Genomic DNA, 72,089 nt, shown 5'->3' on the forward strand with positions numbered 1-72,089 from the left:
ATCTCCTTTCCCTTCCATTATCCTTGGAGATGGATCATCTATTCCTATATATTGTGTTGGTCAGACTCAACTTTCCTCTTCCACCAAACCTCTTTTACTTCGCGATGTTCTAGTTGCACCCGCCCTCATTAAAAATCTTATCTCTGTTCGCCAATTTACTTGCGACAATCTAGTTTCGGCTGAATTTGACACTTTTGGTCTATCTGTGAAGGATTACCTGACCAAGGCCGAGATCGCTCGCTTCAATAGCTCCGGTGATCTTTATTCTCTTAATGGAGTTCCTATCGCCACCCCTCCAACATCCATGCTGGCCTCCGTCGATCTTTGGCATCGTCGCTTGGGCCATCCCAACCCCGCCGTCTTAGCTTCTATGCTTAGTGAATTTACCATACCATGTAATAGGGACTCTCATAATTCTGTGTTTTGCGAGTCTTGTCAATTAGGCAAACATGTGCGTCTTCCCTTTAGTTCCTCTAGTTCTTGTAGCACTTATCCCTTTGAATTAATACATTGTGATTTATGGACCTCTCCCATTGCAAGTGTTTCGGGTTTTAAATACTACCTTGTTATCCTAGATGATTTCACCCACTTTGTCTGGACTTTTCCTGTACGCAACAAATCCGAGGTCCATTCTCTTTTCCTTAATTTTCAACGCTATGTGTCTGTTCACTTCTTCCTCCCAATTCGCTTTATCCAATGTGACAATGGTCGCAAGTTTGATAACATTAAAAATCGTACTTTCTTCTTACAACATGGCATCCTGCTTAGGTTCTCATGTCCCTACACCTCCCCTCAAAATGGTAAAGCAGAACGCTCTCTTCGCACCCTCAATGATATAGTTCGCACTCTCCTCATTCAATCATCTATGCCTCCCAAGTTTAGGGCTGAAGCCCTACACATGGCCACCTTCCTTCTAAATATCCGACCTTCTAAAACTAAACCCAACACTACTCCCTATTATTCCCTCTTTCTTTCCCACTCCGACTACTCCGCGGTTCGTGTTTTCGGCTGTCTCTGTTTTCCCAATGCCTACGCCACTTCTGCAAATAAATTGTCACCACGCTCTATCCCATGTGCTTTTCTCGGCTTCTCTGACGAGCACAAAGGCTATCGCTGTCTCGACCTTCACACCGGACACGTTCATGTCTCTCGTCATGTCACGTTTGCTGAGCACATTTTTCCTTTCTCACAACGCACTACTACACCATCCAACACCCCTAGCTCCGCAAACACCCCCTCTCCCCGTCCTTTCCAACTATATACTCCCCTACCTGCCGAACACAACTTATCACCACCACCATTAACACCCACCATAGCCAATCCCAACCATACACTCACCCCACCCGAGACGTCCCCAACACCCCCGACCCCTGCTCCCTCCCCAACACCCCCGGCCCCTCCTCCCACTCCACCACCCAGCCCTGCTCCCACTCCACCACCCAGCCCTACTCCTTCGTCCGACTCTTCCGCTGCGCCGGACTCACCAGTACCCACCTTACCCCCTCGTGCTATTCCTACAGCAGCCCCGATTAATGATCATCGCATGCGTACTAGGGCCAAATCAGGATTTCATCAACCCCAAGACCGCCTAAACCTTCATACCTCCGTATCTCTCACTTCTCTTCCAAAGAATTACAAAACTGCTCTACTTGATCCCAATTGGGCCGCTGCCATGCAAGAAGAATATAATGCTTTACTTCAAAACAACACCTGGCAACTTGTTCCTCGCCCTCCCAATACAAATATTGTTTCTGGCAAATGGATTTTTCGCCAAAAGTTCCACTCCGATGGGAGCCTCTCACGATATAAAGCCAGGTGGGTTTGTCGTGGCTTTTCTCAGCAACAAGGAATTGATTACGAAGAAACCTTCTCTCCTGTTGTTAAACCTAGCACCATTCGCACCGTTCTTAGTGTTGCTGTCTCCTCTTCATGGCCCATTCACCAACTTGATGTGAAAAATGCTTTCCTCCATGGTTCCCTTCAAGAAACTGTCTACTGCCAGCAACCTCTGGGTTTTGAAACCATCCTTTCCAACTCATGTATGTCTTCTTCAGAAATCTCTCTACGGTCTTAAACAGGCCCCACGGGCTTGGTTTCAACGCTTCTCCTCCTTCATTCAAACAATAGGCTTCACTCCATCTCTCTCCGACACCTCTCTTTTTGTGTATCATCAAACTTATGACACTGCCTATTTACTTCTCTATGTAGATGATATCATTCTTACCGCCTCCTCTCAAAAGTTCTTAGATCATATTGTCTCTCTTCTTAGATCTGAATTTTCTATGACTGACCTAGGACTCCTTCATCATTTCTTAGGCATTGCTGTTGTTTGAGATTCCTCCAGCCTTTTTCTTTCCCAACGCCAGTATATTCTTGATCTTCTTAATCGTGCTAGTATGCTTGACTGTCAATCATCTCGCACTCCTGTCGATACTAGTTTTAAACTTTCGGCTACCGGTGAACCCTTTTCCGATCCTACTCTCTATCGTAGCCTAACAGGTGCTCTCCAATATCTCACCATTACTCGTCCTGAAATCTCTTTTGCTGTTCAACAAGCATGTCTCTATATGCATGATCCCCGGGTTCATCACTATAATCATGTTAAACGCATTCTTCGGTATTTAAAAGGAACTCTCAATCATGGTCTCCACCTCAATAATTCTTCTCCAAACTCGCTTACCGCATACTCTGATGCAGACTGGGCTGGTTGTCCTGACACTCGAAGGTCCACTTCCGGTTTTTGTGTTTTTCTTGGTAACAATTTGATTTCTTGGTCTTCGAAAAGACAGGTTACAGTCTCACGTTCGTCGGCCGAGGCTGAGTATCGCGCTGTGGCACATGCCGTTGCAGATACAATCTGGATTCGGCAGTTACTCTCCGAGCTACATAGGCCTATTGAGCAGGCCACTATTGTCTACTGTGACAACATATCAGCAGTCTACATGACCAGCAATCCAGTTCAACACCGACGCACAAAGCATATTGAGATTGATATTCATTTTGCCCGTGAAAAGGTTGCTCTTGGTCAGGTTCGGGTGCTTCATGTTCCCTCTACGGCTCAGTTTGCTGACATTTTCACCAAGGCACTGCCTACTAAGCCGTTTCAAGATATCTGTTTCAGTCTCAACGTCGTCGAGCCTGCCGTTGATACTGCAGGGGGATGTTAGAGTAGTCATTATGGTATACGACTTCTAGTCCAAGTCAGTTTTGTACGCCTACCCCAAGTCGGTTTGTACCCTCTTATATACTCTTGTATGCCGCACCAAATCATCAATAAGCAACGGTTTTATTCAGCTTTCAACGTGGTGCCACCTTGCTCGGCTTCACTACCTCCACCTTGCTCGGCTTCCTCGCCTGAGACGTGGTACCACAGACCAAGCTGGATTCCGCTTGGACAAATCAATTGTAACGCCCGGATAATTAAGCTACAGTAATCCCACGCTAATGATGCCACATCACCACGATTACTGTTGTTAACCTCGCGATGATTCGAAACCGTTTCAAAATTTAAATTCAAATTAATGTCAATAATAAAAGTTTTCAAAAATTTAAACAAAAATGTTCGGTGGGTGCCAGATATTGCACTGATAATTATTGTGAAGAAAACATATTTTTAGAAAATGCCAAACTATTTTAAAAATGATGTAAAATAGAAAAGAAAATAAATAAAAAGAAAAGAAAATGCAACAAAGGAAACAAAAAAAAGAGAACAAAAAAGAGAAATAAAACAACCCCCCCCAAGCTGGACCGAACGGCCCAGCTAGCCGCCGCACCGGCCGGCCCACCAGGCCCAGTCGGGCCTCCCTATCCCTCCCACTCCCGAAACCCTAACCCTATCCACCCCGTCGCCCCCCCACTACCCCCACTCCTCTCTGGATCCCCTCTCTCTCGCACGTCCCCCTCCTCCCCCCGCTCGATCTGGGCGCCCCCGCGCCCGTCCCCGCCCGGAACGCCACCGCCACGGCCACCTCGCCGGAGCCACCGCGCCGCCTCCTCCCTGGAGTCCCCCGCTCGCCCGACGACCCCGCCGCCTGGATCGACGCCGCCTCGACCTCGTCTCGTCCCCGACGGACTGCTTCCCCTCCGGCGCCGTCGTCCCCGACCCCCCTCCACGAGCCCCGCTACCTAGACCTCACCGCCCCGTGGTGAGGCCCCGGCATCCCCTCCTCCTCCCTTGCTTCGGCCACTTCGGCCAGGGCCTCGCTCACCGGCGCCCGCACGCGCGCGCATGTCCCTGACCGCGCTCGCCCGCTACCCCTCGCGCGCGCTCACCGCGGTCAGGCCGCGCCCTGGCCGCACGCTGTTCCGTCTGGCCGCGCCCGTCGCCCCGCGCCAACGCGCCTCGCCGGCGCCGTGCCGTTGGCCGCGCCTGGGCTCGTCCCTGGCCTCGCCCGCACGCCCGCCGCTCGGCTCCGCCCCTACCTCTCACTGCCCTGCCTCGCCGGGCCTCTTCCCCCTCGCCCAGGCTCGCCGTCGCCCGCACCAAGTGCCTCCGTCGAGCTCCCCGAACGCGCCCGCTCCTTGCACCGGTCGCGCCCCGCACCGGGCTCGCCCCGCTCCGGCCATGGCCGGCGCCGTGCCCCGCCGTGGCCGCCAGCGCCCACGCCCGCGTGCCCCTAGGCGTGCGCCCGAACGGGGCGCGCCCGTAACCCGTCGCCCACACCCCTGTATGGCCTCTGTGCCACTGAACAGAGGGGCCCAGCCCACAGAATGAAAAAAATGATTAAAATAATAATAATAATAAAAATAATAAATTAATTAATAAATATATAAATAAAACAAATAATAAAAATAAATTTAATAAATTAACTAAATTAATCAAGTTAATTAATCCTGTTTAAATTAATCTAATTAGATAATTAATTTAACTAAACAGTAGTTAATTAGGTAACAGCCCCTGACAGGTGGGACCCACCTGTCAGGTTGACCAGGTCAACGGTCAACGTTGACTGCTGACGTCAGCATGACATCATGCTGATGTCATAAATCCATTTTCGAATTAATTTAAATAATTAGTTAAATTCCAGAAATTAATAAAATCTTTAGAAAATCATATCTTTTAATCCGTAACTCGGATTAAAATATTTTCAACATGAAAGTTTCTCAGAACGACGAGACGAATCCGGATACGCAGTCCGTTCGTCCACCACACCTCCCTAACCTATCGAACTCGCAACTTTCCCCCTCCGGTCCGTCTGTCCAAAAACGCAAAACATCGGGAATACTTTCCCGGATGTTCCCCCCCTTCGCCGGTACCACCTACTGTCGCGTTAGGACACACCTCGCACTACTCATTGTCATGTCACGCATCGTCATGTTTATGTTTGCATTGTATTTACTGTTTCTTCCCCCTCTTCTCTCCGGTAGACTACGAGACCGACACTGCTGCTGCCCAGTTCGACTACGGAGTTGACGACCCCTCCTACTTGCCAGAGCAACCAGGCAAGCCCCCCCCTTGATCACCAGATATCACCTATTCTCCTCTATACTGCTTGCATTAGAGTAGTGTAGCATGTTACTGCTTTCCGATATCCTATCCTGATGCATAGCCTATCCTTGCTACTACTGTTGTTACCTTTACCTGCAATCCTACATGCTTAGTATAGGATGCTAGTTTTCCATCAGTGGCCCTACATTCTTGTCCGTCTGCTGTGCTATACTATCGGGCCGTGATCACCTAGGCGGTGATCACGGGTATATACTTATATACTATATACATGACACATGTGATGACTAAAGTCGGGTCGGCTCGTAGGAGTACCCGCAAGTGGATCTTTGTGGCGGAGCGACATGGCAGGTTGAGACCGCCTAGGTGAGAGGTGGGCCTGGCCCTGGTCGACGTTCGCGGATACTTAACACGCTTAACGAGATCTGGGTATTTGATCTGAGTCTGGCCATGTGGTCTATACGCACTAACCATCTACGCGGGAGTAGTTATGGGTATCCCGGCGTCGTGGTATCAGCCGAAGCCTTCGTGACGTCAGCGACTGAGTGGCGCGCGCCGTGTTGGACCGCTTTGACGTAACCGCCGTGATCGTGTGGGTTGCTAGGTCTGCTCGCGGCCGCGTTCGCAACGTGCAGGTGTGCATAGGGCGATGGGCCCAGACCCTTGCGCGCTTAGGATTAGACCGGCGTGGTGACCTCTCTGTTGTGCTTAGGTGGGGCTGCGACGTGTTGATCTTACGAGGCCGGGCATGACCCAAAAAAGTGTGTCCGGCCAAATGGGATCGAGCGTGTTGGGTTATGTGGTGCACCCCTGCAGGGAAGTTTATCTATTCGAATAGCCGCGTCCCTCGGTAAAAGGACGACCCGGAGTTGTACCTTGACCTTATGACAACTAGAACTGGATACTTAATAAAACACACCCTTCCAAGTGCCAGATATTACCCGGTGATCGCTCTCTAACAGGGCGACGAGGAGGGGATCGCCGGGTAGGATTATGCTATGCGATGCTACTTGGAGGACTTCAATCTACTCTCTTCTACATGCTGCAAGATGGAGATGACCAGAAGCGTAGTCTTCGACAGGACTAGCTATCCCCCTTTTATTCTGGCATTCTGCAGTTCAGTCCACTGATATGCCCTTTACACATATACCCATGCATATGTAGTGTAGCTCCTTGCTTGCGAGTACTTTGGATGAGTACTCACGGTTGCTTCTCTCCCTCTTTTCCCCCTTTCCTTTCTATCTGGTTGTCGCAACCAGATGTTGGAGTCCTGGAGCCAGACGCCACCGTCGATGATGACACCTACGACACTGGAGGTGCCTACTACTACGTGCAGCCCGCTGACAACAACCAGGAGTAGTTAGGAGGATCCCAGGCAGGAGGCCTGCGCCTCGTTCGATCTGTATCCCAGTTTGTGCTAGCCTTCTTAAGGCAAACTTGTTTAACTTATGTCTGTACTCAAATATTGTTGCTTCCGCTGACTCGTCTGTGATCGAGCACTTGTATTCGAGCCCTCGAGGCCCCTGGCTTGTATTATGATGCTTGTATGACTTATTTATGTTTTAGAGTTGTGTTGTGATATCTTCCCGTGAGTCCTTGATCTTGATCGTACACATTTGCGTGCATGATTAGTGTACGGTCAAATCGGGAGCGTCACAAGTTGCAATCCCCTATGTCCCTTCACTTCCTCCGTCACGCAAGAGTCAAGACCATGGCGGCCCTGAGCTCCATGGCGTTCTTCTCCGTCCATCCCCCTGCCCACCACGACCATAGCCTCTGGATGCACTAGCAGCCGCCACAGACCCACCAGCTCCTCCGCGGTCGTATCCTTCATCAGATGCTCCAGTGTGTCATCCCACGCCCCGACGCATATGCAGCTCGAGTTCGTCCTGGGGTCTCCGCTGGCTCCGATCTCCAGGTGCGACATGTGTAATCTATTTCCTATGCTTTAATACCTTTGGGGCAAGTAATTGACAAAAAACTATCACATTTCACGTAACCGTCCTACAGAACTATCACATTTTGAAAACTGACCAAAAACTCCAGTTTAGTGCTGATTCCGTGACAAAAAACTACCAGATCGAGTTGATAACTGATTGAAGCGTTTTAAATTTCTTTCTGACAGATCTGGCCCACCGGTCAGGACGGCGACCGCGCTAACGGCTAACGGCGCTCGCCTGCCGCCCGTTAGGCGCGCGCGTCGGTCTGGCCCGGTCGGACCAGGACTAACCTGGCCGACCGGCTCGCTCGTCGTCCTCCCCACCTCACTCTCCCCCGAGCTCACTCATTCACTCACTCTGCTCCTCTGCTCTCCACTGCTTCTCTTCTTCTTCCCGCACTCCGGCGACGCCGCGACCATGCCGTCGTGGCCCAACAGCAACGAGACCTCTGACGATGACGAGTACATGAGCGAGTTCAGTAGCATGCAGATGGAGTATTTTGTAAGTCAGCTCAATCTCTCCTCTCCTCTGCTAGGGTTAGGGTTTGAAGAAGGACATGGATTTCTCCATTTAAGTTCATATATGTGAGCTGTAGTTGATATATATGTATTTCCTGCTGCAGCAAACTCCAGATACTGTGATAGATCCAAGATTTTTTGGGCTTGTGACTGAATCTGATCTTAGGTGCATCCTGCACGGGCAGAGGGCAGGCAAATTTGTGGCATTTGAAGGCACTGACAGTGGCAGGAGATTCATAGGATGTGCAACTGAGGTAATGAACCAAGTTGTCATGGCTGTGATTGATTCATTTTGTGCTTTTCTGAATAATGTTGCTGCTTTTCTCATTTTTGCTTAATTATAAGAACATTGCTATGTCTAAATTATGTACTTGTAGCAAAGAGCAGCAAAGAGCAATGAAAACATAGCACTAATTTATAATTTGTAGTATAGAGTTAGCTAGTGTAGTGTAGCTACATATATGACTACTGTTTATGATTTGTTATTGTGAATATTTTGTTAATGAAGAATAAAGCTCACTGTAAATTTAACTGAATTTTCAGGATGGTGTGAATTGTGGTGTTTTAGAGTGGGTAGATGCCCCTTGGCCTGTAATTTTGCAAAGGTGCTTAACCAAGCTCTGGGATATGTATCATGAGGAGAACCTTTGTAGAGTCCAAGACAAAGAGGCTCATGAGATAAAGGTTGAGAAACTGAAGAAGGAGCTGGATTCTCTTGGCAATCAGTACAGTCAGCTTGTGGATGATGTATCCAAGCTGTTTGATTACCAGGATGGGCAGAAATTCCATGACATGGATTACACAAGCCAGTCAATCAATGAACTTAAGGAGAAGAAGCATCAGCTTGAGGAGCAGGCAAAGATTGAGGTTCAAATGGAGAAGCTTAAGCTCAAGAAAGAACAGAGGTGCATTCTGCAGAGTCAAGCTGATATCATTCAAAACACCAGGAAAGCCATGAAGGAGATACAAGTGGAGAGAGACATCCTTAAAGAAGAGAAGAAGAAGCTGGAGCATATCATTGCTGAGCTCTTCAAGGCTGGTCATGGGTGCAAAGAAAAGCTAGACAAGATCAAAGAAGTTGTCATGGAGGAGTGAAGTGGTACCTAGGGTTGGTAAGTGAATATGAGGCCTATATATATAACTGGCCTAGTACTAGAATCTGATGCAGATATGCATCTTAGTATTAATATGAACTCCCTATTAACTACCTATGGTTTCAGATCATTTTGGTTGTGTTGTTGGGTGTTGTAATGCCCCTGATCTGTAATGCTCTAAGATAATCCTATTTGTAATGCCCCCAGAACCATATTATCCAGATGTTGTTATATCTCCATCTGCAATTTGTTGCTGCTAGCTAGTTGTTGCTAATACTTACACTTGAATCTGGTAACAACAAACAACACTGAAACTGAAAATGAAAATGAAACTGAAACTTGCATTACATAGGAGGTAGCATAGATAACACAAATTGTCTGAGGATGCAACATACATAGCATTACATAGATAGATAGCACCAAATAGTTTGAGGATAACTGAAACTAGCCAACACTGAATAAGACTGACGAAACTGAATGTGAAACTGAATAGTTTCACATTTAGTTTCAGTTAGGCGCCTGCCCTGCTAAGCGGCCTGAGCGTCGTACCTCCTGCTTCACTTCGGTAGGATGATTTGGCAGCATCTGCACCTCCTATTCTTCTTCATCTTTGTCTTCATCGATGATGATGGGAGGAGGGCGGCGGCGAGCCTGCAATGCTTGTGGTGCGATGATCTGGAGGTCGTCGTCCTTGTCTTGGTGCCTGTTTGCGTTTGCTTCAGCCGTAGATTGTGCTGGAGCACCGTAGTGGTGGTCTGCCCACCGCTGCCTCTGCCCAGCATCGGCGGAGCCCGCCTCTTTCATTGCCCATAGTAGTATATCTATGGGCAGGATCCCCTTACCTCGGTTTCCATACTGCTGGTCCATGTGTTGCTTCTCCTCACTTGTCGCCTTCTTCCTCACTTCGTCTGCTCCATCCACCAGCCCTTGAACGCTGGTGTACCTTGTGGCGATCTTCATGTAGTCCACGAAGAGGTCTTCGTCGCCGCACCCTGAACCATAAAGCATGGCAACCCATCCCTTGCCAGTTGGGAACGGGTTGAGCCATGGGTCCGAAGAAGAGGAAGAAGCAGCCATGGTTGGAGCAGGAAGTGGTGAGTGCAGTGGTGTTGAGCGAGGTGAAGTTGTGGTGAGGTAGAGTGATGTGAGTAGAGTAGCTGAAGAAAGAGGGGGAGTTAAAGAGAGGTGGAGTGAGGCAGTGGAGAAGTAAAACTTGTGCAGCAGTAGTTGACAGGGTGGTAGTTGTGCAGTAGTTATTGTGTGGTGGAACTTGTGCTGGTTAAGTGATGTTAGTTGACAGTTGTGCAATAGTTATTTCGTGGTGAAAACATATTTTGTTGACTGAGGTATTGTTAAAAATCATACTGTTCTATAGAAAATCAGAGAAATTCACATACATTCAGAGCACAAATTCAGAAAATTCAGAAAATTCAGAAAATCCACACATACAAGTGCGCATACATTCAGAGCACAATTTCAGAAAATTCAGCAAATCCACGCATACAAGTGCGCATACATTCAGAGAAATTTCAGACACATCATCACATACATAGAACCGGAGACTTGGAGATTCAGATAACATTGAAGAACTGAACCTTGAACTGTTTCAAGACGCAGAATCAAGGATTCTGCTCCACCTAGCCCTTGTGACTTGGTAGCGATGGAAGGTTGCCCTATCTCTAGCCCACCAAATGATCAAATCATCGATGATGATTGTTCCATCTGGGAACACCTCCTTGAACTGCATCACGTCGAGGGAGTTGCGGGCTGCCATAATCGTGGCAGCCAGCCTCTGGCGTTGCTCACGTGCCTGAGCCCTATGACCCCTCCTTTCTGCTCTTGCGTCCCTTCTTGCTGCTCTAGAACTCTCTTCCTGGGCGTCGACAACCTCTCTTAAGCTTGGATCCATCTTTGTGGCTAGGCAAGGGTTGTAGTGATGCTGGCGGCTAGGGTTATAGTGGTACGGGAAAGGGCAGGTTAGGGTCTTTTTATAGACACCTACGCAGGCTTGTGGACTGTGGTCCAATATGAGAGTCCAGTCTGAGGCCCATTTCCACAGTTATGTGAACAAAACGCTTTCAAACAAATGCACAAAGTGCACAACAGTATCAGAAAGTGCACGACAGGTTCAAAAAAGTGCACGACAGGTTCAGAAAAGTGCACAACAAATTCAGAAAGTGCACAACAAATTTAGAAAGTGCACATAAAACCAACCACAGTGTTGACAGGATTCAGTAGTTACCACTGCAGTAGAAGTAGCCTGCCAATTTTGAGCTTGGGGTCCTCTTCCGCTTGGTCCCATCTTGAATATCTGAAGTGGTTGCAGCTCTTGGTGTAGTGAATCCATGAGTCCTCCCTCCACCCGCAGTCCTACCTCTTTTAGCTCTTGGTGTAGGGCCTGGTGCAGAAGTAGAAGGACCTGGTTGAGATGTAGCAGGCCTACATGAAGTGTTGGGAATCGTAGCATAATTTAAAATTTTCCTACACTCACCAAGATGCATCTATGGAGTCTACTAGCAACGAGGGGAAAGGAGTGCATCTACATACCCTTGTAGATCGCGAGCGGAAGCGTTCCAATGAACGTGGATGACGGAGTCGTACTCGCCGTGATCCAAATCACCGATGACCGAGTGCCGAATGGACGGCACCTCCGCGTTCAACACACGTACGGTGCAGCGACGTCTCCTCCTTCTTGATCCAGCAAGGGGGAAGGAGAGGTTGATGGAGATCCAGCAGCACGACAGCGTGGTGGTGGATGTAGCGGTTCTCCGGCAGGGCTTCACCGAGCTTCTGCGAGAGAGAGAGAGAGAGAGAGAGAGGTGTTTCAGGGGAGGAGGGAGGCGCCCAAGGCTGTGTGTTGCTGCCCTCCCTCCCCCCCTTTATATAGGCCCCCTTGGGAGGGGGGGCCGGCCAAAACCCATCTAGGGTTGGGGGGCGGCGGCCAAGGGGTGGAAAAGGGTGCCTTGCCCCCCAAGGCAAGGGGGAAGCTCCCCCCTAGGGTTCCCAACCCTAGGCGCATGGGGGGAGGCCCAAGGGGGGCGCCCCAGCCCACTAAGGGCTGTTTCCCTTCCACTTTCAGCCCACTGGGCCCTCCGGGATAGGTGGCCCCACCCGGTGGCCGGGACCCTTCCGGTGGTCCCGGTACAATACCGGTAACCCCCGAAACTTTCCCGGTGGCCGAAACTTGACTTCCTATATATAATTCTTCACCTCCGGACCATTCCGGAACCTCTCGTGACGTCCGGGATCTCATCCGAGACTCTGAACAACTTCTGGGTTTCCGCATACATATATCTCTACAACCCTAGCGTCACCGAACCTTAAGTGTGTAGACCCTACGGGTTCGGGAGGCATGCATACATGACCGAGACGCCTCTCCGGTCAATAACCAACAGCGGGATCTGGATACCCATGTTGGCTCCCACATGTTCCACGATGATCTCATCGGATGAACCACGGTGTCGAGGATTCAATCAATCCCGTATACAATTCCCTTTGTCAATCGGTATGTTACTTGCCCGAGATTCGATCGTCGGTATCCCAATACCTTGTTCAATCTCGTTACCGGCAAGTCTCTTTACTCGTACCGCAATGCATGATCCCGTGACTAACGCCTTAGTCACATTGAGCTCATTATGATGATGCATTACCGAGTGAGCCCAGAGATACCTCTCCGTCACACGGAGTGACAAATCCCAGTCTCGATCCGTGCCAACCCAACAGACACTTTCGGAGATACCCGTAGTGCACCTTTATAGTCACCCAGTTACGTTGTGACGTTTGGCACACCCAAAGCACTCCTACGGTATCCGGGAGTTGCACGATCTCATGGTCTAAGGAAAAGATACTTGACATTGGAAAAGCTCTAGCAAACGAAACTACACGATCTTTTATGCTATGCTTAGGATTGGGTCTTGTCCATCACATCATTCTCCCAATGATGTGATCCCGTTATCAATGACATCCAATGTCCATAGTCAGGAAACCATGACTATCTGTTGATCAACGAGCTAGTCAACTAGAGGCTTACTAGGGACACGTTGTAGTCTATGTATTCACACATGTATTACGATTTCCGGACAATACAATTATAGCATGAACAATAGACAATTACCCTGAACAAAGAAATATAATAATAACCATTTATTATTGCCTCTAGGGCATATTTCCAACAGTCTCCCACTTGCACTAGAGTCAATAATCTAGTTACATTGTGATGAATCGAACACCCATTGCGTCCTGGTGTTGATCATGTTTTGCCCTAGGGAGAGGTTTAGTCAACGGATCTGCTACATTCAGGTCCGTATGTACTTTACAAATATCTATGTCTCCATTTTGAACACTTTCACGAATGGAGTTGAAGCGACGCTTGATATGCCTGGTCTTCCTGTGAAACCTGGGCTCCTTCGCAAGGGCAATAGCTCCAGTGTTGTCACAGAAGAGAGTCATCGGACCCGACGCATTGGGAATCACCCCTAGGTCGGTAATGAACTCCTTCATCCAGACTGCTTCCTGTGCTGCCTCCGAGGCTGCCATGTACTCCGCTTCACATGTAGATCCCGCCATGACGCTTTGCTTGCAACTGCACCAGCTTACTGCTCCTCCATTCAATATATACACGTATCCGGTCTGTGACTTCGAGTCATCCAGATCTGTGTCGAAGCTAGCGTCGACGTAACCCTTTACGACGAGCTCTTCGTCACCTCCATAAACGAGAAACATATCCTTAGTCCTCTTTAGGTACTTCAGGATATTCTTGACCGCTGTCTAGTGTTCCATGCCGGGATTACTTTGGTACCTTCCTACCAAACTTACGGCAAGGTTTACATCAGGTCCGGTACACAGCATGGCATACATAATAGACCCTATGGCCGAGGCATAGGGGATGACACTCATCTTTTCTATATCTTCTGCCGTGGTCGGGCATTGAGCCTTGCTCAATTGCACACCTTGCAATACAGGCAAGAACCCCTTCTTGGACTGATCCATACTGAACTTCTTCAATATCTTGTCAAGGTATGTACTCTGTGAAAGACCAATGAGGCGTCTTGATCTATCTCTATAGATCTTGATGCCTAATATATAAGCAGCTTCTCCAAGGTCCTTCATTGAAAAACACTTATTCAAATAGGCCTTTATACTTTCCAAGAATTTCCCATCAATAGTATGTCATCCACATACAATATGAGAAATGCTACAGAGCTCCCACTCACTTTGTTGTAAACACAGGCTTCTCCATAAGTCTGTGTAAACCCAAACGCTTTGATCATCTCATCAAAGCGAATGTTCCAACTCCGAGATGCTTGCACCAGCCCATAAATTGAGCGCTGGAGCTTGCATACTTTGTTAGCATTCTTAGGATCGACAAAACCTTCCGGCTGCATCATATACAACTCTTCCTTAAGGAAGCCGTTAAGGAATGCCGTTTTGACGTCCATCTGCCATATCTCATAATCATAGTATGCGGCAATTGCTAACATGATTCGGACGGACTTCAGCTTCGCTACGGGTGAGAAAGTCCCATCGTAGTCAACCCCTTGAACTTGTCGATAACCCTTAGCGACAAGTCGAGCTTTGTAGATGGTCACATTACCATCTGCGTCCGTCTTCTTCTTAAAGATTCATTTGTTTTCTATGGCTCGCCGCTCATCGGGCAAGTCAGTCAAAGTCCATACTTTGTTTTCATACATGGATTCTATCTCGGATTTCATGGCTTCTAGCCATTTATCGGAATCCGGGCCCGCCATCGCTTCTTCATAGTTCGAAGGTTCACCGTTGTCTAACAACATGATTTCCAGGACAGGGTTGCCGTACCACTCTGGTGCGGAACGTGTCCTTGTGGACCTACGAAGTTCAGTAACTTGATCCGAAGCTTCATGATCATCATCATTAACTTCCTCCCCAATCGGTGTAGGCACCACAGGAACATTTTCCTGCGCTGCGCTACTTTCCGGTTCGGAAGGGGTGACTATCACCTCATCAAGTTCCACTTTCCTCCCACTCAATTCTTTCGAGAGAAACTCCTTCTCCATAAAGGACCCGTTCTTGGCAACGAAGATCTTGCCTTCGGATCTAAGGTAGAAGGTATACCCAATAGTTTCCTTAGGGTATCCTATGAAGACGCATTTTTCCGACTTGGGTTCGAGCTTTTCAGGTTGAAGTTTCTTGACATAAGCATCGCATCCCCAAACTTTTAGAAATGACAGCTTAGGTTTCTTCCCAAACCATAATTCATACGGTGTCGTCTCAACGGATTTCGACGGAGCCCTATTTAAAGTGAATGCGGCAGTCTCTAAAGCATAGCCCCAAAATGAGAGCGGTAAATCGGTAAGAGACATCATAGATCGCACCATATCCAATAGAGTGCGATTACGACGTTCGGACACACCATTTCTCTGAGGTGTTCCAGGCGGCGTGAGTTGTGAAACTATTCCACATTTCCTTAAGTGTGTACCAAATTCGTGACTTAAATATTCTCCACCATGATCTGATCGTTAGAATTTTATTTTCCTGTCACGTTGATTCTTGACTTCACTCTGAAATTCCTTGAACTTTTCAAAGGTTTCAGACTTATGTTTCATTAGGTAGACATACCCATATCTACTTAAATCATCAGTGAGAGTGAGAACATAACGATATCCTCCGCGAGCCTCAACACTCATTGGACCGCACACATCGGTATGTATGATTTCCAATAAGTTGGTTGCTCGCTCCATTGTTCCGGAGAACGGAGTCTTGGTCATCTTACCCATGAGGCATGGTTCGCACGTGTCAAATGATTCGTAATCAAGAGACTCCAAAAGTCCATCTGCATGGAGCTTCTTCATGCGCTTGACACCAATGTGACCAAGGCGGCAGTGCCACAAGTATGTGGGACTATCGTTATCAACTTTACATCTTTTGGTATTCACACTATGAACATGTGTAACATCACGTTCGAGATTCATCAAAAATAAACCATTGACCAGCGGGGCATGACCATAAAACATATTTCTCAAATAAACAGAACAACCATTATTCTCGGATTTAAATGAGTAGCCATCTCGAATTAAACGAGATCCAGATACAATGTTCATGCTCAAAGCTGGCACTAAATAACAATTATTGAGGTTTAAAACTAATCCCGTAGGTAGATGCAGAGGTAGCGTGCCGATGGCGATCACATCGACCTTGGAACCATTCCCGACGCGCATCGTCACCTCGTCCTTCGCCAGTCTCCGTTTATTCTGTAGTTCCTGTTTTGAGTTACAAATATGAGCAACCGCACCGGTATCAAATACCCAGGAGCTACTACGAGTACTGGTAAGGTACACATCAATTACATGTATATCACATATACCTTTGGTGTTGCCAGCCTTCTTCTTGTCCGCTAAGTATTTGGGGCAGTTCCGCTTCCAGTGACCACTTCCCTTGCAATAAAAGCACTCAGTCTCGGGCTTGGGTCCATTCTTTGACTTCTTCCCGGTAACTGGTTTACCGGGCGCAGCAACTCCCTTGCCGTCCTTCTTGAAGTTCTTCTTACCCTTGCCCTTCTTGAACTTAGTGGTTTTATTCACCATCAACACTTGATGTTCTTTTCTGATCTCTACCTCAGCTGATTTCAGCATTGAATATACCTCAGGAATGGTCTTTTCCATCCCCTGCATATTGAAGTTCATCACAAAGCTCTTGTAGCTTGGTGGAAGCGACTGGAGGATTCTGTCAATGACCGCGTCATCCGGGAGATTGACTCCCAGCTAAGACAAGCGGTTATGCAACCCAGACATTCTGAGTATGTGCTCACTAACAGAACTGTTCTCCTCCATTTTACAGCTGAAGAACTTGTCGGAGACATCATATCTCTCGACCCGGGCATGAGCTTGAAAAACCAGTTTCAGCTCCTCGAACATCTCGTATGCTCCATGTTTCTCAAAACGCTTTTGGAGACCCGGTTCTAAGCTGTAAAGCATGCCGCACTGAACGAGGGAGTAATCATCAGCACGTGATTGCCAAGCGTTCATAACGTCTTGGTTCTCTGGGATTGGTGCTTCACCTAGCGGTGCTTCTAAGACATAATCTTTCTTGGCTACTATGAGGATGAGCCTCAGGTTCCGGACCCAGTCCGTATAGTTGCTGCCATCATCTTTCAGCTTGGTTTTCTCTAGGAACGCGTTGAAATTGAGGACAACGTTGGCCATTTGATCTACAATACATAGTGTAAAGATTTTAGACTAAGTTCATGATAATTGAGTTCATCTAATCAAATTATTTAATGAACTCCCACTCAGATAGACATCCCTCTAGTCATCTAAGTGATACATGATCCGATTTTAACTAGGCCGTGTCCGATCATCACGTGAGACGGACTAGTCAAGATCGGTGAACATCTCCATGTTGATCGTATCTTCTATACGACTCATGCTCGACCTTTCGGTCCTCCGTGTTCCGAGGCCATGTCTGTACATGCTAGGCTCGTCAAGTCAACCTAAGTGTATTGCGTGTGTTCCGAGGCCATGTCTGTACATGCTAGGCTCGTCAACACCCGTTGTATTCGAACGTTAGAATCTATCACACCCGATCATCACGTGGTGCTTAGAAACAACGAACCTTCGCAACGGTGCACAGTTAGGGTGAACACTTTCTTGAAATTATTATAAGGGATCGTCTTACTCACTATCGTCGTTCTAAGCAAATAAGATACAAAAACATGATAAACATCACATGCAATCAAATAGTGACATGATATGGCCAATATCATTATGCTCCTTTGATCTCCATCTTCGGGGCACCATGATCATCTTCGTCACCGGCATGATCTCCATCATTGTGTCTTCATGAAGTCATCACGCCAACGATTACTTCTACTTCTATGGCTAACGCGTTTAGCAACAAAGTAAAGTAATTTACATGGCGTTATTCAATGACACGCAGGTCATGCAAAATAATAAAGACAACTCCTATGGCTCCTGCCGGTTGTCATACTCATCGACATGCAAGTCGTGATTCCTATTACAAGAATATGATCAATCTCATACATCACATATATCATTCATCACATCTTCTAGCCATATCACATCACATAGCACTTGCTGCAAAAACAAGTTAGACGTCCTCTAATTGTTGTTGCAAGTTTTTACGTGGTTTGTAGGTTTCTAGCAAGAACGTTTTCTTACCTACGTATGACCACAACGTGATTTGACAATTTCTATTTACCCTTCATAAGGACCCTTTTCATCGAATCCGTTCCGACTAAAGTAGGAGAGACAGACACCCGCTAGCCACCTTATGCAACTAGTGCATGTCGGTCGGTGGAACCAGTCTCACGTAAGCGTACGTGTAAGGTCGGTCCGGGCCGCTTCATCCTACAATGCCGCCGAAACAAGAAACGACTAGTAGCGGCAAGAAGAATTGGCAAACTCAACGCCCACAACTGCTTTGTGTTCTACTCGTGCATAGTAACTACGCATAGGCCTGGCTCATGATGCCACTGTTGGGAATCGTAGCATAATTTAAAATTTTCCTACGCTCACCAAGATGCATCTATGGATTCTACTAGCAACAAGGGGAAAGGAGTTCATCTACATACCCTTGTAGATCGCGAGCGGAAGCGTTCCAATGAACGTGGATGACGGAGTCGTACTCGCCGTGATCCAAATCACCGATGACCGAGTGCCGAACGGACGGCACCTCCGCGTTCAACACACGTACGGTGCAGCGACGTCTCCTCCTTCTTGATCCAGCAAGGGGGAAGGAGAGGTTGATGGAGATCCAGCAGCACGACGGCGTGGTGGTGGATGTAGCGGTTCTCCGGCAGGGCTTCACCGAGCTTCTGCGAGAGAGAGAGAGAGGTGTTTCAGGGGAGGAGGGAGGCGCCCAAGGTTGTGTGTTGCTGCCCTCCCTCCCCCCCTTTATATAGGCCCCCTTGGGAGGGGGGGCCGGCCAAAACCCATCTAGGGTTGGGGGCGGCGGCCAAGGGGTGGAAAAGGGTGCCTTGCCCCCCAAGGCAAGGGGGAAGCTCCCCCCCTAGGGTTCCCAACCCTAGGCGCATGGGGGGAGGCCCAAGGGGGGCGCCCCAGCCCACTAAGGGCTGGTTCCCTTCCACTTTCAGCCCACGGGGCCCTCCGGGATAGGTGGCCCCACCCGGTGGACCCCCGGGACCCTTCCGGTGGTCCCGGTACAATACCGGTAACCCCCGAAAACTTTCCCGGTGGCCGAAACTTGACTTCCTATATATAATTCTTCACCTCCGGACCATTCCGGAACCTCTCGTGACGTCCGGGATCTCATCCCGGACTCCGAACAACTTTCGGGTTTCCGCATACATATATCTCTACAACCCTAGCGTCACCGAACCTTAAGTGTGTAGACCCTACGGGTTCGGGAGGCATGCAGACATGACCGAGACGCCTCTCCGGTCAATAACCAACAGCGGGATCTGGATACCCATGTTGGATCCCACATGTTCCACGATGATCTCATCGGATGAACCACGGTGTCGAGGATTCAATCAATCCCGTATACAATTCCCTTTGTCAATCGGTATGTTACTTGCCCGAGATTCGATCGTCGATATCCCAATACCTTGTTCAATCTCGTTACTGGCAAGTCTCTTTACTCGTACCGCAATGCATGATCCCGTGACTAACGCCTTAGTCACATTGAGCTCATTATGATGATGCATTATCGAGTGGGCCCAGAGATACCTCTCCGTCACACGGAGTGACAAATCCCAGTCTCGATCCGTGCCAACCCAACAGACACTTTCGGAGATACCCGTAGTGCACCTTTATAGTCACCCAGTTACGTTGTGACGTTTGGCACACCCAAAGCACTCCTACGGTATACGGGAGTTGCACGATCTCATGGTCTAAGGAAAAGATACTTGACATTGGAAAAGCTCTAGCAAACGAAACTACACGATCTTTTATGCTATGCTTAGGATTGGGTCTTGTCCATCACATCATTCTCCCAATGATGTGATCCCGTTATCAATGACATCCAATGTCCATAGTCAGGAAACCATGACTATCTGTTGATCAACGAGCTAGTCAACTAGAGGCTTACTAGGGACACGTTGTAGTCTATGTATTCACACATGTATTACGATTTCCGGACAATACAATTATAGCATGAACAATAGACAATTACCATGAACAAAGAAATAATAATAACCATTTATTATTGCCTCTAGGGCGTATTTCCAACATGAAGCTTGTGCTCCTCTTCTACCTCTTGCAACAAGGACTGATGTGGTTCTTGCAGCAGGTATATCAGAGTAAACTGCCCTGTTTTCCTGCATGTCCAACATAACTTTTATTTCTAAAAGTGTACTCATTCAGAAGTGTTTGAGATTTTTTTCCAAGCTTGATAATTACCTGGTGTTTGTTTTTCCTCATCTTAAGACACTTCAGAGTCTTGTTGCATGTTGTATACCTGTGTCCTTCCAAACCACAGTTTCCACACGTGATAGTGCCCATCCTACTTTTGTCTCTTGGAGCTGGAACCTCAAACTCTCCCTTCCTCCTTGCTGTCTGTTTTTTGCCTGCCTTTTCTTTAAACACAGGACGATGGATGTCTTGAGTGTTTGTATCAGGCCAGCAATCTGGACCAGGGACAGGGTAAATAATTGCTTTGTATGTCTCCATGTACAATGGCTTCTTGAAGAATTCAGACACATAGTCCTCAGGATGCAGCTTTTGCTTTTGTCATTGCAGATATGTGATACGTCTCCAACGTATCTATAATTTATGAAGTATTCATGTTATTATATTATCCATCTTGGATGTTTAATGGGCTTTACTATGCACTTTTATATTATTTTTGGGACTAACCTATTAACCCAGAGCCCAGTGCCAGTTTATGTTTTTTCCCTTGTTTCAGTGTTTCGCAGAAAAGGAATATCAAACGGAGTCCAAACGGAATGAAACCTTCGGAAGCGTGATTTTTGGAACGAACGTGATCCAGGAGACTTGGAGTTGAAGTCAAGGAACCTTCGAGGTGTCCACGAGGCAGGGAGGTGCGCCCGCCCCCCTAGGCGCGCCCGACCCTCCTGGGCCCCTCGTGGCTCCCCTGACCGACTTCTTTCGCCTATATATATATATATCCATATACCCTAAAAACATCGAGGAGCAGAATAGATCGGGAGTTCCGCCGCCGCAAGCCTCTGTAGCCACCAAAAACCAATCGGGACACTGTTCCGGCACCCTGCCGGAGGGGGGATCCCTCACCTGTGGCCATCTTCATCATCCCGGCTCTCTCCATGACGAGGAGGGAGTAGTTCACCCTCGGGGCTAAGGGTATGTACCAGTAGTTATGTGTTTGATCTCTCTCTCTCTCTCTCTCTCGTGTTCTTGATTCAGCACGATCATGATGTATCGCGAGCTTTGCTATTATAGTTGGATCTTATGATGTTTCTCCCCTCTACTCTCTTGTAATGGATTGAGTTTTCCCTTTGAAGTTATCTTATCGGATTGAGTCTTTAAGGATTTGAGAACACTTGATGTATGTCTTGCCGTGCTTATCTGTGGTGACAATGGGATATCACGTGATCCACTTGATGGATGTTTTGGTGATCAACTTGCGGGTTCCGCCCATGAATCTATGCATAGGGGTTGGCACACGTTTTCGTCTTGACTCTCCGGTAGAAACTTTGGGGCACTCTTTGAAGTACTTTGTGTTGGTTTGAATAGATGAATCTGAGATTGTGTGATGCATATCGTATAATCATACCCATGGATACTTGTGGTGACATTGGAGTATCTAGGTGACATTAGGGTTTTGGTTGATTTGTGTCTTAAGGTGTTATTCTAGTACGAACTCTATGATAGATCGAACGGAAAGAATAGCATCGTGTTATTTTACTACGGACTCTTGAATAGATAGATCAGAAAGGATAGCTTTGAGGTGGTTTCGTACCCTACCATAATCTCTTCATTTGTTCTTCGCTATTAGTGACTTTGGAGTGACTCTTTGTTGCATGTTGAGGGATAGTTATATGATCCAATTATGTTATTATTGTTGAGAGAACTTGCACTAGTGAAAGTATGAACCCTGGGCCTTGTCCTAGCATTGCAATACCATTTGTGCTCACTTTTATCATTAGTTACCTTGCTGTTTTTATATTTTCAGATTACAAAAACCTATATCTACCATCCATATTGCACTTGTATCACCATCTCTTCGCCGAACTAGTGCACCTATACAATTTACCATTGTGTTGGGTGTGTTGGGGACACAAGAGACTCTTTGCTATTTGGTTGCAGGGTTGCTTGAGAGAGACCATCTTCATCCTACGCCTCCCACGATTGATAAACCTTAGGTCATCCACTTGAGGGAGATTTGCTACTGTCCTACAAACCGCTGCACTTGGAGGCCCAACAACGTCTACAAGAAGAAGGTTGCGTAGTAGACATCAAGCTCTTTTCTGGCGCCGTTGCTGGGGAGGTGAGTGCTTGAAGGTATATCTTTAGATCTTGCAATCGAATCTTTTAGTTTCTTGTTTTATCACTAGTTTAGTTTATCAAAGAAAACTACAAAAAAATGGAATTAAGGGTGCCTCATATGCTTCATCTTTTTAATGTCTTTCGTGAAAATGATGGGAAGGAAAATTGTGCTCAAGTACTAGAAGAAGAATTACATAGAATGCTTGGCATAAAATATGTGAATGATGAGCATGATTGCAATGTTGTTAGTATGAATTCTTTGAATACCCATGATGCTAATGATATGCAAAGCCACAAGCTTGGGGATGCTATGTTTGACGAAGATGATATGTTTAGTTCCCCAAGTTTTGATGAGCAAATTTATTATGATGAAAGCATGCCTCCTATTTATGATGATTATTGTGATGACACGTATGCTATAAAGAATAAAGATAACCATGAAACTTGTCATCATGATTTTAATTTTCAATTGGATTATGCTTCACATGATAGTTATTTTGTTGAGTTTGCTCCCACTACTATTGGTGAGAATAAATTTGCTTATGTGGAGAGTAGTAAAATTTCTATGCAAGAAGATCATGAAAAGAATGCTTTATGTGCTGGTTATATGGTTGAATTCATTCATGATGCTACTGAAAATTATTATGAGGGAGGAATATATGCTTGTAGGAGTTGCAATGATATCGAGTTTCCTCTCTATGTGCTTAAAGTTTTAAAGTTATGCTTGTTTTACCTTCCTATGCAAGTTGATTCTTGTTCCAATAAGTTGTTTGCTCACAAAATCCCTATGCATAGGAAGTGGGTTAGACTTAAATGTGCTAGTCATATTTTTCATGATGCTCTCTTTATGTTTCAATTCTTATCTTTTATGTGAGCATCATTGAAATCATCATGCCTAGCTAGGGGCGTTAAACGAAAGCGCTTGTTGGGAGGCAACCCAATTGTATTTTTGTTCCTGTTTAGTAATAAATAAATCATCTAGCCTCTGGTTAGATGTGGTTTTATGTTTTAATTAGTGTTTGTGCCAAAGAAGACCTATAGGATCTTCTTGGATGATAATTATTTGATCTTGCTGAAAAAGACAGAAACTTTCTGCTCACGAAAACAATTGTTAAAAATCACCAGAAAGTGATAAAATACTGATTCCAATTGCAGTAGATCAATATTCAAATTATCGAGGTCGTCCTATTTGGCAGATTTTTATGATTTCCAGAAGTTTGTGTTTGATACATATTACTACAGACTGTTCTGTTTTTGACAGATTCTGTTTTTCGTGTGTTGTTTGCTTATTTTGATGAATCTATGAGTAGTATCAGAGGGTATGAACCATAGAGAAGTTGGAATACAGTAGGTTTAACACCAATATAAATAAAGAATGAGTTCACTACAGTATCTTTAAGTGGTGGTTTGTTTTTTTTCGCTAACGGAGCTCATGAGATTTTCTGTTGAGTTTTGTGTTGTGAAGTTTTGAAGTTTTGGGTAAAGATTCGATGGACTATGGAATAAGGAGTGGCAAGAGCCTAGATTGGGGATGCCCAAGGCACCCCAAGGTAATATTCAAGGACAACCAAGAGCCTAAGCTTGGGGATGCCCCGGATGGTATCCCCTCTTTCGTCTTCGTTCATCGGTAACTTTACTTGGAGCTATATTTTTATTCACCACATGATATGTGTTTTGCTTGGAGCGTCATTTTATTTTGTTAGTATTTGTTTCCTGTTATTTAGAACAATGTTTTGCATCTCTATTTTCAATAAAAAATGTCAAGGATAGCCTTTACCATGCTTATTTTGCAAGTATACATGTTGCTGTTTCAAAACAGAAAGTTTACCGCTGTTGCAAAAATTCCCTAGAAAAGTCATAATGTGATAAAATATTGAAACCTTTTTCATAATAAGCTCTGATAAATTTACTACAGTGGGAATTTTCTTTCATAATTTTTGGAGCTAGGGAAGTATGGATCTTGCTGCATTCTTTACAGACTGTCCTGTTTAGGCAGATTGCTGTTATGTCTGCATATGTTTGCTTGTTTAATGATTCTATTTGAGGATAGGATTATTAAATGTGCAGAGGCATTTAGTATGCAATGTTGAATAATAATTTTAGTGATTTTCTACAGTAGAGTATGATAAGGTTTTTGCATTGGTTTATACTAACTTATCTCACGAGTCCTTGTTGAGTTTTGTATGGATGAAGCTCTTGAGATTTAGGGAGACCGTGATATGAGGGGAATTAAGGAGACACAAAAGCTCAAGCTTGGGGATGCCCAAGGCATCCCAAGATAATATTTCAAGAAGTCTCAAGCGTCTAAGCTTGGGGATGCCCCGGTAGACATTCCACATTTCTTCTTCAACAATTATCAGTTAGTATCGGTTGAGCCTAAGTTTTTGCTTCTTCACATGATGTTTGCTATCTTTGAAATGTCGTTTTATTTTGTTTTGCTTGCTGTTTGAATAAAATACCAAGATCTGAAATTCTTAAATGAGAGAGAGAGTCTTTACTTAGCTACATAATTATTTAACTACTCATTGATCTTCACTTATATCTTTTTGGAGTAGTTTGTCATTTACTCGTGTGCTTCACTTATATCCTATGAGTAAATGGTTGAATGAATTGAATATCATAAATCTGAAATTATATATGTTTCATATGCTTATCCCATGGGGAGTAATGACTTTACATATAAGAAGTATGTGTGGTAAATTTATTGAAGGTTAGCAAACGTTGTATTGGTCACTTGAACAATTCATGAAAGAATATTGAAGGAAGAGAGATTTCACATATAAATATACTATCTTGGACATCTTTTGTAATTGTGAGCACTCATTAAAATATGACATGCTAAAAGGTTGATGTTGGACAAGGAAGACAACGTAATGGGTTATGTTTTCTTATATCCGAAATAAAGTATATTGTCATGGATCGCCCAACACGTTGAGCTTGCCTTTCCCCCTCATGCTAGCCAAATTCTTTGCACTAAGTAGAGATACTACTTGTAACACCCCGAGAATCATGCTACAGTAACTCTCTGAGATTAGGCTAATCATGTTGCTAAACAGGGCTTGATCACAATTGCATCACATTTCTTTTCAAACTCCTAGTTCAAACTTCAATTAAAATCAAAGTGGAAAATAAAAGTTTTCAAAAATTTAAACAAAAATGTTCAGTGGGTGCCAAATAATACACTGGTAATTATGGTGGAGAAAACACATTTTTATAAAATACCTAAATACTTTTAAATGAAATAAAACAGAAAAGAAAATAAACAAATAAAAAGAAAATGCAAAAGAACACAGACAAAGAAAAAAGAAAAAAAAGGGAGAAGGCCCTCCCCCCCCCACTGGACCCCTGGCCCGACTGGGCCGACCCCCGGCCCAGCCCACCTCTCCCGCTCGCCCCCTTCCCTGTTCCCCCGACCGGGGTCGGAACAGGGGCAGTCCCCGCCGCACCACCTCGCCGGCGACGGGGAGGATAAGGGCGCCAGCACCCCCGCCTCCTCGGGCCTCTCTCCCACTCGCCCCGCTCTCCTCTCGGCCCCTGCGCCTCTCTCTTTCCCCCCCCCCCCCAGATCCGCGCCGCTCTCTCCTTCCCCACGCCCGACGCGGTCGCCGCCGTTCCCGTCGTTCACACGGCCACCGTGCCCACCTCGCCGCCCCACGTTGTCTCCAAGGACCGCCGTCGCCCGCTGCTTCGTCTGGTGCAGCCCGTTGGAGACCGGAGCCCCTACAACGAGCACACCGAGCTCGTCTTCAACTTCGGACGCCGGCGACCCCCTTCTTCCCCGGCGCCGACCTGCTGCTCCTAAGCCTCTCACCGGCCTCCGTGTGCCGCGCGGTGAGCCTTCCCCCCTCCTCCCCTGTCTTTTCTCTCTCGCGCGCCCCCCTAGCTGCTTCCCCACGCGCGCCCGAACGCCGCGCCGCGGAGCTCGCCGCCGGCGAGGCTCCGGTGACCTGTTGGTCACGGGCTCAAGCCCGTTGCACTCCCCACCTCGCGTAGATGCCCCCCAGCCCCTCCGCTTGCTCGATAGCCCGCCGTAGCCTCGTTTCCGTCGGGCACCCGTGCGCGCCGCCGCCTCCGCCGCTCGCCGGCGCCGATTCCGGCCAAGTCCGGCGAAGCCCCGGCCACCCCTGGATGCGGCGCTGCGAGCCCTTTCGAATGGGCCTAGCCCCGCTCCTCCCCGAGCCCCGTAGCGCGATTCCGGCCAACTCCGGCGAGGGGCCGCCGCTGTTTTGGTCGCCGGAGTTGCTCCGGCGCCGGCCGCCGACGTGGCCGGCCTGGGGCCACCCCAGGGCCACTGCCAGTGGGCCCCGTGGGTCCCAGTTGACTGGGTTGACCCAGTCAACTGCTGACTGGGCAGGCCCAGCCACTGACATGCGGGCCCCGCCGCAAAATTAAAAAAAAAGGAGAAAAAGAAAAATGTTTTATAAATAAAAATAATTAGATTAACTAATCACTCACTGACATATGGGGCCCACCCCTCTAATTAGACTGTTAGTTTAGTTTAAATTAATATTAGACTAACAGAGGCTGACATGTGGGTCCCACTGGACCCACCTGTCTGGTTTGACTGGTCAGCCGACCTGTTGACCTGCTGACGTCAGCATTGCCTCATGCTGACGTCATAATTCATTTTTGCTTAATTTAAATAATTCCAGAAATTCAAATAAACTTTGAAAATTCATATCTTTTAAACCGTAACTCGGATGAAAATGTTTTCTATATGAAAGTTGCTCAGAACGACGAGACGAATCCGAATACGCAGTCCGTTCGTCCACCACAACCCCCTAACCTATCGAACTAGCAACTTTCCCCCTCCGGTCCGTCTGTCCGAAAACGCGAAACATCGGGAATACCTCCCGGATGTTCCCCCCCTTCGCCGGTACCACCTACTGTCGCGTTAGGGCACACCTAGCACCGCTCATTGTCATGTCACGCATCGTCATGCTTATGTTTGCATTGTATTTACTGTTTCTTCCCCCCTCTTCTCTCCGGTAGACTACGAGACCGACACTGCTGCTGTCCAGTTCGACTACGGAGTTGACGACCCCTCCTACTTGCCAGAGCAACCAGGCAAGCCCCCCCCCTTGATCACCAGATATCGCCTACTCTTCTCTATTCTGCTTGCATTAGAGTAGTGTAGCATGTTACTGTTTTCCGATATCCTATCCTGATGCATAGCCTATCCTTGCTACTACTGTTGTTACCTTTACCTGCAATCCTACATGCTTAGTATAGGATGCTAGATTTCCATCAGTGGCCCTACATTCTTGTCCGTCTGCTGTGCTATACTATCGGGCCGTGATCACCTGGGCGGTGATCACGGGTATATACTTATATACTTTATACATGACACATGTGATGACTAAAGTCGGGTCGGCTCGTAGGAGTACCCGCAAGTGGATCTTTGTGGCGGAGCGACAGGGCAGGTTGAGACCACCCAGGTGAGAGGTGGGCCTGGCCCTGGTCGGCGTTCGCGGTTACTTAACACGCTTAACGAGATCTTGGTATTTGATCTGAGTCTGGCCATTTGGTCTATACGCACTAGCCATCTACGCGGGAGTAGTTATGGGTATCCCGGCGTCGTGGTATCAGCCGAAGCCTTCTTGACGTCAGCGACTGAGTGGCGCGCGCCGGATTGGACTGGAACGCCACTAGGCTAGGTCTGCTTCCGGCCGCGTACGCAACGTGCAGGTGTGCATAGGGCGATGGGCCCAGACCCCTGCGCGCTTAGGATTAGACCGGCGTGCTGACCGCTCTGTTGTGCTTAGGTGGGGCTGCGACGCGTTGATCTTACGAGGCCGGGCATGACCCAGAAAAGTGTGTCCGGCCAAATGGGATCGAGCGTGTTGGGTTATGTGGTGCACCCCTGCAGGGAAGTTTATCTATTCGAATAGCCGTGTCCCTCGGTAAAAGGACGACCCGGAGTTGTACCTTGACCTTATGACAACTAGAACTGGATACTGAATAAAATACACCCTTCCAAGTGCCAGATACAACCCGGTGATCGCTCTCTAACAGGGCGACGAGGAGGGGATCGCCGGGTAGGATTATGCTATGCGATGCTACTTGGAGGACTTCAATCTACTCTCTTCTACATGCTGCAAGATGGAGATGGCCAGAAGCGTAGTCTTCGACAGGACTAGCTATCCCCCTTTTATTCTGGCATTCTGCAGTTCAGTCCACTGATATGCCCCTTTACACATATACCCATGCATATGTAGTATAGCTCCTTGCTTGCGAGTACTTTGGATGAGTACTCACGGTTGCTTCTCTCCCTCTTTTCCCCCTTTCCTTTCTATCTGGTTGTCGCAACCAGATGTTGGAGTCCAGGAGCCAGACGCCACCGTCGACGACGACACCTACGACACTGGAGGTGCCTACTACTACGTGCAGGCCGCTGACGACGACCAGGAGTAGTTAGGAGGATCCCAGGCAGGAGGCCTGCGCCTCGTTCGATCTGTATCCCAGTTTGTGCTAGCCTTCTTAAGGCAAACTTGTTTAACTTATGTCTGTACTCAGATATTGTTGCTTCCGCTGACTCGTCTGTGATCGAGCACTTGTATTCGAGCCCTCGAGGCCCCTGGCTTGTATTATGATGCTTGTATGACTTATTTATGTTTTAGAGTTGTGTTTTGATATCTTCCCGTGAGTCCCTGATCTTGGTCGTACACATTTGCGTGCATGATTAGTGTACGGTCAAACCGGGGGCGTCACACTACTTGTGCTTCCAAACATCCCTTAAACCAGTATTGCCATGAGAGTCCACCATACCTACCTATGGATTGAGTAAGATCCTTCAAGTAAGTTGTCATCGGTGCATGCAATAAAAATTGCTCTCTAAATATGTATGATCTTTTAGTGTGGAGAAAATAAGCTTTATACGATCTTGTGATATGGAAGCAATAAAAGCGACGGACTGCATAATAAAGGTCCCTACACAAGTGGCAATATAGAGTGACGTTCCCTCGCATTAAGAATTTGTGCATCCAACTATAAAAGCACATGGAAACCTCTGCTTCCCTCTGCGAAGGGCCAACCTTTTATTCTTGTCTTTTACCTTATGCAAGAGTCATGGTGATCTTCACCTTTCCTTTTTACATTTTATCCTCTGGCAAGCACATTGTGTTGGAAAGATTCGGATATATATATATATATATATATATATATATATATATATATATATATCCAATTGGATGTAAGGCATCATGAGCTATTATTGTTGACATTACCCTTGAGGTAAAAGGTTGGGAGGCGAATCTATAAGCCCCTATCTTTCTCTGTGTCTGATTAAAACTTTGAACCCATAAATATCGCGTGAGTGTTAGCAATTATGAAAGACTAAATGATAGTTGAGTATGTGGAGTTTGCTAAACTAAAGCTCTGACATAGACTCTTCCTGAAAATAAGATGAATTGTAATTGTTTGATGACTAATAACACGGTTTGTTAGTTTTCAAAAAGGTTTATGATCTATACTTTAACATGTGAATAGTTTATTACTTGATCATGAAAAGTTCTATGAGTTGAGCTACTGTTATGACATATGATGACGCTAGAAAAGGTGATTGAAATTATCATTGATCAAACTTGTGCACCTGCTAGCATTCACACTTCATAAATTATTTCTTTTATCATTTACCTACTCAAGGACGAGCAGGAATTAAGCTTGGGGATGCTGATACGTCTCCAACGTATCTATAATTTATGAAGTATTCATGTTATTATATTATCCATCTTGGATGTTTAATGGGCTTTACTATGCACTTTTATATTATTTTTGGGACTAACCTATTAACCCAGAGCCCAGTGCCAGTTTCTGTTTTTTCCCTTGTTTCAGTGTTTCGCAGAAAAGGAATATCAAATGGAGTCCAAACGGAATGAAACCTTCGGGAGCGTGATTTTTGGAACGAACGTGATCCAGGAGACTTGGAGTTGAAGTCAAGGAAGCTTCGAGGTGGCCACGAGGCAGGGAGGCGCGCCTGCCCCTGGGTGCGCCCCCACCCTCGTGGGCCCCTCGTGGCTCCCCTGGCCGACTTCTTTTGCCTATACATATCCATATACCCTAAAAACATCGGGGTGCAGAATAGATCGGGAGTTCCGCCGCCGCAAGCCTCTGTAGCCACCAAAAATCAATCGGGACCCTGTTTCGGCACCCTGCCGGAGGGGGGGATCCCTCAACTGTGGCCATCTTCATCATCCTGGCGCTCTCCATGACGAGGAGGGAGTAGTCCACCCTCGGGGCTGAGGGTATGTACCAGTAGCTATGTGTTTGATCTTTCTCTCTCGTGTTCTTGATTCAGCACGATCTTGATGTATCGCGAGCTTTGCTATTATAGTTGGATCTTATGATGTTTCTCCCCCTCTACTCTCTTGTAATGGATTGAGTTTTCCCTTTGAAGTTATCTTATCGGATTGAGTCTTTAAGGATTTGAGAACACTTGATGTATGTCTTGCCGTGCTTATCTGTGGTGACAATGGGATATCACGTGATATAATTGATGTATGTTTTGGTGATCAACTTGCGGGTTCCGCCCATGAACCTATGCATAGGGGTTGGATTTTCATCTTGACTCTCCGGTAGAAACTTTGGGGAACTCTTTGAAGTACTTTGTGTTGGTTTGAATAGATGAATCTGAGATTGTGTGATGCATATCGTATAATCATACCCATGGATACTTGTGGTGACATTGGAGTATCTAGGTGACATTAGGGTTTTGGTTGATTTGTGTCTTAAGGTGTTATTCTAGTACGAACTCTATGATAGATCGAACGGAAAGAATAGCTTCGTGTTATTTTACTACGAACTCTTGAATAGATAGATCAGAAAGGATAACTTTGAGGTGGTTTCGTACCCTACCATAATCTCTTCATTTGTTCTCCGCTATTAGTGACTTTGGAGTGACTCTTTGTTGCATGTTGATGGATAGTTATATGATCCAATTATGTTATTATTGTTGAGAGAACTTGCACTAGTGAAAGTATGAACCCTAGGCCTTGTTTCCTAGCATTGCAATACCGTTTGTGCTCACTTTTATCATTAGTTACCTTGCTTTTTTTATATTTTCAGATTACAAAAACCTATATCTACCATCCATATTGCACTTGTATCACCATCTCTTCGCCGAACTAGTGCACCTATACAATTTATCATTGTATTGGGTGTGTTGGGGACACAAGAGACTCTTTGCTATTTGGTTGCAGGGTTGCTTGAGAGAGACCATCTTCATCCTACGCCTCCCACAGATTGATAAACCTTAGGTCATCCACTTGAGGGAAATTTGCTACTGTCCTACAAACCTCTGCACTTGGAGGCCCAACAACGTCTACAAGAAGAAGGTTGCGTAGTAGACATCAATATGCCATGACTGCAAGGTACACCTGTCATGTTCCATCTCTTGCAGTCACATGTGCAGGTTGCCGTGTCCACACAATATTGCTTTTCTTTGCTTGTTACTCGCCAAATTGTTTCACCAGCTCTGTCAGCCTAGCAATACTTGGCATATTTTTTATTCCCCTCTAGAATCTCTGGGTAATTTGGTGTGATTGTCCACCTGCAAGTCTGTAACTTCTCCCTAGTCTGTTGCCTCTTGATCATCTGCTTTGTCCTGATCCCTTCAAACATTGTCCTTATTGGTTTGGATCTAACATCAAGTATCATCTTGTTGAAGACTTCACTAAGGTTGTTCACAACTAGATCTGTTTTGCAAGTGTGGTCCATAGCATACCTAGCCCAAGCAGAGACTTCTATATTTTTAAGCCATTTCCAAGCATCCTCACACTGTGCTTTCAGCTCTGCCATCCCTAATTCATGCCCATGTCTAGTATAAGAGTAGTTAGCCTTGTCAACACATTTTTTTAGTTCTTTGCTTCTGTAACCAGCTGATTGGAAATTGGCATATATGTGCCTAAGACAGAATCTTTGAGGTGAATCAGGGAATACTTCATTTATTGCCTTAAGTAAACCATGTATATTCACAAAATAGATCTACATATGAACACACTCACATAATTCAGTGAATTACTATAGCAACTATAATCAATGATTTAGTTTCTAACCTTTTGCCTGTTAGATATTATTTTGTATGTTCCAAATTTGTTGCCACTACCAATGCAGCATCTCAACTGAGTTAAAAACCAAGTCCAACTGTCTCCATCTTCCTTGTCAACCACACCAAAAGCTATAGGGTAGATGTTGTTGTTTCCATCCCTTCCTGTGGCAGCAAGAATTTGTTGTCCAGTGGTTAACTTGATGAAACATCCATCAAGCCCTGGATGGAGTCACACATTAGCTACAGAAGAAAATTGACACACAAATATATACAACACAATCAGGAAATATTTACCTATAAATGGTCTACAACCATTAAGAAACCCTTCCTTTGAAGCTGGCAAACAGTAGAACATGTACTTGAATTTAGGAGTGGGTGCAGGGTTTTCTGGGTTAACAAATGTTGTTACAATACACCTGCTCCGAGGGTTTGTATCAAGAACAACTTGAAGATAATCCCTCGGCCTCAAGTACTGCTGCTTGTGGTCACCCTGCACCACACCAACAGCCTTCCTCCTTGCCCTATAGGCAACACTTCTTGAAACATCAACTGAGAATTTAGTCTTAGTCTTCTTTATTAATGCATCCACAGGAGATCTAATGTCTTCTCTCAATGCTGGTTGTACTGATTTGGACAACCACTTTGTAGTAACCTTTGTGGTCTCTGCACATGCTCCACAAGTACGCAACATATCACACTTCTTGATGCAAAAAAATTTCATGAGCTATCTTAGATGCACTAATATGAAAATCACATCCATGGGCTCTCTCTGAGCATCAAACAATAATCCTGTCAGGGGCATTTTTGTGATACTGGAAATTCCTCAGAGTCCTGATGTGAAAATCCCTAAGTGCATCTCTGAACTCATAAACAGTGGTGAAGCACAATCCCTTACAAACTGTTCATGTGGATCTGGAAGCTTCTCATTGAACCATACCCTATCCTTTGACCTCTTCAGTACTCTCTTCCTGCCACTTGCTAGTTTGAAAGCTCCTTCAGGCTCTTCTTCTTCATCACTAATGCTAACATCACCAGGAAAACAAAATTCATCTGCTTCAGGAAACCAGTCTGGTTTTACCTCTTTCTCAACCTCTTGGTGGGATCTAATGGTTAGACCAGGATTTCTGACTGGCTTAAGTTTCTGGACCACTGATGTATCTATTTCTGCAGCTTCTTCTTCAGAGGGGGACCTGGATGTAATTGCACATTTTTGTCATCTGAACCTGACTGCGCATCATCAGAAAGAAATTCAGACACATCAGTGTCACCTTCAAAATGGTTAAAGTCACCTTCCATATGCAGACTACTTTGCTTAAGCTCATCCTTTCTGTCATTGACTGCATCCACCAACTTTGTGCAACTTTGTTGAGTGTTAATGCAATGTTCAGCAATAACTATCTCTATTTTCATCTGCATTACATTGCTCATCTGCCCTGACAACTCGTATGTTCACACTCTTTTCCTTCTCAAAGTGGATCAACATCTGCTGCACATCATGTTCAGAACCAAGATGCTCCATACCTTATATTCCTTTCTCCTCATCGAGAACATAGTACATATAATCATCCGCTCCATAGCCCTCGCTCCGAATAAGAGAAACCATAGTCAAAAATGATATGTCTGACTGGTAAATTCCTCTAACCATAGATTCTCTGGCTAAGAAATGGAACCAAATTTCCCACTTTGGGTCATCAATACTGCACCACAAATTGGAAAATTTATAATTAAATGGTCTGCACAATATTTAGTGTCTGGCAGTTCAAAATTTCTATTTTTTGACATTTGGATTCAGTCACAGCAAAACAAATTGTTAATGTTCCCAACAGATTTCAATTCCCGTTGTGCTCAAACATGGTTCTAATGTAAATCTAACTATGCAACTAGCGTATATATCGTGATTCCTAACAAAACAAATCATTTCAGAAAAACAATTACAGATTTGTTGCCATACCTCGCGCCGCCAGCAGGACAAGGAAGCTTGCGCCGGCCTCGAGCTGCGCTTCTTCTCTTCGACGCTGCTGCTACACGCCGCCTCATAATCGTCTGCGACGGCTAAGATTGAGGCTGGGATTGGTTTTCGACCGCAAAGCTACTGCTGACTAGCCAGTTATCAACCTCAACGAAGACGGCATCCCCGCCGCCCAGCACGCCAGGGGTGCTCCTTCAAGCGATTCGGCGCCGGAGTTTGGATCCGCCGGCGCCATGAACGAAGACGGCTAGGGCTAGGACAGTGAGCTCGGGGGAAGAGTGAGGTGGGGAGGACGACGAGCGAGCCGGTCGGCCAGGTTAGTCCTGGTCCGACCGGGCCGGACCGACGCGCGCGCCTAACGGGCGGCAGGCGAGCGCCGTTAGCCGTTAGCACGGCCTCCGTCCTGACCGGTGGGCTGGATCTGTCAGAAAGACGTTTAAAACGCTTCAATCTGTCATCAACTCGATTCGGTAATTTTTTGTCACGAAATCAACGCTAAACTGGAGTTTTTGGTCAGTTTTCAAAATGTAATAGTTCTGTGGGACGGTTACGTGAAACGCGGTAGTTTTTTATCAATTACTCACTTTGGGGCTGATTCACGTGTTGTATGTGTGTGTAGCCGAAGGGAAGGCGAATGACGGCACAGGACGGAGGCGGTCGGTCGGTGGCGAGAAGCTCCTCCGTGGCGTACTTTATTTGAGCCTCCCTAATTATACCTCACTTTATTTGTCATAATCTCTCTTCAAATTTTGTGCCCTTCCGCCTTCACATTGCTTTATCTTTCTTGACTATGAACGAACACAAGAACAATAGCCACCTTGGGGGGTACATGCATGTGAACAAACATGGATTTAGCGAAATTTATCGAGATCCTGCAAAGTTAATCAGCACGTGCTTGAGGCGCATGAGGCATCCACGTCAGTTTAGACTAGCCACAGTGGGAGTAACTTCAACAGTAACATCTAGTCCAACTCAGCAAATTTGCTTATGTGGCAATGAGTTATGAGAAGAGAAATAGTTTGAGTAACTTAGCTAGTTACTGTAACATCACATGTCCCTGTGCAATATGAGCCTATAACATAATAAATGAAGCTTTGCATGGCACCACACCTATGTTACTACCCACTACTCCCTTCTTTCCGGTTTATAGGGCTTATCTCAAAACTTTAGATTTCCCATTTTATAAGTCTCAATTTGATTGTTCCGCATCACATGTTCAGATTTCAAGGCGCATTAAATCTTTGCATGCAAGGATTTTGAGAAAATTGAGCAATGCATGTACTTTATGCATGCATGCATTGCAATTAATGCATTGGTAAACATAATTTTTTGAGAAAAACGGGCACATTGATTGAGTGCTTTTGCAAACTACAAAATTATTCCACCACTCACCATCTACTTTCGTTGATGAGATTTTTGAATTGAGCCCTATAAACCGGAAAGGAGGGAGTATGAAGATAATAATATAGTCTAGGGATATGTGTATGTTACTCTCCTATAAAAAAACACTAATGTATGTTACTCTCCATTGTGGATAGTCTTATAGTAGATAGTAAGCTTACCATCGACATATTGGAGCACACGGCAGGCATCACCACCGACAAGGAGGTGAGACATCGAGCAGAAGAGCAAACTTGTGTGATTATTGCAGCACAGTCTGCGACAATAATGAACAAGTAGCGAGAGAGGGGGTCGCCTTGCGGCAAGCTGTGACAAAAACTAAGAGCATCTCCAACAGCCGCGCAACGCGTCGCGCGCTAAAAACTCATATGCCGCGCGCCCTCCGCCTGGTTTGGCGCGGCCGGCAGCGTTGGCTCCAGCAGCCGTGCTAAAATTGCGCGCGCGCGTAGCTCCAGCGGCCGCGCTAAAATGCAGCGCGCGCTAAACATTGCGTACATTTTTTAATAAAAACGATAAATAAAATTCATAGATAAAAAGCGATACATAGATATTTTACATAGTTCCATAGCATAGATAAACTACGGTGCAACGACATAAAAAAACTACTAAATAGTGCAACTAAAGCCTACTCCCAGTCGTCATCATGGCCATCCTCGCTGGTCTGGTCCGAGGTATCGAGCCACATGTCCTCCCAACGGTCATCATCAGACGAAAAGATCGTCTGCCCACCATTTTGAGCGATTTCGCACTGCGATATCGCCAGGGCCTTTCGCCGACGCCTGTCCAACCGCTCCGCGCGGCGCTTTGCCGTCTGCTCCTCGCGGCGCCTTGCCCAGAAGGCTTCCTCGTTCGAGACGTCCTCCGGGTGGCGCCGGCGCCACTCTGCCATGGCCCGCTCGTCCTCCTCGGCGACGAGGAGGCGGCGCTGCCGCCGAGCGTGCTTCGCACGGTCCTGGTCCGTGATAAGACGAAGCGGATGGGCGACATCCTGCGCCTGCTGGCGCGTGTGGACATCCTGAAAGTTCATCTGCTGGCGCGGCCTGTCCAGGCGCCACGCCGCCGCATCGTAGGCGTGTGCGGCCTCGTACGAGGTCTCGAACGTACCGAGGCCGAGCCGAACGTCGCCGGACCGAATCTCGGCGGAGTACCAGCTGTTGGGGCGCTGGCGGACGCCGCGGTAGCCCGACGCTCCTCGGCGGCGCGGCGGCATGGTTGCGCTTCGGTGGCGGGGAGCTGGAGCGGCGAGGAGAGGAAGCGGTGGAGGCACTGGAGCGGCAAAGAAGCTACGAGGCGCGCGTGGCAGTGTGGATAGACGCGTGGCGAGCGCCACATTTTATAGGCGCGCGGAAGCGGCGCGCCAAAAGTTGCGCGCGAGCTGCCCCTTCCCCGCACGCTTGTTTCCAGCCACCGCTGGAGCGCGCGAAACCGTCCAGCACGCGCTAAAAACCACGTCGTTTTTACCGCGCGCGTGCCTTTTGACGCGACTATTGAAGATGCTCTAATCTAGTTACCGGGAACCCAATTAACCGCAACTCTTGTGTGATCAGTCGAGAGAATTGAATAAATCCAATCACACTAGATGGGGGAAAGCCGCGGGTGTGAAGGATACAAATGATACCGTTCCAAATTAACAGAGTCGAAAGCCTTTTGAAAATCAAGCTTGAGAACCACGGCGGGGCAGTTCCAGGCGTGACCACATTCTCGAAAATGTTTGTGCCAGCAAAGGAACCTAATTTACTTTATCCCTGAAAAAAAGAGCAAGGAACCTGATTTATTTTATCATCTTTTGTCGACTCTACCGTTTGTTTGAAAAGAAAATGTATTTTCGTGACTGCAATCATAAGTAGGCTCGACACGTTGGTTCAGGTTCAGGTTCAGGTTAGTTGAAAGTAAAAAAAGGTTCAGGTTCATGTACACGGCGGTCACGAGATGGAGACAGCGAAACGCAAGACATTGTCTAGTTAGTACAGGAGATCTCTTTGCAGTAGGTGGGGGTCGTCGTCGGAGAGGATTGAGGCCACATCGTCTTCTCCTCATCTTCTTCCCCATCTTCCATCCATCAGGTACCCCGCCGCCGCCTCCTCCCTCTTCTTCCTCCTCTCCAAGATTTGCACGTCCCTTCAACTCGTCAAGCTAAATTCAGTCCCCAATCTCTTCCTGATGACCAACCACGATTCAAAGCTCAACGCAATCCAGATTATCCACCCGCCGCCTCTGGTGGCACTAGCCAAGAAAGAATCAAGATCCATCTTTTACCGTTTCTTAGAGTCCACACCTCAATTTTGATCGAGCTACGCAGCACTGAATCTGATATAGCGACGCGATTGTCAACCATGTCTGCGAAATTCACTTTCCTTGGTCTCGGTGTTGCAGATAGGCCATGGCTTCCACCGTCCCCTTCTCCCCGGCCAAGGTCCAGATGCTCCAGGCGACCAACTGCCACGGGCACGCGCCCTTCGGCAGCTGTTTCGCCGTTCCAAGAACCGGGCCAAGGCCGCGTTCCGTGGCCGTCAGGGTCAGCAGCGAGCAGGAGGCGGCCGCCGCCGTCAGGGCGCCGTCCGGGAGGAGCATCGAGGAGTGCGAGGCCGACGCCGTCGCCGGGAGATTCCCCGCCCCCGCTGCGTTCGTCAAACCAAAGGCCCCTGACGGCACGCCTGAGATCAGGCCTCTTGTAAGCTCCAATCTGAATTTTGCAATGTTGCTTGTGTACAGTGCGATTGCAAGAAACTGAATTTAGGGGCTCCATGTTTGATGTGTGTTCAGGACATGCCAAAGCGCCCTCGTCGCAACCGCAGGTCGCCAGCTCTTAGGGCTGCATTCCAGGAGACAACCATCTCGCCCGCTAATTTGGTGCTCCCATTGTTCATCCATGAAGGTTGCCTTGAAATCTACTTGCTTGAATGCTGGACCATTTGAGATTTGTTATATAAGTGTTTTTTTTTTGTGACGATTTGCAGGGGAAGAGGATGCTCCAATTGGCGCTATGCCCGGGTGCTTTAGGCTTGGATGGCAACATGGGCTTCTTGATGAGGTACTGGAAGTACTGGAAATTTACCTCTTTTTTTTCTGAGACTGGGATCGGATTTATCATATATGTTTGATGAATGTGTTGGAGCTCTAAATGTGTGTTTATTTCCATGTCACTTGGACCAATAGTCTTAGGTAGCAATCAGTATTCAGACCTCATGTAATAATCCAGACAACCACTGATATATGCAGGTGTATAAGGCACGTGATGTTGGTGTTAACAGCTTTGTGCTCTTTCCAAAGGTTCCGGATGCATTGAAGGTATTTGACAAACATCACTAATTATTTGTCATGTACTCCCTCCGATTCCTAAGTACAGTATAAGTCTTTTTAGAGATTTCAATATGGACTACATACGGATGTATATAGACGTAGTTTAGAGTGTAGATTCACTCATTTTGCTCCGTATGTAGTCCATATTGGAATCTCTAAAAAGACTTATATTTAGGAACGGAGGGAGTACATGTGTGCCTCAGAATGACTTGTGCTCTTTATTCCTTCAGTCTCCAACAGGAGTTGAAGCATACAATGACAATGGTTTGGTTCCACGGACAATTCGCCTGCTCAAGGATAAGTTCCCTGATATCGTAAGATTGTTCCCCTCATTCACTATGTATTTGTCGCTTGCATCAATGCTGCCAATATCTTTGCTTCTAATCATATGATGAATTTAGATTGTCTACACGGATGTTGCTTTGGACCCTTATTCATCTGATGGACACGATGGCATCGTGAGGGAAGATGGTAATGAAAATGGCGCATTATAATATCGCATATTATCTTACACTTTTCAGATGTGCATGATATGTTGATCTGCTTGCACCCTGAATTGCTGATAGCATTAGAAATGTGCTAGCAAGTTCAAAAATATTGTTGCCAGTCTCCTGGTATGAAGGTCACACCACACTGGTTGCGGGCATACGGCCAAGAAACTATCAATCTATCATCCTAGTTCTCGATAATTATTGTTGGCCAGTTTGGTTTTGTATGAGCCTGAGATGCTATTATGTAGAACCTGTGGCTCCTGGTTTTTAAGACATCACTGTGGATGTCCAGATTTGATTTTCTAAAAGTATTACTGGACCACTTGATTCCTGCTAGGAGCCTGAGATACTGTGTGCCTGAACAGTCAACAGCTTAAGTCATTTGTTTTGCCACCTGGCACTGAAACTTCCTGAAAATAAATTCAAAATATGCCACGCAAATGTATTTCGTCACAAGAATCTCGTCAGGTACTTCCCAGATCATTGAAATTAGCAAAAAAATGAGAAGGTGCGTTCTGTAGTGTTTAAACCAGGAATTGGTTGGCTCCTGTAGCTTTTTGTAGCCCTAGCGAATGGCGATAAACTGATTACTAGTGCAAAAAGGTACTTAAATTATGAGCTTAGCTGTTCAGTGGTCATGCCCATGTTTAGAATTTGGAATTACAGTATAAGCAGTTTTCATTACTATTTTTTTGTCCAAACAACTGATGGACTTGGATGTTTTTCAGAAGGCACAAGTTACGTACAAACTTCCGTCCAGCTAATTGTGAATTTGTTTCAATCCCATCAGGAGTAATTTTGAATGATGAAACAGTATATCAGTTGTGCAAACAGGCAGTTTCACAGGTCCATCTCTTCTCTTGGTATTATGTTTTGGAATTGGTTGATGAGTATGCAACTGTTCACTAACATAAACTTGTTCCATGAACTAAATAGGCACGTGCTGGTGCCGATGTAGTTAGTCCTAGTGACATGATGGATGGTCGTGTTGGAGCAATCCGTTCTGCGTTGGATGCTGAGGGTTTCAATGATGTCTCCATCATGTCCTATACTGCAAAGTACATACCTATACCATTCATGGCATCATAGTATTTTTGTTATCTTATTCTTGTACATTACGTCTTTGTTATGTGACTGATGCATCCACAATATATGTTTTTTGCAGGTACGCCAGTTCATTTTATGGGCCATTCCGGGAAGCTTTAGATTCAAATCCACGATTTGGGGACAAGAAAACGTAAGGAGCTGACAATAACGCTACTCTATTGATTTTCATCCTGTGTACATTTTAGTTGCTTAGTATTATCTAAATGTCTTATCCCTTTTCGTTCTGAAGCTATCAGATGAACCCGGCTAACTACAGGGAAGCCCTACTTGAAACTGCAGCAGATGAGGCCGAAGGGGCTGATATCCTTCTAGTAATTCTCTTGCTTATTATTCAGTGCTGTATTACCAAAGGTAACTCTTGTGTATGTTGCTCCATAATCATGGTTCCCTTGTGACAGGTGAAACCTGGATTGCCGTACTTGGATATCATCCGACTTCTCCGGGATAATTCCGCACTGCCAATTGCTGCATACCAGGTTAGTTCATTAGCAGGTCCATAATCCTTGTTGATGTGATGTTTTTGCCATTTCTATCTGGAATTCCACAAGAAACCTGGACCTCGTTGTTTACTGTATACCTCCGATGCAGTCAATGAAATCATTTTAGCAGCAGCACAAGTGCATATCCTAATTCAGCTACCCAATTGCCACTTGCCTCGCTAGTTTTGCCGCACAAGAGCATTTCTCATATGTCTTATCAATACCCGAGTAATTTCATCGTTCTTATCTTCTTTACACAAAAAACATCAGTTGGTAGCCATTTCAAGAAGCAGGCCGCTAAAGTAGTACTAGATCAATACGGATTTGTGCACTCTGACTGCATCTGCCTATTTCTAAACTGTAGAGTAGAAATTCTCTTGGGCAGCACACGTGCACCTAAGATTTCAGTAAAAGTCTGAACCTTGATCTATCGTTTATCTCATGTGTTTTGATCCCAAGCTCTCTCCTTGAGAGTTCTCAAAAACAACAGCACCAACGTTAGCTAATCTTAAGAAGTTGACCAGATTTATTTTATTTTACTTTTTGCTTTTGTATTCCTGCTTGTATTTGAAGCTAAAAATGGAGGCTGATTCTGTCGTTGTGTTAGGAAAAAAAAAGTACAGGTGGCCATATCATCCTATGAATGAATATGATATGATAAAACTGAACTAGTTAATCCTTGAGGTTACTAGTTCGAATCAGAATATGATGTTGTTTGCATGGTGTTTCTGTTGTTATAATTTGAGGTCGAAGCGAGTGAAATTCTGAACCAACCAAAAGCCATAACTTTGATCCACCCTTATGAATGGTTATGAGTAAGCTTAAATAACTGATCCTTGAGGTCACTATCCTGAATCAGAAAATGATCTCGCATGCGTTATATTTTTTTCTTTTCTTTTTGGGTTATGATTGTAGCTGAAAGAGAGGATCGAATGATGTAGTATCATTTTGGCTCGTCTTGGTAAAAAGGAGAGTGAAATTCTGAAGCAATCATCGTACATTGTTTCCTTTTTGGCCTTTCAGGTGTCCGGCGAGTACTCGATGATCAAGGCCGGCGGGGCGCTGAACATGATCGACGAGGAGAAGGTGATGATGGAGTCGCTCATGTGCCTGCGGCGAGCCGGCGCCGACGTCATCCTCACCTACTTCGCCCGCCAGGCCGCCGCCGTCCTCTGCGGCATGGGATCCGCTGCCAAGTAGAAGGAAGCGCTAGGTCAGGTCAACTGGTCACCCCCCTGTGATTATTGATTAATGTGCAATGCTGAGGAGCCAATGTGCTTGAGTAGTTGGCCTTGACGTTTGACCCTAAGCACTTGAATAATCCGCAAGTCTCGTTCTAGTACATGACTGTTAGTTTGTTATACTAGTTCTTTCTCTTTACCGAGTATACATGATTTTTTTTCTCCCTTACGATTGCTGGGGACTTGAATTTTCACTGGAGTACTTTTTTTTTTTGCACCATTCATTTTCACTGGAGTACAAGTGCAGTTGGCGTGATTTTCTTCAGAGTGCAGACTCGATCCGATCGTGTGATCCCAGCATGGACGATGAGTGTGAGTTAAGCAGCCGCATGATCCCGTCAGCTGGGTTCGTCGGGGGAGGTGATTTAAAGAAAGTTTGAACGATGGTGCACGCGAAGCACGGGACCCAACAGTAGATCGCAGGCAGTAATGCGTGTGCTTCTGGTAAGCACGCAGGCAGCAGGCACGCTCATAGGATCTCGGGCGGTAGGGAGGAGTAATTAACTCCGATCATTAAGTGCTGGGTGGCAAACGGCCATAGCTGGCTCCAGTAGCTTGCAGGTTTTGCTCAGGCCGACGCAATTGCAGTCGCAGCTGTGGTTGCAGAGGCGACGGCCGGGGGCCGGGGGCTGGGGCTGGCAGGCAGCAATTACTAGCCCCCCTCCTCATCCGCTCCCCTCCCACGTGAAACAAATCACGGGCCTCGAAAGATAATAATTTCAATGGAGTACAGCAGTAATATCAACTTCGTCCAAGTCATAACGTTCTAGTACCATCCGTCGCAAGATTCACTGTACTCCACGTCGCTGCAACTGTGGAGAGGCTCAAAGTCCATTCCGTGGAGTAAATAAATGGCGCCACAGCTACCACCGGCCCTAATTGACTAGTCATTCAACATTCATCCGTTGGCCCATTCATTAGGCATGGCTTGAATGCCTCATCACTGCTTATCATCACGCTGTGTTTGCTGCGCTCGTACCGTACTGCCAGCGTAACTCGTGTGCCGCAACGTGTTCTCGCATGCACGCATGTGATCGACGATCGTGCATGGGACAACCGAGCGCTGCATCCTCTTCGATCGTTGAACCGTACAGCATGATGTGAACGTGGCTGCTGATACATTTTGGTTTTGCATGATCAATGGAGAGCCAGGCGGCAAAATCCAAAAATAATAAAAACAATAACAACATGGTGCGCGAGTGAGTGTTGTGAGCGTCGTATTTTCCATCCATCAGATGAACAACCAGCAGTAGTCCAGCAACGAATGAAAGAATCCACTACGGAGCCATGGAATTTAATTCGGATCAAATAACGACATACAGTAACAAATGGACAACAGAGTGCACAAAATATAGGAGAGCGTCGAAGAAGCTACAGGGAGAGGGAGATGTGATGATGTACTGGTGACGACCCAGGGACTGGCTGGCTGACGACGAGCGATCCGGCCGTGGAGGTGGCGGCCGGGCCGATAGATCAGCCTGCCTGCGGCTAGCTAGTGGTGCTACCTAGCTAGCAGCTACTTCGGTGGAGGCGGCGACCCGTAGGAGACGCCGTGGACCGGCGGCATTGGGGGCGGCGGCGACGAGTAGGACACCCCGTAGACCGGCGGGAGGAGCGGGGGCGGCGGCGACGAGTAGGCCACGCCGTGGACCGGTGGCAGAGTTGGTGTTGGTGGCGGTGGGGACGAGTATGGCACGCCGTGCACAGGTGGGAACAGCGGCCCTCCTGGCGGAGAGGATGGCGCTCCGCCCTCGCCGCTTGGTGGAGGTGGTGGTGTCCAGGGACCAGGGGCCGGCAGCGGCAGCGGCGAGGATGGTGTGGGCGCGGTCGGCGGCGTGAGGGCCGGAGGGGCGTACCCGGGTGGAGGTGTTGTGGGTTGGTGACTGGACGGTGAGGACGCGGACGGCGGCTGGTTGCCGGAGGACGGAGGCGAGAAGCCCTGGGATGGTGGAGCGGAGGAGGGCGGCATTGCGTGCCCGGGGCTCTCGCTGTGGGTGGGCGGCGGCGGCGCGGCCGTTCCTGGCGTTGTGGAGCCCCCGGGTGGGGACGGGGAGGATGGAGTGGACGAGCCCGGCGGGAACAATGGGCCCGGCGGGGTCAATGGGCTCGACGGCGTAGACGAGCCCGGCGCACGCGGGCTCCTCGACGGCCCAGCTCTCGGAGAGGGCGGCTGGCGGCCGCCTCCGCGCCTGCCTGGCGGTGGTGCTGCCTGACATTGTGCCCTGCTGCAGTCGAACGGGCGGGCAGCCGCCGCGGCGCACTGTGCCGGCGGGCGCTGCGCGGGAGCGCCGAGGATGCAGTTCCACCTGCCGTCCGCCGTCGCCACGGCGCATCCCGGCCGGCCGGAGAAGAAGTTGTCCTCGTAGGTGAAGTTCCTCAGACTCGGCAGCCCGCAGACGCTCGCCGGAACCGCGCCCTCCAAGAGATTCCCGGCGACGTTGAGCTCCTGGACGGCCACCAACCCAGTGACGGTGGCCGGGAGCGGGCCCTGCAGGCCGTTGCCGCTGACATCGAACACGGTCACCTTCCTGAGCATCCCCACCTGCGGCGGGATGCAGCCGGTGAGGTCGTCGTCGATGAGCACGATCTCGTTGAGCGTCTCGGCCATCCTCCCAATCGACGGCGGGATGCATCCCCCGAGCCTGTTGTGCGCGAGCACGAGCACGGAGGCCGGCGAGTTGCCGAGGTTGGGCGGGATGGGGCTCGTGAGGCGGTTGGAGTTGAGGAAGATGGCGTCGAGCGGGCGGTCGAAGAGCGCGGGCGGGATGCCGCCCTCGAACTCGTTGAACCTGAGGTCGAGGTAGCGGAGCGAGGGCAGCTGGAGCACGACCTCCGGGAAGCCGCCGACGAAGCGGTTGTTGCTGATGTCGAGCTCGTGGAGGAGGCGGAGGTGGAGGAAGGTGTCGGGGAGCACGCCGCAGAAGCGGTTGGAGTTGAGGTGGAGCAGCGCGAGGTCGGGCAGGCCCGCGGGGAGCGAGTCGGGGATGTACCCGGCGATGTCGGCGTGGTTGAGGTCGATTCCGGCGACGACGAGCACGCCGCCGTCGGCTGGGTGCGGCGCGCAGAAGACGCCGTTGTAGGTGCAGACGTTGGGGCCGGACCAGTTGGCGGTGAAGTTGGCCGGGTCGGAGAAGATGGCGGTGCGGCGCCAGGTCTGCAGCGCGACGTAGGCGGCGCGGAGGCGCGGGTTGGGGAACGCCCAGGACGGCGGCGGGTCGAGCGGCGGCTGCTGCTGCGACGCGGCCGGCGCGGGCGCGAGCGCGACGGCGAGGAGCAGCGCCAGCGCGAGGAGGGCGCGGCGGCGGCCCGTCATGGCCGCGCGCGGTGGGGCGGCGGCGCGCGCGGGGTTAGGGGGGAGGAAGGTTTAGCTGGGGGGGAGTGGGGTGGTGGAGGGAGTGAGGGTGGAGTGATGGAAGGGGCAAAGGTGGCAGGGGGGTCACATGGAGGGTTAACGCGGAACGAGAAGCTCGAGGCAGAGAGAGAAAGAGAGCGTGTCGGCCGGGCCGGGCTGGGGTGGGCTGGTCCGGGCCGGGCTGGGCCCGGTGTGGCCGCGGAGTCAAACGATCGCGTGTGCGTCGTGATGTTTCTTCGTCCGTGCTAATATTTTTGAATGTTTGATCCGTGAAAATCGAATCAGTGTGTAAATGGATGGCCGTGGCTTCATTAGTTGAGTGGTGCCGACTCAGTAATGTTTCGTCCGTGCAAACTATGTAGCTGGAAAAGACTTCACATCCCCAGGTGGCAGCGATTTAAGGAGGGAATGCCACGTACGAGCTATGCCTTCAATTGCTCATCGCAAATCAACTTTCAGGAGAGAAAAGCCATTCTCAAAAAAAGGAGAAAAAAAATCACAAGTCCTATTTTTTTCGCGGGATCAATCAGAAGTAGCCCTACTCACTTTTGCAAAAAAAAAAGTCCTCCTCAAAGAGTAGTCCCGCCCACTAGACCTTGATGATTACCCCAAATCGTGCAAATTAAGGAGAGATTGTTCCGAGTAATACTACTCCAGTAGCAAGAAGCAGATTGTGTTCCTAATTATCGATAATCTAACTAAGCAGGGAGATTAAGAAACCGAGTGTCTCTGTGAACTTCTCGGGGCCAGATCTAATCTAGTAACCCAAGCACTTCAACTGATGATCGTATACAATACAATACTAAAATGCACATTTGAAGCGGTAGTGGTCGATGGGGTTTTGTAGTGTGCACCATGGCGTGCTCGTGGAGTATGTTTGAGGATTTCTAGGCACAGCACACCGGGCCCCTATATACTCGATCGATGACTTCTTCAAACGATTTTAGAAAAACTTAAGCTCCCCCCTCTAGCTCGAGTCTCGACTATCACACTAAACCTAGAAGTACCATTCATGCGCGGGTACATTGCAACACAACGTATCGGTGAGGAACTGAGAATCGTGTTAATGTAATGCTGCCATGTGTTTTCCTTTTCTAGAGGGGCTCCCGTCCATTCTTGGTCATCATACTCCGGATATGTTATGTTGTTTAATGATGTGCTACTGTGGTGCATGTGTTTATTTCTTGTAACTTTCTTGTATAAGTGTTTTATGTGTGTGTATTCTTTGTTTGGTGAGTTCACTGAATTGGGCAGCACCTCCCACTTGTAGAGGAAGTTGCTTCAAATGGACACTCTAGCTTTGGAACCTGTTGACCTTGATGAGCCTAAGATTTTTGAAGCACCAGCTATGCACACCAAGAAGAGAGGTCTAACTGAAGCGTTGCGGACATTTAGTGAGCACAAAAAGAGGACTCCGAAGGGAGTGTCCCTTGTCATGACACTAGTGAAGAAAAAACAAGCTATGGCGTGGCAAAAAGTGCCTTGCTGGCGTGAACACCCTACGCCACCAATATGACGCTACTGTTAGAAAATAGTGCTGGCGTGGGAGGCCGCGCCAGCAGTATTCTAATGATTGATGGCGTGCCAGATAAACAACGCCTGCACTATAACCACACAGGTAGTGGCGTGCAGTGTACTTTGCACGCCACGAACGTTTCGACTAGCCAAATAATAATTTTCCACCACCATATATAACATTTAGCATTCACATTAGAACTAAGCACATATATAACAGTATACAGTAGAATAATACCAGCTAATAGACCATTAAATAGCAGTTAATAATAGTGACAATCGATCACATATAGTAGTAGCTACATATATATAGCGGTACGGTAATAAACAAGTACTCACATGCACGAGCTAACATAGTTGATAAGCAGTTCATTTCACATCATTGGCCCAACCACTTCTAAATGAGGTTGATGATAATCATCATTCTCAAGTCATGGCGCATGGTATTCGTAACAGTGAGTAGGATGGCCTATCCAACCCGAAGATTCTTGCCACGAAGGAACTTCTTCCACCCCGCTCGGTTGAAGACACTGTGACCGTCCGTGTCCACTGCGTACGCACAGCTGGTGACGGAGCCCCTTCTAGTAAGGCGTAGTCCAGCTATGCCTTCTTCATCCGGCTCGACGCCACAACTCACAGATAGCTTCTTAGGTAATTTCTGAAAACATTATATATGATAAATGAGCATGGCATGCGCAATTATGAACAAAGCCACATATATCACCAGATTCAACACTAAGCATATCATCACATCAGTACACTACACATATCATCAATTTACTACACTAATTAAACATATATATCATCAAATTACTACATACACTAAGCATATATCATCACATTATACTACACACTAATTAAGCATATGACATTACTATAGTAAGCATATCATCACACTATACCACACTATATAAGCATATCATCACATTACTACAACATGCATATCATTTGATTACTAGCTATGTACACTAAGCATATCATCACATTTCTACACAACATGCACATTTCTACATAAAAGAATTTCTACAGTAAGCATATATATCATCACATTACTACAACAAGCATATCATCCAACTACTACACTAATTAAGCATGAAAATATATCATCTAACTAATTACTATACTAAGTAACATACCATGAGATGCTGTTTAATATTCGTCCTTGTGAGGCGGGTCACGAATGACATCTCGACGTAGTCTTCACTAAGCAGAAGTATGTCCCAGAGGTTACCCGATTCCTCATCGCTCAGCCTCAATCTTTGGGCATAGAGGGCTTCATTAAGTGGGTCCTCGTCATCATCTGAATCCTCATGATCTGAGTCCTCATCATCAGTATCGGCAATCAAATTCAAATAGACAACAGAAAGCCTGGGACTTTCTCCTCTGAAGGAGAAGCTGATAAATTCACCCCCACGAAGACCCATGTGGGCGATGAAACGATCCCATTCATCTCCTCCAACCTGGGTTATCTTTCGCCCCTTGTTGACCTGCATAGTGTAGGGCCCCCCACGAGCTTCGAAGGTCACGGTGTCTTCGGTGAGCTCATTGAATGCCAATCTCACATTGCATGGGATGATCCGTGTAAGAAAAAAAACAAAAACACACACACACAATGCATTAGTGGAAATAGAAACAACAAAAAATAACGGTTAGAAGGTTCATATAATTTGTTACCGCTGCAGGAAATTTTTTTAGAAGAAAAGGGCTCCAGCCCCGGTTCCATTTCCATCAGAAAACTAAACCACCGAGTACATCCTTATTACAGCCTGCGGGAGAGGATTGAAACATCCCCTCCGGCATGATTCAGAAACATAAAACTCTACTATCCAAAACAGCATCAGTCTAGACCCAACTTAAGGCATTGGGGGAAACTATTGGCACAACACCACCCAAGTAAGGTAACAGAAGTATCATCCCTCTAAGATCACCATCTTGTCTACTCCCATCCATCCCCCATCTTCTTCAAGGAATACTGTAACCAAAGTTCCCTTTTCCTCATCCTGGCTCTAGCAGAGCAGCAGAGGTGGTCTTCTTGCAGCCTCCCAGGTAGCTACTATGATCCTCTCCACGCGCTCTCTTGCACTTCCTTTGCACAGGATCTTCCAGAGATTGCAGAAACCTGCTATCAAGGTTGGAAAAAGCGGTAGGCGTAAGCGAGACGGTTGGCCTTCGCCTAGTGCCTAGGCGGTAATATAGTTTTTACTCGTAGTATATTTGTGATTATTATATGGGTGTTGATATAAGTTTAGGGCATATAAATAAGTTAATTACCGTCTACTACCATTGGAATATAACCCATTTGGCACATCAGTGCAGTATGTGGCACAATTTCTTGCTTGGGTAGACAATTCCTTGCTTGCCCTGCCTAGACCTCCATTTATGTTGGAAATATGCCCTAGAGGCAATAATAAATGGTTATTATTATATTTCTTTGTTCATGGTAATTGTCTATTGTTCATGCTATAATTGTATTGTCCGGAAATCGTAATACATGTGTGAATACATAGACCACAACGTGTCCCTAGTAAGCCTCTAGTTGACTAGCTCGTTGGTCAACAGATAGTCATGGTTTCCTGACTATGGACATTGGATGTCATTGATAACGGGATCACATCATTAGGAGAATGATGTGATGGACAAGACCCAATCCTAAGCATAGCATAAAAGATCGTGTAGTTTCGTTTGCTAGAGCTTTTCCAATGTCAAGTATCTTTTCCTTAGACCATGAGATCGTGCAACTCCCGGATACCGTAGGAGTGCTTTGGGTGTGCCAAACGTCACAACGTAACTGGGTGACTATAAAGGTGCACTACGGGTATCTCCGAAAGTGTCTGTTGGGTTGGCACGGATCAAGACTGGGATTTGTCACTCCGTGTGACGGAGAGGTATCTCTGGGCCCACTCGGTAATGCATCATCATAATGAGCTCAATGTGACTAAGGCGTTAGTCATGGGATCATGCATTGCGGTACGAGTAAAGAGACTTGCCGGTAACGAGATTGAACAAGGTATTGGGATACCGACGATCGAATCTCGGGCAAGTAACATACCGATTGACAAAGGGAATTGCATACGGGATTGATTGAATCCTCGACACCGTGGTTCATCCGATGAGATCATCGTGGAACATGTGGGAGCCAACATGGGTATCCAGATCCCGCTGTTGGTTATTGACCGGAGAGGCGTCTCGGTCATGTCTGCATGTCTCCCGAACCCGTAGGGTCTACACACTTAAGGTTCGGTGACGCTAGGGTTGTAGAGATATATGTATGCGGAAACCCGAAAGTTGTTCGGAGTCCCGGATGAGATCCCGGACGTCACGAGAGGTTCCGGAATGGTCCGGAGGTGAAGAATTATATATAGGAAGTCAAGTTTCAGCCACCGGGAAAGTTTCGGGGTTACGGGTATTGTACCGGGACCACCGGAAGGGTCCCCGGGGTCCACCGGGTGGGGCCACCTATCCCGGAGGGCCCGTGGGCTGAAAGTGGAAGGGAACCAGCCCTTAGTGGGCTGGGGCGCCCCCCTTGGGCCTCCCCCCATGCGCCTAGGGTTGGGAACCCTAGGGGGGAGCTTCCCCCTTGCCTTGGGGGCAAGGCACCCCTTCCCCCCCTTTGGCCGCGCCCCCCCTTTGGAGATCCCATCTCCTGGGCGCCGCCCCCAGGGGCCTATATAAAGGGGGGGGAGGGAGGGCAGCAACACACAGCCTTGGCGCCTCCCTCCTCCCTGCAACACTTCTCTCTCTCTCTCTCTCTCTCTCGCAGAAGCTTGGCAAAGCCCTGCTGAGACCCGCTACATCCACCACCACGCCGTCGTGCTGCTGATCTCCTCAACCTCTCCTTCCCCCTTGCTGGATCAAGAAGGAGGAGACGTCGCTGCACCGTACGTGTGTTGAACGCGGAGGTGCCGTCCGTTCGGCACTCGGTCATCGGTGATTTGGATCACGGCGAGTACGACTCCGTCATCCACGTTCATTGGAACGCTTCCGCTCGCGATCTACAAGGGTATGTAGATGCACTCCTTTCCCCTCATTGCTAGTAGACTCCATAGATGCATCTTGGTGAGCGTAGAAAATTTTTAAATTATGCTACGATTCCCAACAGTGGCATCATGAGCCAGGCCTATGCGTAGTTACTATGCACGAGTAGAACACAAAGCAGTTGTGGGCGTTGAGTTTGCCAATTCTTCTTGCCGCTACTAGTCGTTTCTTGTTTCGGCGGCATTGTAGGATGAAGCGGCCCGGACCGACCTTACACGTACGCTTACGTGAGACAGGTTCCACCGACTGACATGCACTAGTTGCATAAGGTGGCTAGCGGGTGTCTGTCTCTCCTACTTTAGTCGGAACGGATTCGATGAAAAGGGTCCTTATGAAGGGTAAATAGAAATTGGCAAATCACGTTGTGGTCATACGTAGGTAAGAAAACGTTCTTGCTAGAAACCTACAAACCACGTAAAAACTTGCAACAACAATTAGAGGACGTCTAACTTGTTTTTGCAGCAAGTGCTATGTGATGTGATATGGCCAGAAGATGTGATGAATGATATATGTGATGTATGAGATTGATCATATTCTTGTAATAGGAATCACGACTTGCATGTCGATGAGTATGACAACCGGCAGGAGCCATAGGAGTTGTCTTTATTATTTTGCATGACCTGCGTGTCATTGAATAACGCCATGTAAATTACTTTACTTTGTTGCTAAACGCGTTAGCCATAGAAGTAGAAGTAATCGTTGGCGTGACGACTTCATGAAGACACAATGATGGAGATCATGATGATGGAGATCATGGTGTCATGCCGGTGACGAAGATGATCATGGTGCCCCGAAGATGGAGATCAAAGGAGCATAATGATATTGGCCATATCATGTCACTATTTGATTGCATGTGATGTTTATCATGTTTTGCATCTTATTTGCTTAGAACGACGGTAGTAAATAAGATGATCCCTCATAATAATTTCAAGAAAGTGTTCCCCCTAACTGTGCACCGTTGCGAAGGTTCGTTGTTTCGAAGCACCACGTGATGATCGGGTGTGATAGATTCTAACGTTCGAATACAACGGGTGTAAGCCAGATTTACACACGCAATACACTTAGGTTGACTTGACGAGCCTAGCATGTACAGACATGGCCTCGGAACACGGAAGACCGAAAGGTCGAGCATGAGTCGTATAGAAGATACGATCAACATGAAGATGTTCACCGATGTTGACTAGTCCGTCTCACGTGATGATCGGACACGGCCTAGTTGACTCGGATCATGTTTCACTTAGATGACTAGAGGGATGTCTATCTGAGTGGGAGTTCATTAATAATTTGATTAGATGAACTTAATTATCATGAACTTAGTCTAAAATCTTTACACTATGTCTTGTAGATCAAATGGCCAACGTTGTCCTCAACTTCAACGCGTTCCTAGAGAAAACCAAGCTGAAAGATGATGGCAGCAACTATACGGACTGGGTCCGGAACCTGAGGATCATCCTCATAGTAGCCAAGAAAGATTATGTCTTAGAAGCACCGCTAGGTGAAGCACCAATCCCAGAGAACCAAGACGTTATGAACGCTTGGCAATCACGTGCTGATGATTACTCCCTCGTTCAGTGCGGCATGCTTTACAGCTTAGAACCGGGTCTCCAAAAGCGTTTTGAGAAACATGGAGCATATGAGATGTTCGAGGAGCTGAAACTGGTTTTTCCAAGCTCATGCCCGGGTCGAGAGATATGAAGTCTCCGACAAGTTCTTCAGCTGTAAAATGGAGGAAATAGTTCTGTTAGTGAGCACATACTCAGAATGTCTGGGTTGCACAACCGCTTGACTCAGCTGGGAGTTAATCTCCCGGATGACGCGGTCATTGACAGAATCCTTCAGTCGCTTCCACCAAGCTACAAGAGCTTTGTGATGAACTTCAATATGCAGGGGATGGAAAAGACCATTCCTGAGGTATATTCAATGCTGAAATCAGCGGAGGTAGAGATCAGAAAGAACATCAAGTGTTGATGGTGAATAAAACCACTAAGTTCAAGAAGGGCAAGGGTAAGAAGAACTTCAAGAAGGACGGCAAGGGAGTTGCCGCGCCCGGTAAGCCAGTTACCGGGAAGAAGTCAAAGAATGGACCCAAGCCCGAGACTGAGTGCTTTTATTGCAAGGGAAGTGGTCACTGGAAGCGGAACTGCCCCAAATACTTAGCGGACAAGAAGGCCGGCAACACCAAAGGTATATGTGATATACATGTAATTGATGTGTACCTTACCAGTACTCGTAGTAGCTCCTGGGTATTTGATACCGGTGCGGTTGCTCATATTTGTAACTCAAAACAGGAACTGCGGAATAAACGGAGACTGGCGAAGGACGAGGTGACGATGCGCGTCGGGAATGGTTCCAAGGTCGATGTGATCGCCGTCGGCACGCTACCTCTGCATCTACCACGGGATTAGTTTTAAACCTCAATAATTGTTATTTAGTGCCAGCTTTGAGCATGAACATTGTATCTGGATCTCGTTTAATTCGAGATGGCTACTCATTTAAATCCGAGAATAATGGTTGTTCTATTTATTTGAGAGATATGTTTTATGGTCATGCCCCGCTGGTCAATGGTTTATTTTTGATGAATCTCGAACGTGATGTTACACATATTCATAGTGTGAATACCAAAAGATGTAAAGTTGATAACGATAGTCCCACATACTTGTGGCACTGCCGCCTTGGTCACATTGGTGTCAAGCGCATGAAGAAGCTCCATGCAGATGGACTTTTGGAGTCTCTTGATTACGAATCATTTGACACGTGCGAACCATGCCTCATGGGTAAGATGACCAAGACTCCGTTCTCCGGAACAATGGAGCGAGCAACCAACTTATTGGAAATCATACATACCGATGTGTGCGGTCCAATGAGTGTTGAGGCTCGCGGAGGATATCGTTATGTTCTCACTCTCACTGATGATTTAAGTAGATATGGGTATGTCTACCTAATGAAACACAAGTCTGAAACCTTTGAAAAGTTCAAGGAATTTCAGAGTGAAGTTGAGAATCAACGTGACAGGAAAATAAAATTCTTACGATCAGATCGTGGTGGAGAATATTTAAGTCACGAATTTGGTACACACTTAAGGAAATGTGGAATAGTTTCACAACTCACGCCGCCTGGAACACCTCAGAGAAATGGTGTGTCCGAACGTCGTAATCGCACTCTATTGGATATGGTGCGATCTATGATGTCTCTTACCGATTTACCGCTCTCATTTTGGGGCTATGCTTTAGAGACTGCCGCATTCACTTTAAATAGGGCTCCGTCGAAATCCGTTGAGACGACACCGTATGAATTATGGTTTGGGAAGAAACCTAAGCTGTCGTTTCTAAAAGTTTGGGGATGCGATGCTTATGTCAAGAAACTTCAACCTGAAAAGCTCGAACCCAAGTCGGAAAAATGCGTCTTCATAGGATACCCTAAGGAAACTATTGGGTATACCTTCTACCTCAGATCCGAAGGCAAGATCTTCGTTGCCAAGAACGGGTCCTTTCTGGAGAAGGAGTTTCTCTCGAAAGAATTGAGTGGGAGGAAAGTGGAACTTGATGAGGTGATAGTCACCCCTTCCGAACCGGAAAGTAGCGCAGCGCGGGAAGATGTTCCTGTGGTGCCTACACCGACTGGGGAGGAAGTTAATGATGATGATCATGAAGCTTCGGATCAAGTTACTGAACTTCGTAGGTCCACAAGGACACGTTCCGCACCAGAGTGGTACGGCAACCCTGTCCTGGAAATCATGTTGTTAGACAACGGTGAACCTTCGAACTATGAAGAAGCGATGGCGGGCCCGGATTCCGACAAATGGCTAGAAGCCATGAAATCCGAGATAGGATCCATGTATGAAAACGAAGTATGGACTTTGACTGACTTGCCCGATGATCGGCGAGCCATAGAAAACAAATGGATCTTTAAGAAGAAGACGGACGCGGATGGTAATGTGACCATCTACAAAGCTCGACTTGTCGCTAAGGGTTATCGACAAGTTCAAGGGGTTGACTACGATGAGACTTTCTCACCCGTAGCGAAGCTGAAGTCCGTCCGAATCATGTTAGCAATTGCCGCATACTATGATTATGAGATATGGCAGATGGACGTCAAAACGGCATTCCTTAACGGCTTCCTTAAGGAAGAGTTGTATATGATGCAGCCGGAAGGTTTTGTCGATCCTAAGAATGCTAACAAGGTATGCAAGCTCCAGCGCTCAATCTATGGGCTGGTGCAAGCATCTCGGAGTTGGAACATTCGCTTTGATGAGATGATCAAAGCGTTTGGGTTTACACAGACTTATGGAGAAGCCTGTGTTTACAAGAAAGTGAGTGGGAGCTCTGTAGCATTTCTCATATTATATGTGGATGACATACTATTGATGGGAAATGATATAGAATTCTTGGAAGTATAAAGGCCTATTTGAATAAGTGTTTTTCAATGAAGGACCTTGGAGAAGCTGCTTATATATTAGGCATCAAGATCTATAGAGATAGATCAAGACGCCTCATTGGTCTTTCACAAAGTACATACCTTGACAAGATATTGAAGAAGTTCAATATGGATCAGTCCAAGAAGGGGTTCTTGCCTGTATTGCAAGGTGTGCAATTGAGCACGGCTCAATGCCCGACCACGGCAGAAGATATAGAAAAGATGAGTGTCATCCCCTATGCCTCGGCCATAGGGTCTATTATGTATGCCATGCTGTGTACCAGACCTGATGTAAACCTTGCCGTAAGTTTGGTAGGAAGGTACCAAAGTAATCCCGGCATGGAACACTGGACAGCGGTCAAGAATATCCTGAAGTACCTGAAGAGGACTAAGGATATGTTTCTCGTTTATGGAGGTGACGAAGAGCTCGTCGTAAAGGGTTACGTCGACGCTAGCTTCGACACAGATCTGGATGACTCGAAGTCACAAACCGGATACGTGTATATTTTGAATGGAGGAGCAGTAAGCTGGTGCAGTTGCAAGCAAAGCGTCGTGGCGGGATCTACATGTGAAGCGGAGTACATGGCAGCCTCGGAGGCAGCACAGGAAGCAGTCTGGATGAAGGAGTTCATTACCGACCTAGGGGTGATTCCCAATGCGTCGGGCCCGATGACTCTCTTCTGTGACAACACTGGAGCTATTGCCCTTGCGAAGGAGCCCAGGTTTCACAGGAAGACCAGGCATATCAAGCGTCGCTTCAACTCCATTCGTGAAAGTGTTCAAAATGGAGACATAGATATTTGTAAAGTACATACGGACCTGAATGTAGCAGATCCGTTGACTAAACCTCTCCCTAGGGCAAAACATGATCAACACCAGGACGCAATGGGTGTTCGATTCATCACAATGTAACTAGATTATTGACTCTAGTGCAAGTGGGAGACTGTTGGAAATATGCCCTAGAGGCAATAATAAATGGTTATTATTATATTTCTTTGTTCATGGTAATTGTCTATTGTTCATGCTATAATTGTATTGTCCGGAAATCGTAATACATGTGTGAATACATAGACCACAACGTGTCCCTAGTAAGCCTCTAGTTGACTAGCTCGTTGATCAACAGATAGTCATGGTTTCCTGACTATGGACATTGGATGTCATTGATAACGGGATCACATCATTAGGAGAATGATGTGATGGACAAGACCCAATCCTAAGCATAGCATAAAGATCGTGTAGTTCGTTTGCTAGAGCTTTTCCAATGTCAAGTATCTTTTCCTTAGACCATGAGATCGTGCAACTCCCGGATACCGTAGGAGTGCTTTGGGTGTGCCAAACGTCACAACGTAACTGGGTGACTATAAAGGTGCACTACGGGTATCTCCGAAAGTGTCTGTTGGGTTGGCACGGATCGAGACTGGGATTTGTCACTCCGTGTGACGGAGAGGTATCTCTGGGCCCACTCGGTAATGCATCATCATAATGAGCTCAATGTGACTAAGGCGTTAGTCACGGGATCATGCATTGCGGTACGAGTAAAGAGACTTGCCGGTAACGAGATTGAACAAGGTATTGGGATACCGACGATCGAATCTCGGGCAAGTAACATACCGATTGACAAAGGGAATTGCATACGGATTGATTGAATCCTCGACACCGTGGTTCATCCGATGAGATCATCGTGGAACATGTGGGAGCCAACATGGGTATCCAGATCCCGCTGTTGGTTATTGACCGGAGAGGCGTCTCGGTCATGTCTGCATGTCTCCCGAACCCGTAGGGTCTACACACTTAAGGTTCGGTGACGCTAGGGTTGTAGAGATATATGTATGCGGAAACCGAAAGTTGTTCGGAGTCCTGGATGAGATCCCGGACGTCATGAGAGGTTCCGGAATGGTCCGGAGGTGAAGAATTATATACAGGAAGTCAAGTTTCGGCCACCGGGAAAGTTTCGGGGGTTACCGGTATTGTACCGGGACCACCGGAAGGGTCCCGGGGGTCCACCGGGTGGGGCCACCTATCCCGGAGGGCCCCGTGGGCTGAAAGTGGAAGGGAACCAGCCCTTAGTGGGCTGGGGCGCCCCCCTTGGGCCTCCCCCCATGCTCCTAGGGTTGGGAACCCTAGGGGGGGGAGCTTCCCCCTTGCCTTGGGGGGCAAGGCACCCCTTCCCCCCCTTTGGCCGCCGCCCCCCTTGGAGATCCCATCTCCCTGGGCCGGCGCCCCCTCCAGGGGCCTATATAAAGGGGGAGAGGGGGGCAGCAACACACAGCCTTGGGCGCTCTCCTCTCCCCTGCAACACTTCTCTCTCTCTCTCTCTCTCGCAGAAGCTTGGCAAAGCCCTGCCGAGACCCGCTAACATCACCACCACGCCGTCGTGCTGCTGGATCTCCATCACCTCTCCTTCCCCCTTGCTGGATCAAGAAGGAGAGACGTCGCTGCACCGTACGTGTGTTGAACGCGGAGGTGCCGTCCGTTCGGCACTCGATCATCGGAGATTTGGATCACGGCGAGTACGACTCCATCATCCACGTTCATTGGAACGCTTCCGCTGCGATCTACAAGGGTAATGTAGATGCACTCCTTTCCCCTCGTTGCTAGTAGACTCCATAGATGCATCTTGTGAGCGTAGGAAAATTTTAAATTATGCTACGATTCCCAACATTTTGCCTTACCGAGACAATTGGCCATTGCCTGAAGCTCTAGCAAGCCTCGCCTCCTAGATTTCAACAAACCTCATCTCTTCAGAATCACCTGCTTCCCATTGTGTAAAAGCCATTGATACATTGATAATTACTAGCACCAGGTTGTCACTGCAAGCTTATGAACCACATACATGCCACATTATCATAAGTGGGTATGGTAATACACCCAGAGATGGGATGAATAACTCTTCAAATCTCCATAGCAACATCACATTCAAAGAACAAGTGAATAGTTGTTTGATATACACAGCAAAACAAGCAAGTGAGGTCATTTAAATGTTGTCTTTTAATGAGATTCCCTCTAACCAACAATTTATTTTGAGCTAGCAGCCACAAGAATATATGAATGTTTGGAGGGACATGAATTTGCCAAATATGAGGGATATGCACTGGGCTAATACCCCTAAAATTGATCATATCATACATAGATCTAACAGAATATTTACCATTCGATTCTAGTTTCCAAATTAAAGCATCATCCTCGTCATTTGAAATAATAGATTGTGCAATACTGAGTAAATCAAACCAGAGATGTAGCAGCCTACTGTCCACACACCTCCTAAATGTGATCTTAAGATCAATCCCATCCCACAGGTTAGCAATAGTCTAATTATGTTCATTAGCTATGTTATATAACTCCCAAAATTGGATAGCCAAGCTACATGATCCGAACCAGTGGTCCTCCCAAAACTTAACTCTTTTGCCATTCCCCACTTTCCACTGTAGACCATGTTTGGCAGCTTTAGCTGCCCACAAAACACTTTTCCAGAAAGGAGAGGAATTAATATTAGGGCAGGAGAAGATGTTGGGATTATTGGTTCTATATTTAGATTCAACAATATGTTTCCACTTTTTTGATCTCCTTTATAATACTTATATACCCAAGAATCTAGTAGGCTTAAGTTCATCTCAACAATGTTTGGGATCCCCGAGCCACCATATTGTTTTTTTGGGTAACCAGGCCCCAACTAGCTAGATGTTACTTGTGGTGCCCTTCATAGTTGTCCCAGAAACAATGAGCCATCTGTGAGTTGACCAAATTAATAGCCCATTTAGGGAATTTGATCATACTCATTAGATATGTCCCTACTGCAGGATGCTGCTAACGCGACACTACTATCAGAGACCCTTCGACGAAACTGTGTGCGATGCCATAATCGCAAACGGTGGTGTAAAAAACCGTCAAAAAGGTGCAAAACGTTTGCGATGGAGGATGCATCAAACACGGTTCAGATTTTAGTTGCGTGTGCGATGCAGGGCATACGGTTCAGCTCAATTAACTGTTTGCGATGAGGAGGAACAAAAGAAACGGGCAGCCAGATGAAGGTGTGTGCGATGTACAACATACGGTTCACTCGGATGAACTGTTTGTGATTAGGCAACACAAAAGAAACGGTCAGCCAGATCAAAGGTGTGTGCGATATACGGCATGCGGTTCACTCGGATGAACTGTTTGCGTTGAGACATGAGAATAGAAACGGTTCAAATGAACAAGATGTGTGTGATACGAGGCAAACAGGTCTGTAATCGGAAACGTGTGCGAAGACCGATAACAACACAGACGATTACTGCTAACAAGCCGTGTGTGTTGTGAGCAAACGATTGCTGGTATACAATTGTGAGTGATTGATGAAAACATCACCGACGGGTTCCATTGTTTAGTCCGTGTGCGATGTGATTTTCTTTGTCCGCACAACATCTACGCTCTGTCTACAGAGCATCAACATATATACTTAAAAAGACAGCATTGCATAACCAAATTAAGCATACAATTACACAAGTGACTACACACATAACATTTCCACACACCAAAGAAAGCAATTACATGCATACTAAAGTAGGAGAAACGAGGATCTAATCATCTACTTATTGTTGCGACGACGCTTGCCATTGCTCTGCTTCCGGCTGGATCCCTGGCCGTTTTGGGGAAGGAGGCACTTCCTCATGTCAACGATCCGCCTGTACATGTCGTAGCTCGTGTACGCCTCCTTGGCCGCGTACACGACGTGAGCTTTGTCGAGTTTCTCCATCCAGGCCGAGTGCCAGGCACGCTTGTCCTTGTTGCACGAATCCTTCATGTCTCTGTAGTAGGGGTCGATGATGGCCTCGGCGAGGTGAACCAGTGAGTCCTTCTCATGCTCCTTGCTGCCCCAGATCTTGTATTGGCCCTGGATGTCGACAAGATTCTGGCAGGCGATGCCCGAATTCTCGAGCGCCTTTACATCGTTGGTGATGTCCACCGTAGCGAACATGTAGTGGGGGCTGTTGACAAACCTGGCGAAACGCTCGCAAGGCCTTGTGGCCAGGCAGTAGTGGTAGACGAGGACGTGGTGGCGCACGCACATCTGGGCGACGGCGACCTTGGGACGAGACCCGGCACGAGCGCGGGTGTACTCGAGGTCGAACCCGACCACCTTGTACTTCTCCTCGGCAAGCAACAGCTCCATGATGTGGATGGAGTGCTCCACCCAGACCGGGTCGTTGGTGTACACCACCGAGAGGTCCATGAACCTTCTGTGGGTGTCCACCACGGCACGCATGGTGAACTGCTGCTCGTCGTCGGCAGCCGCTCGGAGCGCCATTGGAGCCGCGCAGGATACCCTCTAAGAATTTCTCGTGGTGGGTGTGCTTCTTGCAATGGTGGGGCGCGATCGAAAGGTTGAAGAGACACAAGGGTAGGTTAAATGGCCGCTGTAATAAATGGGGGCCGGCCGGCCTGTAATCGTCACGTCTTGTCACGGCGTTCATAGCGGAGGATTCCAGTGCACGCTTGACAACACCGCACCGCACGCGTGGGCTCGAAGAGGCGCCAAATGTATCGTCGGTGAGCCTGTTCCCGCGCTACCGCGCTGTTTACCGCGCAAGCTTCCCGCCCGGCTAGTTTGGCCACGCGTCGGCTAGAAGAGGGACAAATCGTGGGCGTTTATTGGCAAAAAGCTTTGTAAAAACGAAGTGTGTGGAATGACTTCGGTCATAAGTTTACCCTTGGGTGATGAGGTCAAAGTTACACAGAAGGGTGATGATGGACACTCGAGTGCGATAATTAATTCTGCGCTCTACAGTGCACACGGTGGAAGAAACCAACTGTGTGCAATAATGTCGAAGATCGCAGTCGAGTTAGCTATACAGATCGTGTGCTGTGAGATCGACAAGGTAAACTGATTCGAGAATGGTTAATAAAATCTAAGACCATTGCATATTAAGGTCAAAATAGTGCTAGCAATATACGAGTCTCATACGATGCCATTTCAACGATTGTACCACAAAAGCTCGAAATGTTACAAGGTTCAAATTCCAGAGTTATATGGCTCAAATTCGAAGATTACAAGGTTCAAACTGATATTAGAAATGAAATTCAGCTCATCAGCTGCAAACGCTCGCGCTGATCCGCTGAACATGGATATCAGAGAGGTTCAAACTAATATCACCGCTTCTAAGTCTGGCTTCGAAACCTCACAATTTTTGCAAAGGGGTCAGCCACTGAGAAGTCATGTATGGGGTTGACACGATGACTTCCGATTACTCTGTCATCTGAAGTTCCAAAATGAAATTCAGCATTTTTGGAGCCTACTCCATTCTGCCGCAGGCGCCGGCGCTGATCAACAAACCATTCATTTTTGCGAAATAAATGTAGGGCAAACCTCATTTCCTTCAGCACCCTTGCTCTGAGAACAAAGAACCTGGCGAATATAATCTCCGGTAAGGTCCCTCGGTAGGAGTTCAAAGTAATTTCTGAGAGATGCAGATCTAGGCATTCGACGTGATTGTTATATTGTATCACATTATCCACCACTGGGCCTAATCTTATCTGCAAAAGAAGAAAACGTGTTAGTGCCTACATGCAGTTTTGAACATTACTACAGGCCTAGCTATTTGGTTTGCAGGATTTGTAAAATGCACTAACATGCCATCTTCGATCTGACATGATTAACATGGGCATTTGATTACATTCTAGAAAAATGTAGCCTTCTTCACAAGAGGTTGGAGTGGATGAAAAGTTCCCTAAGAAAACTAGTACAGATGAATCCAAAGGAGAAATGCTTATTGATTGTAACCATATGGATCAAGCAACCAATATGGGGGGGCATGTATGTACTGAAATCCTCCAAAAGAACCTTCAGAAATCGTAGTACATTGTCATTGTAAACTTGGAAAAAGGTGTCACAAATTGAACTCCCTTATGGTTAACATTTAACAGGAAAGGAACATCACCTCGATATATAGCTTCTCCAGGCACGGAAAGCATCTCAGGAAACTGACAACTTGCTCCAGGTCGGGCCCGATAGATTCTAGTGCCAAGACCTTCACTGTGCGCAGTTTCGGGGTCAAGCTTGTCGGAATCATTTTCTGAATGACAGACGAACAAACATCTTCAAAATTAGAAATAATGTTAATTTGTAGAAGGAGAGGTAGAAGGCGGCTGTTGTACCTGAACGGGTGTGGATCCAATAACAAGTTCGGAGTATTTGTCAGACGAGTAGCCCACCACTGTCAATTTCGGCGCAGAAATGACATTGATTCTTGTTGGACCTTCTTGATCAACTACAAGTAATCTCTCAAGTGCAGGTGTGTCCTGGATGACCATACCGTGGTCCACCTTTGTGATGTCTTCCTGCCGCACCAGCAACACACATAAATAGTCCGGAGAGTCATGGAGGTGATGTGGAAGGTACTCAACCCATTGATCGCCTGAAGACGAAGGTACTCGAGTGCAGTACAGCCACGGAGCAGGCGCTCCATGTCACCCTTTGAGAGGCAGACGGCGACGAGCTCGAGGTGCTTCAGTCGTGGTAGAATAAGAGCGGGCGCGTCATTAAGGGGCGGGAAATGGCAGTTCCTGAACTTGGCGACGCGCAGCGTGGGCGCGAGGCGGAGTGCGGACGTTGGCAGCGACCGCATATGCCCATCATCAAAAGTGAGCTCCTCGAGCTGATCTAGGGCGGGGGATCGGAACCAGTCGTCAAGCTTGGCTCGGTCCTTGCCGTTGGAACGGAACTTGCCCATTCTAAGGCCTTTGGTTGGGCCAAGGTGACTGCCGAGGATCTTGGAGAACGCATCCAAGCTTTTGCGATAGCCATGGCAGAGCTCGTGGGTGTCGATGAGGTCGAGAGGGCTGGAGTTCCATAGGGGGCGCCACCGCCGGGAAAGGAGGGTTGTCCGCGCCCCATATTTGATTGGGAGGAGGGAGATGATGACTCTCAACATATCATCGGGGAGGCTGCTGATTAAGTCTAGGCCTGCTGGAGTCGCTTGCGGTTCTAGCTCGCCCCGCCTCCGCTTGTTGGCAGCCCCGTTCTCCACCTCCGGAGTCTCCTTGTCAGCGGCGCTTTCTGATAGAAATGGGAGTACAGGGAATATTTAGTTAAAACAGGGCAATAGAAAAGTGTATTGGTAACTAGAAGTTATTAGGTAGGAATATAGTAAGAAAAGGGAATAACAATTGGTTGCTTAAATACTACACAATTCATTTGACATTGCTGGGTAAGTCAACATATGTAGATAGTTGAAAAGAAAACTTACTTCGAACAAATTATGGACGGATGATTTTGTCGGGGAAGTTAGCATATATCTCATGACCAGGCCCTTCTATGTGCAGTGCAATTTTAGTGCCAGCTTTCAGTACATAAAACTTTGCAATTTCATTCCAAAAGCCAGTGCCAAAATAGGAGTCACCATGTTCATCAAGTCTTACAGTAGCAACGATTGTAAATCCATGGTTTGTGTGCAGTATGACATCGTGGAGCCTTGATCTATGTAAAGGGAAAAATTGTGCAGTACATAATATGTTGCATAGCGAGGGATGTCCTGCAGAAAATGGTAGGATTGTTAAAGAAAATATGGTAACATGCAAATATGGGCCCAAATTGAAAGAACTGTACAACAGTTGAAATCGAAGGACAAAAGTCTATAATTAAACAGATAGGGTAAACATGATGTCATGGAAATATGAGAGTAATCGAAAGAACAATACATCATTAATTTGCCTAATATAGAAAGAAGAGGGGAAAATCCCCTTTGACGTATATGGTGCATGTGGCACCTTTTATCCAAATGTAGCAATATTTAGAATATGTTCAGGAAAGTAGGCCATGCCAACCGATTTAGGGTGAGATTGAACATACCGCGCGCGTCCTCAAGTTATCTGGTACGATGAGATGGAATCTCTGGCGGCGGTCGCCAAGTCCTGAAGTGTCGGCGCACTGTACATTCTATGAATGAAAGAAAACCCTCAAATCAGCTCGAATAAAATGAATTCACGGCGATTTCCGCCGGGTGATTAAAGGAGGCAGATGAACTGGGATAAGAGATGAGATAATATCTCGTTAAATTAGTTACCTTGTCGTCCATGAGAAAGAACTCTCAGTACGGCAGATTCCCCAACCGAGCGGAGCTGGGTCGACCGCGAGCAGCGTCGAGAAAGTCGATGGCGATAGGCGGCGGCAAGCGGAAGTGGCGAAATGCGGTGGGCTTTGCCGGCAGCCTGGCGGCGGTGGCAGGCGTCGAGCTAAGTGTTTACCGCCGCGATAGGCGGTGCCATGGCATAGACATAGAGGAGCTTGTGCAGGTGTGAATGGGGAACGTACCGGAGGGGCCGAGGGGTGGCGGGCGGGGTGAGGGTTTTTGTGACGTGGGGATGGTGAGGGTTTTCTTTTTCTTTTTTGAATTGGGTGGTGAGGGTTTTCTGTCCCACAAAGAATTTTGGGGGCGACGGTTTGCTAGAGCGAACCGTGTGTGATTGACGTAGCAGGCAAAATGAAAGTCATTGCACACGGTTCCAATTTTGGGAACCGTGTGTGATTGACGTACTACCTCCGTCCTGGTTTATTGGTCCCCCGTTGTAATTTTTACCAAAATTTGGCGAAATATTTAACATACTCAGACATAGATAATAAGCGTACACGTACATAAGCATAGTTCAACCATAAGTACATAGTTCAACCGTCATTAAGCATACTCAAGCGTACATAGTTCGATCCATCCCACATCTCATCTCACATGCGGCCGGTACAATCCTGAAGCTTCTCCAGGTACTCGGCGTACGCGCCGTGCGCCACCCTGCGAGAATACTTCTGCTTGAAGGAGCCAACGGCCCGTCCTCTTGCATGCGCCAGAACACTTAGATACGCGTCATGAATCTTGTGGTTGCAAAATGGGCATCCATAGCCGTCGTTCCAGGTCCTAATACGCCTGTTATGCATTCCCGCATAAAGCTCCCTCAGGATTCGCCTCTTGTACCTCCTCTGGGCATCTTCATCCTCGCTGTCCACATCGTCAGACGGCACCTATAGAAATAGTAAAACAAATTTGGCATCAAATCACTGATTACATGCCGTGAAGTAGGATTAGGAATTTATGGCTATTTATTTATACATATCCAGAGATTATGGTTCGATTTTTAAGCACAGTCGTCTATGTACAGACCAATCTTGAAGAAAATAATGGCACAAACATATGTAGGTCATTCAAAATCAATTGTCAAGTCCTGGCTAGGAATTATTAGCACGAACACTAACCCTAGTCGGATTACTAGTAGAAATCATTTGCACAGATGAAACAACTAATCACTTATCACCTGTACCATTCAAACAATCAATACACTACACGGATCTAACGAAACTTACTTAGATTTCATGGATTGGGAGAACATAACCACAGGATTTCTATTCCAAAAAGGGGGAGGCAGGAGTAACCAGAGAAACCTTATGATCTATTTGACACATAAATGGGTATAGATGACTAACCAGTTGTCCATCGTCGTCGGAGTCATCACAGGAGTGGTCCTCGGAGTCGTCGCTGGAGTGGTCGATGGAGTCGGTGTGGAACTCGGCCTCCGGCTGTGGAAGCTCGACGCCGTCGACGACGCCAGGGTGCAGCGACAACTCGCCGGCGGTGACGGCAACCTCTGTCTCCATCTCCACGCCGTGCTCCCGTGCTTTAGCAGCCCCGGCGTCGCCACTCCCTCCGATGGGGCGCTTCGGCGTCATCCTCATACACTGACGGCTTTGAGGACTGAGAGCGGCGTTGAGGATGCAAGTGGAGAGAGAGGATTGTGTGTGCGTAGCGAGGATGCGGGATGCGGCCGCTCGGGCGCACCATTAATATGGAGTAGTGGGAGTTGTGGGAGAGAGGCGGGCAACGGTCAAACCGATGGCTCGCCTCCCGGTGAGCCTGCGCACTGGACTGCTGGCATGCCTACCAAAGTTTCACACAGCTACGCGCACGCCTCCTGATGACACTGCGCAGCGAGCACGCCTCCGTCAATTCACACACCTGCACGCACGCCTCCCCGTCTGCCTGCGCGGCGGACTGCTCGCATGCGTCCCGTCAACTCACGCCTGCTCGCACGCCACACGGGTCGCGCGGCGGCACGTATATTGTTTTTCTATTTGGATGATTAATGCTGCCGCTTTATTGCTTAACCAAAGCATGGCACGTATCCATTGTTGGTCTAACGCTCACGGTTCGAATAAATAATCCATTTGGGATATTGGTTCCCAATTATTAATAATCTCCCATCTGTAATTAGATAAAGATTATATCAAAACTGGTCTCAAATTTGACAAAAAAAGTACAATGCCACTTTGTATTGGTGTCCATATGACAACACGATAAGTTTCATGAACTTCAAATAAGTTTTGGATGTACTAGAATTTAAAAATCAAGATTCTCAATGTTTGAAATTTGTTGCACGGGGAGTAAACATGCACCCAGTGAGACACATGTGTTTTTGCAATCCATTTAGGTGCACTGTCACATGTGCATGTAGCTCAAATTTGATTTTTGCACATTATACCCATAGAAATCAATCAATCAATGTACTAAAACGTCTTAATGATCTCTGTGATTTTTTTGAAATTAAAACGTCCCTCCTTTGGTAACATGTATGTTCACCGCGGGATAATTAATTTAACATGCATCGTAGTTGCGGTGGATTCGCGGTGTGTGTGGGTGTGTGCGTCTGGGGGTGGCGGGTGGCTCGCAGTACACTACGAGTTGTGAGCCACCGTGTGGGTTGGCCGTTTTGTTAGGCAGGCTGGTGCCACATCAGAGTCGTGAAATCGTTATTTAAAATATTACACAACCCTTTCATACATAAATGTTTTGGCCACATGCAGTCGATGGTTGTCCTACACGACACTCGATACTCGCGTGTGACGCTTTCTGTGGGCCCGCGAGGTCGTCGTCCATCACTTTGACGAACAGCCGGCAGTGAGGTTAATTTGACCAGCAAGGTAGAATCTTTTTTGTTTGTGTTATGGTGGTATATAGTACGCGTCGAAGAGGTGGGAGGGGACTAGCATATATACTATACGTATGCGTCCGTGAACAAGTACACCTCACTCAGTGTCGGGACTTTTTGGTTACCGAGGCACGTGCCACATCAAAATTGTGAAATTGGTTATTCAAACATCACACAACACCTTTTTGGGCCACATGCATATATATCCTAGCTAGGACACTCACGTGTGACGCTTCCATCTGTGGGCCCACGAGGCCATCGTCGATGCATGCATGCATGCATCACTTTGACCTACATCGGGAGAGGTTAATTAATTTCACCATCGATGAGGATTCTTTTGGGTTGTACATATATTACGGCAGGAGCATATAGTATGCGGTGAAGAGGGGGGAAGGGGACCATCATATGTAGTACGCTTGATATGAACCTCGCTCTGTGTGGGTGCATGGTTTACGGTTTTTGAGGCATGTGGCACATCAAAGTTGTGCATTTTGGGTATTCAACATATATATGTTTGGCCCACATGCAAAGCGGTGGTGGTTGTCCTCTCGCACCCACTTAAGCGGTTATCAGCGATATCGATGCTTTCCATCTGTGGGCCCGCTTGGTCCATCACTTCTTTTTGCCTGACAACAAGAGAGGTTAATTTGACTTAGGAGGGGATTATTATTTTTGCTCTGGGATGACATGCATGATACACTTTGAGCACACACACATGCATGTGTACGCATGAATCCCTCCCATCGAGTCGAAGTGGCTAGTACAACGACACCATCATGAACCGATCTCGCTCTGTGTGGGGAGCTAGTGTACGATTTTTGACACACGCGCCAGATCAATGTTGTGTATTCAAACATGCATGCACGCATCACCTCCATACATATGCATGTAGTGGTTGCCTTCGAACGATACACTCCCTCGCGTGGTTATCGGCGACAAGCCTATATATTCGTGGGCCCGCGTGGACATCCATGATCACCTTGACCAACAACAAGATAGGTTACCATGGCGGATTCTTCATTTGGTTCGTGTTATCGTAGTATAGGTCATGGTGAGATTCAACCTAATTAAGTTTGAGCACATATACTATGCATGCATGCATGCATATATGAATCCCCGTCATTGGCTTGAAGTGTGGTGTAACATACATATGCATCGTCAACCTAACCCTCACTCAGTGTGGGGATTTCTAGTTCGAAATCACGGTGCCACATCAAAGTTGTTCCATTGTTACTCAAAAACACATATCTCCATACATATGTTTGGGCCACACACATGCAGTGGTTGTCTTCGGGGACTAGCTACTTGCGTGATTATTGGCGAGCTAGCCCATTTCCAGGGTCGCATGGACGGCCATCACTTTGACCAACAACAAGAGAGAGGTTGTACGACCAAGGTGGATTATTCTTGGTCCGTTTTACGATCCATCTTGGTAAGATATATGCCTCTCTGGCCCGCCGACTGAAAGTGTGTGTGTGTGCGGGGGGGGGGGGTTGCTACATCGCACTTTGCTAGGTGAACCTCGGTTGGGTGGGGGCATGCATTCATAGCTTAATTAGGATTCCCTTCGTGGCGACACGAGGGGGTGGGGGGCTGCTAGCTACTTCGCACTTTGCTAGGTGAACCTCGGTTGGGGGGGGGAGGGGGCATGCTCATAGCTTAGGATTCCCTTTGTGGCGACACGAGGGGGGGGGCTGCTAGCTACTTTGCACTTTGCTAGGTGAACCTCAGTTGGGGGGGGGGGCAGACATTCATAGCTTAGGATTCCCTTCGTGCCGACATGAGGGAGGGGTGGCTGCTAGCTACTTCGCACTTTGCTAGGGTGAACCTCGGTTGGGGGGGGGAGGGCATGCATTCATAGCTTAGGATTCCCTTCATGCCGACACGAGGGAGGGGGTCTGCTAGCTACTTCGCACTTTGCTAGGTGAACCTCGGTTGAGGGGGGCATGTGCATTCATAGCTTAGGATTCCCTTCGTGCCGACACGAGGGAGGGGTGGCTGCTAGCTACTTCGCACTTTGCTAGGTGAACCTCGGTTGGGGGGGAGGGCATGCATTCATAGCTTAGCTAGGATTCCCTTCGTGCCGACACGAGGGAGGGGGGTTGCTAGCTACTTCGCACTTTGCTAGGTGAACCTCGGTTGGGGGGCCATGCATTCATAGCTTAGGAATCCCTTCGTGCCGACACAAGGGAGGGAGGGCTGCTAGCTCTACTTCACACTTTGCTAGGTGAACCTCGGTTGGGGGGCATGCATTCATAGCTTAGGATTCCCTTCGTGCCGACACGAGGGAGGGGGGCTGCTAGCTACTTCGCACTTTGCTATGGTGATCCTCGGTTGGGTGGGGGGCATGCATTCATAGCATAGGATCCCCTTCGTGCCGACATGAGGGAGGAGGGGGCTGCTAGCTACTTCGCACTTTGCTAGGTGAACCTCGATTGAGGGGGAGGGGGCATGTATTCATAGCTTAGGATTCCCTTCGTGCCGACACGAGGGGGGGGGGGGGGGGGCAAGCAATACCGTGCGCTTTGAGAGAGAGGTGCCACATCGAAGTTGCATTTGGTATTTGAAAATCAAACCACCCTTTTGATACATAAATTTGGTCCACATGCAAGTGTGTTCGTGTTCTGACCCTCTCCAGCGTCATTTTTCGCCAAATTTATGAACATTAGACAAGTCGGATGACGCAAGAGACACGGTTCACTCAAACTAACCGTGTGCCACGCCGGTGCACCTGTCACGCACACATCCGCACAGTACATTGGGCTCCACGAGGCTCCCCCTCTGAAGAATATCTGCCCGCCTCGAGGGTTTTTCTGTTTCATAACACACGGTTGTTATCTCCGGACCGTGTGCGATGTTTCTTGCCCAATCCCGCCTGCATCCCTAGAAAATATCTGCCCGCCTCGAGGGTTTTTCTGTTTCATAACACATGGTTGTTATCTCCGGACCGTGTGCGATGCACTATCATCAAAATTTTCAATAGCCTGGCATTTCACTCCCGCGTAGTAAAATTTTTAGTACCCGCGTAATTTCCTCAAACACCCCGCGCCCCCTCCACACACACACACACCAAAACCTCCTCGGGCGTGCGCGCGCGCGCGTGCACACACACACACACACCCTCCCTCGCTCCAAACCCTAGCAAAGTCCCCGCTACCGCTGCCGCCACCGCTGCAAGGCCTCCATTGTCAACATCTGCCAGTTTGCCCGTGCAGCTTACCCACCGATCTCCATACCCATGCCGCACTGAGTTTCTTAGATGACGCCTGCCAAACGCCCCCTTTCCCATAGATCCCCATCCCCATCCCCCACTCCAGAGCGTCGCAGCCTAAGCCCGGCTACGCTTCCCGTGGAGCTTGAGGAGAGACTGGCCCAAAAGAGGTGTATAGCGGTCTCTTCGCCCGACGTCGCCGAGGAAGCTGACGACCATTACTGGCGGCAGGCAGTCAAGTAGCGGGCTAGAGTATGCGGGCATGTCTCATCCGCCGGCTACGACATCGAGGTCATCGACAGCGACGCCCTGAGGCGGGCTGTGTCATAGGTTAAGTGGCCCATCCCCAACCCCTCGGGTTTAACCGCCATCGATCTCATCCATGGCCCCGCCGCTGATCTCCTCTGGCTCGCTGTCAACAATTTGCCATTCTACATTGCCATCGAGCCCCTTTTGTCATTTCTGAAGGACACGTTCTGCGACGCTGGCTTGGGATCCACAGCTTCCAAGTCAGACCTCATCGACGACGACCACGAGGAGGGCACCCTCTCCGGCTCTTCCAAGGGGAAAGAGCCCATCTGCTCTTCCAAGGGGAAAGCGCCCATCTACGACATCAGGGAGGGCACCCTACAGCCGTGCTCTTCCAAGGGGAAGGAGCCCATCTGCGACAACATGGAGCGCATCCAGGGTCTGTGCTCTTCCCACGGGAACGAGCCCATCCGTGACAAGTGAGGAAACCCATGATTTGTTTTGCCGTGCCTCTTCACAGGGGAAACCCATGATTTGTTTTGTCGAGTCCCTTTGGTAGTGTAGTGAGAATATGTCCAGTTTTAATTGCTATATCTGGTTGTTTGCAGTATGCCTTGTTTATTTCAGTTGTTCACAATGTGATGCTCTATATGTGCAATTATTTACTGTGCAGTACATTTCATCAATCCAGTTTTAAACATACCGATAGGAATGCATATATTTGCTTGCTGTTAAGCCTGTTATAGCTAGCATATGCCTCTTTTAAAGTTTTTTGATTGTTCGGTTGTTTGTAGTTAGCATATGTTCATTTTCAAATGCTATCTTTGGTTGTTCGTAGTATGCCTTGTTTATTCCAGTTATTCACAACGTGATGTTCTATATGTGCAAGTATGAACTGTGCAGTTCAATTTCATCAGTA

The 72,089-nt window shown here is 47.5% G+C and overlaps 2 protein-coding genes across 3 annotated transcripts; one reads left to right on the plus strand and one right to left on the minus strand.

Moving 5' to 3' along the window:
• Window positions 1-37,700: 37,700 nt before the first annotated feature.
• On the plus strand, window positions 37,701-42,640 carry LOC100859960 (delta-aminolevulinic acid dehydratase, chloroplastic). Of its 2 annotated transcripts, none has more exons than XM_044582345.1 (13): window positions 37,701-37,897; window positions 38,208-38,505; window positions 38,598-38,709; window positions 38,792-38,865; window positions 39,054-39,122; window positions 39,338-39,448; window positions 39,536-39,605; window positions 40,416-40,471; window positions 40,562-40,683; window positions 40,791-40,862; window positions 40,962-41,043; window positions 41,131-41,208; window positions 42,235-42,640. In XM_044582345.1, the coding sequence occupies exons 2-13, from the start codon at window positions 38,215-38,217 to the stop codon at window positions 42,409-42,411; spliced, it is 1,314 nt and encodes a 437-aa protein (XP_044438280.1). In that variant the 5' UTR covers window positions 37,701-37,897; window positions 38,208-38,214; the 3' UTR covers window positions 42,412-42,640. The 2 variants fall into 2 exon arrangements, with proteins under 2 accessions (XP_044438280.1, XP_044438281.1); XM_044582346.1 differs by having other exon boundaries at window positions 37,806-37,897; window positions 39,365-39,448.
• A 1,077-nt stretch (window positions 42,641-43,717) lies between these two features.
• Window positions 43,718-45,793, minus strand: LOC123165438 (leucine-rich repeat extensin-like protein 7). The gene has a single exon (XM_044583080.1). It carries the CDS (start codon window positions 45,763-45,765, stop codon window positions 43,969-43,971), a length of 1,797 nt encoding a protein of 598 aa, XP_044439015.1. The 5' UTR covers window positions 45,766-45,793; the 3' UTR covers window positions 43,718-43,968.
• Window positions 45,794-72,089: the final 26,296 nt, after the last annotated feature.

The sequence above is a fragment of the Triticum aestivum genome, chromosome 7D, assembly GCF_018294505.1.
Source record: "Triticum aestivum cultivar Chinese Spring chromosome 7D, IWGSC CS RefSeq v2.1, whole genome shotgun sequence".
NCBI classification, from domain to species: Eukaryota; Viridiplantae; Streptophyta; class Magnoliopsida; order Poales; family Poaceae; genus Triticum; species Triticum aestivum.

What these genes read in the sequence shown, in the direction of transcription:
- LOC100859960 (XM_044582345.1), top strand. Translation starts at nt 38,215, where the DNA reads ATGGCTTCCACCGTCCCCTTCTCCCCGGCCAAGGTCCAGATGCTCCAG. An exon ending in CGCCTGAGATCAGGCCTCTT is followed by an intron (nt 38,506 to 38,597) that starts GTAAGCTCCAAT and finishes ATGTGTGTTCAG; the next exon opens with GACATGCCAAAGCGCCCTCG. An exon ending in AGGATAAGTTCCCTGATATC is followed by an intron (nt 39,449 to 39,535) that starts GTAAGATTGTTC and finishes TGATGAATTTAG; the next exon opens with ATTGTCTACACGGATGTTGC.
- LOC123165438 (XM_044583080.1), bottom strand. Translation starts at nt 45,765, where the DNA reads ATGACGGGCCGCCGCCGCGCCCTCCTCGCGCTGGCGCTGCTCCTCGCC.